The 72,089-nt window shown below is 36.4% G+C and overlaps 2 protein-coding genes and 1 pseudogene across 2 annotated transcripts; all 3 read left to right on the forward strand.

Annotated features, from left to right (window-relative positions):
- The first annotated feature begins 26,503 nt into the window (after positions 1 to 26,503).
- Positions 26,504 to 26,674, forward strand: LOC141497485 (cytochrome b-c1 complex subunit 10 pseudogene; annotated as a pseudogene).
- Positions 26,675 to 35,291: 8,617 nt separating this feature from the next.
- Positions 35,292 to 36,232, forward strand: LOC141497486 (olfactory receptor 1f45-like). The gene is given in 2 exon segments (XM_074200137.1): positions 35,292 to 35,406; positions 35,409 to 36,232. Coding segments are annotated over 2 exon segments (939 nt in total).
- Positions 36,233 to 47,253: 11,021 nt separating this feature from the next.
- On the forward strand, positions 47,254 to 48,195 carry LOC141497487 (olfactory receptor 1f45-like). The gene has a single exon (XM_074200138.1). The coding sequence runs from the start codon at positions 47,254 to 47,256 to the stop codon at positions 48,193 to 48,195; it is 942 nt and encodes a 313-aa protein (XP_074056239.1).
- The last annotated feature ends 23,894 nt before the right edge of the window (positions 48,196 to 72,089 follow it).

Genomic DNA, 72,089 nt, shown 5'->3' on the forward strand with positions numbered 1-72,089 from the left:
TCAAATGAATGCCCATCAGATTTACTAAGGTGACAAAATGAGAAAACAATCAATGTTGGAGAGATTCTGGTAGGATTGGGACATTAATGCACTGTTGATGGAGTTGTGAACTGATTCAGTCATTCTGGAGAGCAATATGGAACTATGCCCAAAGAGCAATAAAACCGATAATACCCTTTGATCCAGAAATTCTAATTCTAGATCTATATCCAGAGGAAATCATAAAAAATGGAGAAAGTCTCACATGTTCCCAAATATTCATAGTAACTCTTTTTTTTGTAGTGACAAAGAATTGGAAATTGAGGATATGTCCATCAATAGGAAATTACCTGAAGGATTTATAGTATATGAATTTTATGGAATATTATTGTTCTATAAAGAAACCATGAATGGTCTAACTCTAGAGAAGCTTGGAACAAATTACAGGAAAGGGAAAAGAACCAAAAGAACATTGTACATATTAATAATATCACCAGTTGATCAACCTTGATAAATGCAAATCCTCTCAGCAGTTCAGAGAGCTAGTACAATCCTTGGAGACTTACTGTGCACAATGTTATCTACATTAAGAGAAAGAAGAAACAAAACAAAGCAAAGAACACCTACAGAATCTGAATGAACTCTATGTTCACTTTTTTAAAAATTTGTTTTTTTATTTCTTTCCTGTCTCATGCTATTTTTCTTTTCCCTTAGTCCTAATTCTTCATACAAGAAAAAACTGACATGTAAACATGTTAAATATAAATATATATTTACAGTGTTCACTAGACTGCTCACCAATGAGGGGAAGGGGACAGGAAGGAAGGGTGGAAAGAAATTATGTAATTTATATATATATGCAAATGTATATAGATGAATGTTAGAAAATTTTCATAATATTTAATTGGAAAAATAAAGCACCAATTATGAAAAAAATAAAATAAAAATTTTAAAAAGAGGTCCAAGACTCAGAGGACCTGATAATCCTGGGGAACGAATAGAGGGCTAGTCTTGGAATTGGCAAGATCTGTATTCCAATCCTCAAATAATTATTGCCTGTATGATCAAAGGCAATTGAATTGAATAAGCCTGTATTGTGTCACAATACAAGTTATTGTATTAAATACTAGTGAAAAAAGGCAAAATCCCCAATCCCAACTGGTTTATATACTACTGGGAGAAGGGAATGGGAACAGGAATGGAACTGCACACAGATAAATAGATAGACATTGTCCCACAAGTTATTTGTCAAAGGACACACTACATCTCTCTACTATTGGGATTTTCACTGTCTATTCCTCATACTTAGATTGTTCTTCATACTCTCCATCTCTTGACTTGCCTGACTTCTTTCAAGTACCAGAAGAAAAATCCTGTCTTCTAAAGGAAGCCTTTCCTAATCACTCATAATTCTATTGCCTTCCGTTTGTTGTGCAGCACAGCTTGTTTGTACATATTGGTTTACATATTTTTGTCCCCCTTAAATGGTAAATTTCTTATTTTTCAGACACTATCTTTTGCCTCTTTTGTATCTCCAGAACCTAGCAGAGTGTTTGCTACACAGGAGGTACTTAACAAGTCTTTCCTGGCCATCTACTTTGTGTACAACCATTCAGTCTACAACCATTGTGCAATGATGCACAAATATATAAGAATGATTTTTTATTAGTCATTGACATTCCAAATAATCAGAAGTCAGAGTTATGTGGAATGGAAAGTTTTCAAAATATAGAAACCTAGAAAACCATATCAAAATTATAGGGAACAGGATAACATAACTATCATACTTTATGCTATAGAAGTTCTACCAAAATGCTCCCAGTGATCAGAACATGAGTTTATATCCTCAAACTCTGATTCTGTTACAAGTTTGACATGGAACCCTGTGCTGGATTCCCTTCACTTCTCTCTTTATTTCATTTGAAAGTATTATCAGCTCCCATGGGTTGCATCCTATGCAAATGACTCTCAAATTTAATAATCCAGTCCTAACTTCTCTGCTGAACTCCAATGTCAAAACTTTAACAGCATATTAGAAATCTAAAACTGAATATCCTCTAATCTCAACACATTCAAAATTAAACTAATATTTCTTTCCTCTGAAATGCTCTAATATTCTTCATTATGGTCAAGAGAACAATCATTGCCCCAAGCCCCCAAGGTCTCAACTTAGATATCATTTTCAGTTTATTCTCTCTCAACTACCAATCTGCTATCAAATTTTGTCAGTTTTACTGCCTTATACTCTCTCATTTAAATTCCCCTTCTCTCCTCAACACTGCCACCACCATGATATAGGTCTACTCACCTCATATCTGAATGACTGAAAAGCCCCTGATTGGTCTACCTACCAGTATCTATCCACTCCACTCCCTCCACTCAATTATTAATTTGGTCTTACAAAAACAAAAGATCTCATAAAGCATGTTCACACCATCCCGCTGTTCAATAAAATCCAGTGGCTACTATGATTTCCAGAAGCAAATATAATGTTCTCTTTTCCTCTCACAACCCCTCACAACCTTATTCTTACCTTTCTAGACTTATTACAGCTTATTACAACATTTATATAACTCTAACATTTACAAAGTTTTACATAAGTTAATGAATTTGATTCTATTTTTTATGTGATGTTGTTATTATGCCCTTTTTACAAATGAGAAAACTGAAGAACAGGGAAAATAAGTGTCCTGAGTCATTAAATCAGAAAGTGTCTGAGGCAGGGTTCAAACTCAAGTCTTCCTAATTCCAAGTCTCAGGGGCTATCCACTGTATCACCTACAGTACCATCTGTACTCCTAAAGGCACAAATCCCTTGCCACAAATGGATAACAATGCTTAATGATTCCTTCTTGTGGTATCATTTATGCTCAGAAAAATCAGTGGGAGTGGGGAGGGCATTATCATGAGCACATCCAGAGGAAGATGGCAAGAATGGTGTTTAGGGGCATCTAGGTGGCACAGTGGACAGAGCACCAGCCCTGGAATCAGGAGTACCTGAGTTCAAATCCGGCCTCAGACACTTAATAATTACTTAGCTGTGTGACCTTGGGCAACCCACTTAACCCTAGCAAAAACTAAAAAAAATGGTATTTACATCTTGACCTGACTCAGGACTATGCCTTGCTAATTAATATTTGATTTTCATACAAAATGAGATACTTGTAGGGCAATCAACTCATAAGAAAAATCGCATCTGGAAGCTAGTCATCAAAATTAGGCATGGAAGACATGCCAAGTTGTTTCAACTAAGTTAAGCTTCCTGGTCTGAATCCCCCCAGTTCTCCACCAAAGAATAATTAATAGAGCACCTAGTGCTTCTCAAGAATTTTTTTTTAATTGAGGAGACCAGAAAGTAATGTCTGTAGCCTGAGTCCTTAAATCTCCTGAACCATTCAAGTCTCAAGGATGTATTGTATATAGTTTAAGAAAAAACTGGGCGAATTTGCATGGAGGCAAGGGTTAAAATATTGCTTTCACCACACAAAAATAAACAAAAGAAACAGGGAGGTACAGATTGTAAAACAAAAGCAGAGTGGAGAACATAATAACTAACTTTTTATTTTTGAAGGCTTTTAACAAAAGAATTTTGACTCATTCTAATTTGTTCTAGAAGGCAAAAATAAAAGAAATTAGTGTTAAACTTCTCAGGAAAGGATTCTATTAGGAAAAGTCTTGCTTCAGTTATCAACCAGTGGGACTGATTTTTTGCATCAGGGAGAGCTCATAGGGTCATAGATTTGGTACTTAAAGAACCTAAAGAAGTATCTGCTCAACCTTCTTGTTTTACAGATCAACAAAATGGAAAACAGAAGGGATAAATGACTTGACCAAGTTCACACAGGGCTACAGTGATGGAATAAGATTCAAATCTAGGTCCTCTGCACCAAATCCGTCTATATTCCTGCCCATAAATGTTTTCCATGCTACTGAATTAAATCCAGATCCACTGTCAGGAATGAATTAATCCCAGAAAAAAACATTTATTAGACTCTTCTTTTATGTACCAGACACTGTATGTTAGGTTATGAGGAAACAAAGAAAAAAAATTAAGCAACTCTACCCTCTAGAAGCTTATACTGTACTGAGATAAGTCTGGTAAAGGTCAGTTCACTTTTGTATGCATTAGAGTGAATTAAAATGCAATTTATTAATTTGATAAATAGTTTAAAACAATGTATTAAATTGATGTCTAATGAGATCAATAATCTGTTGAATCTTTAAATTTTTATTTCATCACTATACATATGTACTTCCCAATGGAACCATGAAGAAGAAAATCAGTCTGGAGTTTCTGAGTTCATCCTCCTGGAACTTTCAGACCAGAATGAGCCACAAAGGCTCCTGCTCTTCTTGTTTCTTCTAATGTACCTGATCACAGGTTTAGGGAACCTGCTCATCTTTCCAGCCAATAGGACTATTTCATACCTCCACACGCCATTCATTAATAACTTGTCCCTAGTTGACATCTGCTTCACCTCCACTACCATTCCCAAGTTTCTGGCAAATCATGTATCTGAAAGCAAAGCCATTCTTTCCAAGGGTACCAATACAAATATTCTTTTTTCCTTTCATTTAGGGGGAGAGATAGTATCCATCTCACAACCATGGCCTATGAATGCTAAGTGTCTATCTCTGTGCCCCACTGCATTATTCCATGATCATGACCCCAAAAATCTGTCCTCTTCTGATAGTAATGTCCTGGTTTGGGGGCTATGCTAATGCTCTGATATTCACTGACCTACTAACCCATCTGACATTCTGCAGTCACAATAAAATCCCTCATTTATTCTGTGACCTTAGTCCCCTGCTGAAGGTGGCCTGCTCAGGTATCCTCATCAATGAACTGATGGTCAACACAGTAGGGGTGTTAACAATTAATTTCTCCTTCATTGGCATTCTTAACTCTTACATTCAAATTTTTGTGATTGTGCTGAAATTCCCATCTATTGCAGGGAAGTAGAAAGTTTTCTCCACCTATGATTCCTATCTCACTGTGGTCTCTCTAATTTATGGGACAAACATTAAAGTTTTCTTCAATCCAAATTCACAGACACTACCCAACAAGACACAGCTGCAGTTTGAAGTATACTGTAGTCACTCCAATGCTAAACTCTTATCTATAGCCTAAGGAACAATGACATAAAAAGAACCCTGGAAATACTCCTTACCAGAAAACCAAGACTCTCATTGTAATCATGAAATGTCCTCCTGGTTTTAAGGACAGTGACCCACACACCCTCAATTTTTTAACATATTTCCCACCATGCTTCTCAAGTATGAGATAAATCATTTGCTGCCCTCCATACTTTGACTGGTAGCAATGTGATGTAATGAAAAGAGGAAAGGACCCTTTATCATGAGATTTGCTTATGATTCTTGCTCTACCATTTCATAGTGGGCAAATCTTATAACCTCCCTGGGTCTGAGTTTCCTAATTTAGGAAATGAAGGGATACTATATAAGGGAATCTCAGGGACACTTTGGAAAATGGAACAAGGTATACATATATATATACATACATATATACATATATATATATATATATATATATATATATATATATATATATATATATATATATGTAGCTTAACAGAATTACAGTTGGGTTTTGGAGCTGTGACTCAGATACCCTCAATTCTTTGATAGATTTTTTTTCCAGTCACTTTTCTCAAGTGTGAGATAAATGAAGTTAATTTCTCCCTTCTCTACTTCACCAGCAGCAATGTGGTGCAATGAAGAGAGAATAGTATCATTTATCAAAAAGTTTGCCTTCTGCTTAAGTTTCTATCATTTCAGAGGTGAGCAAATCACATAACCTCCCTGAATCTCAGTTTCCTCATACAGAAAATGAAGCTAAACAAGGTAAAGATCTACAGCTTATAGAATTAGAATTGGGAAGATCACTGAAAGGTAAAAGGTCTTGCCAAAGGTCTCACAAACAGGATATATCTAAGTTGAGGCTTGAACCCAATTATTTTTGACCATGAGAAGAGTTCTCTAGTCATTATATAATTGCCTTGCTAATAAAATATAAGGAATTCAAACAATCTTGGGAAGATTATACAGACTAATAAGGAGGGAAGTAACTAGTAATAGAAAAACAATATGCACAATAATGACAGATATTACAATATTTATGAATATTAATATTTATACTTATATATATTTATAATTAAAACTTTGAATCTCAGAACAACCCTACGAGATAGTGCTATTATTTTGCACATTTCAAATATGAAGACATTGAGGTAAGGAGGAATTAATAATTTCTTCAGGGTCACACAATTAGTAATTATATGAGACAATTTTGAGTGGAATATTCCTTCTTTAGAGTAAATATTCTTAGTGAAGTCCTCTCAGGATTAAAAATCATTAAAACAAAGACAGACTATTACTCTTAGACTATTCTTAGAAGAGGGAGAGAGGCCTTGCATTCCCAGTCAGACACCTTCCCAATTCTGCTAGGGAGTAAAACAGTGGACAATTTCCAGAAAGACCTTGCATTCATTCTGTTAGGGAGGGAAATAGTGGAATACTTCCAGAGGAAAGACCTTGCAGTCTCAGCCACCTGTTTGATAATGGACTGTGAGAACAGTAGCCTGCCTTCTCTTGTTTGATAAGTGCTAAACTAAGAAAACCTTGAATACTCAGACATTAATTCATTTAACAGGTCATTAGACATCTTTTTCTGATCCCCTCACCATCTGGATGGTGAGGTAATATTTTATGAAAACCTTTTATTCTTCTCTTTGTTGCTGGGTAGACTTTTTTGCATAAAGATTGTAACTCTGCAAATCTTAACCGATCAGGTTGGAAGAGAGGATGTTAGGAGTGGGAAATCCTGCTAGGTCATACAATCTTGCTTGACTGTCACCTCAGGGAAGCTCCTTGATCTTCACTACCTTTGTGAGACTTGGGTGTGCCCTTTTCTCAAGAAAAAGCCAAGATAAACTTTCCTTTTTGCTTAGAGGAGTCGCTATATATACATATTTTTAAGTGGAGTTTTATCCCACACAATATGAACTCAGGTTTTCCTGACTCCAGATCTTATGATTTATTCATCAAACCATGTAGATGGCCATGTAAATGGAAAGAACAAATGAATAAAATAAGATATTATGTAATCATAGTTTGCACTTAAAGAAAAGCTGAGAAAATATGTCACACACTTATTCTGCAAAAATGGGAAAGTATAAACTATACTGTAAGACATGGTATGTTTGGTTAGATTTCATTTTTTTATCTTGCTTTTTTTTGTTGCAAGAGATGGATCACTGAGTAAAAGGAGAAGGGTACCAAACAAACACTTTTTAACTGCTGATTACATACCAGGTATAGTAAAAGAAAAAAGAATGTGTTCAGAAATGAAGGGGAAGAAAAAGAATATAAAATTTTTAAAGTAAAGAAAATATGGGGGGGGGGGGCTAAATTAGATTCAAAATTCCCTTAAGCTCTGAAATTCTTTGATTCAGTAATAATTTTCCCCAAAATTCCCCTCAGGGGGATATTCAAGACTCCTCCCCCACCCCCCTGAAATACAGAGGCCATCCAACTCTGAAGAGAGTTCCAGAGTAGTTATATAAGTAGCTTCATAATCAACATGGGATACTCATATCAGGGCAATCTAGGACATCACATAGACAACATATTAGAATTCTCACAAAGATCCCCCAAAACCGTCAGAAGACTTATAGAAATAAGGCAAAAGGAGGAGCTATAGAGTAGTTAGTAGTGATTGGCTGATACTTGAGAATTTACTCTGCATATCACTGGACTTAGATCCCAGACACCTGGGTGTTCTATCAGTAGTCTTTAGGATCTAGGATTTGTATTGGTCACTGCTGTCATGCCTCAGTCAGTGTGTTTTCTTTTGGTTTATATTAATCTTGGTTTACATTAATAAAAACTTTCATTGATAGAGGCTCTTTATTATTAATATTATTATGCATTTAAATATAGAAACTTTTGGTAGGAAATTCATATTCATGAATTTTATAGTTAGAGACTTTCAGTAGGAAACTTACACTGCTTAAGGGGTGCATATTATTAAACAGGGACCCTAACATAGGTTCACTTCTTCCTTCACTATTATCTTGTGTGATTGTGAACAAATCATTTAATCTCTCAAGGTCTTTACTTCATAGAATCATAGAATATTCTCATTTGAATAGGCTTCAGGAACCAACTAGTCTAACCCCTATAGGAGAAGCAATCTCTACACATTCAATTCACCAACAAGCATTTCTTTAAAAATCTACAAAGATCCAGGCAATGTGCTAGGTGCCAGAGATAAAAAAAATTAGAAAGGGAAGAGCTTCTGCCCACAGCAGGAGGTACAAACAGGATTAAAACAGCAAAAATATAAAAAGGACTCTACTGGGAGAAGGCTAGGCATTAGTGGTTAAATAATACCAGGTGAATAAGCTCAAAGACTTCTTAAAGCAGAAGAAAAGAAGGGAGAGTATGAACAGTGAGTAAATCCTACTCAATGGATTAGGCCCAGAGAGGAAATAACACATATTCCCAATAGGGTATAAAAATTTATCCTACCACACAGGGAAGTAAGGGCAAAGGGTCAAGCAAAGGTAAGAAGGAACTGATCAAAAGAAAGGCAAAAGTAAAGTTAAAGCAAAAAATTTAAAAGAAAAGTTTAAAGGGAAAGGAACAAAAGATTTGTGAGAAGAAATAAGAAGAAAAGAAAGAGGAAAGAATAAATGTGGAGGGGGGACAAAGCTAAGATGAAGGCGTGAAGGCAGCATTTCCCAGAAAATCCTTCCCCAAAAAAAAACTCCAAAAAGCCAACAAATTATGACTCTAGCCAAAATTTAGAGAGGCAGAACCTAAAGAAAGGCTGAGTGATACATTTTCCCAGTCCAAGATAACTTAGAAGTTCTGCAGGAAAAATGTGTTTCACCAAGACTGGAGGATGAGAAAAAACTGCAGCCACTCAGCCCAACCCAGCCCAGCCCAGAGATCACCAGCAACAGCTTGAAGGGCCTGTGAGAGAGCTCTGCTACATTATAATGTGTGTGGAATGAGGAGCACTGGTCACAGAACCTGCAGCAAAAATGGGGGGAACCAGCATGCACCTCCAGAAAACAGCCCACAGATGGTAAGGGGGTCAAGGAAAAGGGCAGAAAGTTCTCTACTCATCATGGGGCAGGACTCTGATGTTTGCCCACACTCAGATACAGGTTGCAGTTTGACCTTCCATACTAACATAGCAGGGCTCCTCCTCACAGCACCAGGGCAGAGGGGAGGGCATTTGGTCATCTACATATCAAAGCACAGGCAAGAGAGCATAAGACCTTGGTGGAATAAAGGTCCCAGTGGGATGTCCTAAAGAAAAATTCCCAAAGCAGATGTCCCAATAATACTCTAAAGCTCAGGAAGCACCCCAAAACCAGGCACAGGCTGCAGAAATGAGTAAACAGAGAAAAAAAGAGGTACACCATTGAGAAATACATTGTCTACGATCCTGAGAAGGATCAAAATACTAAATCTGATGATGAGGAAGTACAAGCTCCTGCATCTAAAAACTCCATGAAAAAATGGAAGTTGGTCACAGGCTATGATAGAGCTCAAAAAAGATTTTGAAAATCAAGTAAGGAAGATAGAAGAAAAATTGGGAAAATAAATGACAGATGCAGGAAAAACATGAAAAAGAAGTCAGCAGCTTTGTCAAGGAAATCCAAAAATAATGCTGCAGAAAATAACATGATAAAAAACCAGCATAGGCCAAATGGATAAAACAGTTCAAAAAGTTATTGAAGAGAAGAATGCTTTAAAAAGCAGAATTGGGGCAGCTAGGTGGTACAGTGGTTAGAGCACAGGCCCTGTAGTCAGGGAGTACCTGAGTTCAAACCCAACCTGACACTTAATAATTACCTAGCTGTGTGGCCTTGGGCAAGCCACTTTAACCCTATTTGCCTTGCAAAAACCTAAAAAAAAAAAAAAAAAAAAAAAAAAAGCAGAATTGGCCAGATGGAAAAGGAGATAAAAAAGCTCTCTGAGGAAAATACGTCCTTCAGATTTAGAATGGAGCTAAAGGAAGCTGATTACTTTACGAGAAGTCAAGACATAATACTTCCAACACAATGAAAAAATAGTAGAAAATGTGAAACATCTCATTGAAAAATCAACGAATCTGAATCAGGAAGGATGTAAGAGGCTGTTGCAACATTGTATGGCAGTACTAGCCTGACGGAGAAAACACCTGCTTGATTTTAAGAGATTTTGATTAGCAACATTGTATAGAAGTATTAACCTGAAAGAGCAAACACCTGCTTGACTGGCTACTTAAAGAGCTGGGGGAAAATCAGGGACAAGGAGCCATATTTAAGCACTTGTTTTCTGTGAAATAGAGAACTTGGCTATCTTTGTCTCTCAGCTCTTCAGCCTTTGCCTGAATAAAATAATAGATAAGGAATAAAGAATAATTTAGCTGGTGGACACCTAACATATGGCTCTCAAGTATGGGGCCCAAAGGCATGAAATAAGCATGTTTGGGGACATCTAATTGAAGTCCAGAAGAAGGACCAAGCCGAACCACACATCAAAGGACTGAGACTTTCGGCAGTCAAGGAAAAAGCTTCAAAGGACCGAGACTGAGCTGCCCTACAAGCAAGGAAAAAGCTTCCAGGTAATATCCCAGAATTGAAGACGTTGGAGAAGGTAACAGGGTGATTGTTATCAAGGAGCAGATATTAAGGATTTTTAAAAGGGAGTGGGAGCAAGAAAGTATGGAGGAAACAGAAAGTACCGAGGAAAAAATAAATAAATATTATCAAAAAAGGCCTAAGATTAGACCTACAGCACCATCTAGTAGAGAAACCTTAGCATTACAAAAAAGCTATTGAAAGGGCCAGAATCGAGAGTGAGAGTTTGGGAGACTTAGGAGCTGAATTTCAGTTGTATCCTATTATTGAAGAGCAAGATCCTTTTAATCCAGGAAAACTTAGGCAAAGACACGAGCCAGGAAATATAAAGGCAGACATTTAAAGAAGGCAGTGGGAGAATACAGGATAAAATCACCCTTTGTCCAGTTACAATTGTATACTCTTGCATACTCCATATTAACACTTAATGATTGGAAGAAGATAGGGCATGTTTATCACCTGGACAATCTGTCTTTTGGATGACGGAGTTCATAGAACAGTGTAGACAGATGGCTTTGAGACATGCACAAGGTCCCAATGCTGCCATATATTATGAACAATTAAGTGGCACAGGTCAATTTCTCAACAATGCAGACCAAATAAATTATGGATTATAAACATATGAAAGAATTACTGCCTGTGTAAAGAATGCTTGGGGACATATTCCAATACAAAATGAAAATAAAGAACCATTTGCACTCATCCAACAAAGAAATGATGAGGCTATTGTAGATTTCTTTGCCCGATTGCAGGAGGCAGTAGGAAGGACCTTAGGAGATATAGCAGGAATAGATGTATTAATGAAACAATTAGCATGGGCTAATGCAAATGCTGATTGTCAGAAAGCAATGATTGGCTTAAGAAGGGATGCCACCATTGAGGAAATGATTCAAAAATGTGACAGAGTAGAGTCTCAGGTTTATCATGCAGAATTGATTTATCATGCAGAAGTATTTACTAATATACACATGAGAAATAAAGAGAAACAGACTTGCTTTGTTTATGGAAAACCTGGACATTTAAAGAAAGATTGTTAGAGTGCCCTAAGAGCTAAGCCCAGAAAGGTCAGAGCACATCGTCCTAAAACTCCATGCCCAAAGTGTAAAAAGGCAGGACACTGGGCATCAGAATGTAGACAAGGAAATTTAAAATGGGGAAAGGGGCCTTCTCCCAGGGGCTCCTCAAAAACAACCTGAGGTATGACAGTTCAGGATCAGCAGGAAAAATTTGCCTTTTCCATTCCCAACACAAATGTTGCAACTCCTCATGTTAGGTATCATTGAAAGGTGTTGCCACAAGGAATGAAAAATAGTCCAACTATATGTCAACATTTTGTACATGAAACATTAAAGAGGGTTAGGAATAAATATAAAGATGCATATTTTTTACATTATATGGATGACATCTTGGCATCTCACGAAAATAGTAAAGTATTGGAAGAGATGTTACAAGATACCATAGCTGATCTTAAGGAATATGGGTTAGTTATAACTTCAGAAAAAATACAAAAACCCATTCCTTTTCATTTTTTTAGGTTTCCGGGTAGATTCCACCACCATAAAAATGAATCCTCCTGCATTGAATATAGACAAAGTACAGACATTAAATGATGTTCAGGGGCGGCTAGGTAGCACAGTGGATAAAGCACCAGCCTTGGAGTCAGGAGTACCTGGGTTCAAATCCGGTCTCAGACACTTACCTAGCTGTGTGGCCTTGGGCAAGCCACTTAACCCCATTTGCCTTGCAAAAACTAAAAAAAAAAATGATGTTCAGAAGTTGATAAGTGATATACAGTGGATATGACCTCAGGTTGGGATTTCTAATGATCTTATTAAACCACTGTATGAAATGCTGAGAGGAGACAAAAATTTGTTATCAAAGGGGGAATGTATTGCAGAGGCAAAGTACAGCATTCAGACCATTATACAATTGATTCATGACCAACACAGTATAAGAGTACATCATTTGCAGGCCCTTGAGATAACTGTTTTGGACACTGTAGAGTGTCCTACTGGGATTATACATCAGGGACAAGGCATTGTGCAATGGGTATATTTCAGTGTGCAGGGAAATAATGTGTTCATTACATACTTGCAAATGCTTGCACTTTTGATTAAAAAGGATGGAAATAAAGTGACAGGGTTATTTGGAAATGAAACTTCAAAGATTTACATTCCATTGCAGATGGAAATTATTAAGCACTTGGAAGAATGGCAGGTTTTGGTGAATATGCCAATAACATCTAAATCACCATCAATGTGTACTAAGTTTTTTTTCTTCATGACCGTGGATTGTGGAGCAGATAGTGAAAAAAGGAGCCTGTGGATGGTATAAATGTCTTTACAGATGCAACAAGAAATAACAGAGCTTCCCTTTGTATTCCAGATAGAAATAGAAGAAATCTATTTATTACTCCATTTTAATCTACCCAACAAAATGAACTTTATGCAGTAGTACAAACTTGTGACAATTAATGAACACATCAATATTATCACAGATAGTAAATATGTTTGGGGTATTCTACAGCATTTAGAAACTTCCCAAACCAAGGACACTAATAACCAGAGTATTATTCAATTATTTCAGGAATTGCAACTTATTCTTAGAATATATATGTGTTCTCTATTTTGCTTATATATTAGATCTCATACAGATGTTCCAGATCCTATAGCTAAAGGAACTGCTATTGCTGATGCTATATTAACCTTTCCTATTTTTGAAGCTATGAAGGTTCATGATAAATTACATCTGTCAGCACAATCATTACAAGGTTTGTATGGTATTACCAAAGAACAAGCTAGGAAAATTGTGCCACAATATCCTCATTGTGTGCCTTTTCTCCCCAAAACATCAAGTGATTCTGTGAGTCCAAAGGGGATGGGTCCGAATTCTCTTTGGCAGATGGATGTCACTCATGTATCTGAGTTTGGCAGACTGAAGTATGTTCATATCTGTATTGATACCTATTCAGGCTTCGTCTGGGCGACTCCACAAACCAGGAAGGCTTTTAAACATGTGAGAACTCATTTAATGAGTTGCTTTTCTCTTGGTGGACTTCCCAAGACTTTGAAGACTGATAATGGTCCAGCCTATCTGGCTCAAACGTTTAAAAACTTTTGTGTAGAATTTGCTATCACACATATTGCAGGAATTCCTTACAATCCACAGAGGCAAAGGATGGTTGAAAGAATGACTGGATGATTAAAATGGTGCTTCAAAAACCAAAAGGGGGAAATATATGATAAGCCCACCAATAGATTGAATTGTGCGATTTATACTATAAATTTTTTGAAATTTGATTCCAGTTGGCTTACTCCAGCTATGAAATTTTGGTTAACTGAACAACACAAACAAAATAAGTGGGTATTTCAGGAGATTCAGTATGAATGCCCTATGTGAGAAAAAGGAAATGTGGAAAAATAGGGAAGGAAAGTGGAAGAGACTCGACCAGGTAATAATCCGGGGTCCAGGATATGTTTGTATTTCACATGTGTGGGATAAGAATCCACTTAAAAAAAATATAGAGATTCAACTAAGAAAAAAGGAAAGTTTATTTTGGCTTTTTTGGAGAAAAGGGCACACCCAAGTCTCACAAAGGTAGTAAAGATCAAGGAGCTTCCCCAAGGAGACAGTCAAGCAAGATTATATGACCTAGCAGGATTCACCCCTCCCTAACCCCCCTCTCTTCCTAACTGATTGGTTAAGGTTTTTCAGATTTACAATCTTTACACAAAAAATCTACCCAGTGACAAAGAGAAGAAAAAAAGATTTTCATAAAATATTACCTCACCATCCAGATGGCAAGGGCATCAGAAGAAGATTTTGTTGTTGTTGTTGTTTTAGATTTTTGCAAGGCAGATGGGGTTAAGTGGCTTGCCCAAGGCCACACAGCTAGGTCATTATTAAGTGTCTGAGACCGGATTTGAACCCAGATACTCCTGACTCCAAGGCCTGTGTTTTATCCACTATGCCACCTAGCCGCCCCAGAAGAAGATTTCTAATGAGCTTCTGTTAAATAAATTAATGTCTGAGTATGCAAGGTCTTCTTAGTTTAGTACTTATCAAACAAGAGAAGGCAAACTACTGTTCTCATAGTCTATTATCAAACAGATGGCTAACTAAGACTGCAAGGTCTCTCCTCTGGAAGTATTCCACTATTTCCCTCCCTAACAGAATCAATGCAAGGACTTTCTGGAAATAGTCCACTGTTTCACTCTCTAGTAGAATTGGGAAGGTGTCTGACCAGAAATACAAGGCCTCTCTCCCTCTCCTAAGAATAGTCTAAGGGTAATTGTCTTTGTTTTAACGATTTTTTAACCCTGAGAGGACTTCACTAAGAATATTAACTCTTAAGAAGGAATATACCACTCACACAGGAAATGGAAAAATCTAGGTTCCTGAAAGGAATGCATGCATTCTCACTAAAGGAGAGAATTAACATCAGGAGGAAGAAGAATATCTCTGTAATAGAGTAGTTAACTTTGAATTTTGTGAAGTTGCTTAAGAATACATTCAATATTTTTGATTGGCTATTTCAAAAATCTTAAGAGGTTCCTCAAGAAGTCTTTATTGATCCAAAAGTTATTTTTCTTGACCAATCAAATAAAAATGTATATGTGTATATGTGTGTATCTGTGTATTTCATCATCTATAGAACACTTTACATCTCTCTACTGGCCTGGAGAGGTGGGAAAATGTTTCTCTATTCTGATCTGGTAACCAGCCAGGATATCAGGATATCCAGTAATCTCACCTTGGTAAATTTGCTGTTTCTAAACCTGTGTGTGTGTGTGTGTGTGTGTGTGTGTGTGTGTGTGTGTGTGTGTAATTCGGAACTGATGTAGTTACAGTTACCTGAGTTAATATTGCTCCTTTTGGTTTGGGTTTTAAATTTAATTCCTTAAAAGGGTCTAATTTAAAATTAAATAATTGATGAAGTTGGGAAATGAACCTATCAATTTATACCATTTGAAGGTTTGTAAGTGGCAAAGTTTGAAATGATTTCAGCTGTGAACTAGGTTTTTGTTGTCCTAGTGTTGATTGAGGGCTGTGTTCAACTGGGGTTAATTGAGACTTTAGTAACGGTTTAGTAAATATTGTATTAAATTTTGTAATCTGATTTGTTTTGATCTTAAATCAATATTGATAACTGTCAACAATATCACAAGGTCTTTTGTTGGTAAAGGAAGAAAATTTAATATCTTTGTCTCATCTATCATCATATGTTTATAGAAGGGAATATACATATATACATATATATGTATATATTTATCAGCTATGTGTTCTGTTGTAACTTCAAAGAAACACTAGCTGTTTAGTTCTCTTGTGAACATGTAAGCTATTTGAATACTTTAAATGTTAAAAGATAGAAATTAGAATGTAATTGCTTTGAAGGGATAGTAAGGGAAATATCAAAAATTATGACCCCCTTCTGGAATTAATCTGTGGATTCATGCATAATATAATGGAAATATTATTGTAAAATTTAATAACTCATGTTCATTGACTTGAATGCCTGGTTTGTTTTATTTCTATCATTTTATTGCATTGGAATCAATAACACATGTTAGAAATTTAAGGTTACCTAAGATGTTCTAATGATTTTTTTAAAAACCTCTGAAAGTAGTAATTGTTTGTATTTTTAAAGATGGCTAGTAGTTAAAAGTTTATGTACAGTTATTAAAGCCAATTGTTATATGAGAAGTATGGAGATAATGGATAACCTCCTAGCCAAGAATATGTTTAGTTATTTTAGACAGTCCTTAGCTATGTGAGCAAATAAATTGAATTATGATTTTTTCCCTGGAATCTTTTAATACCAAGTTACAGCCTGGCAAACACTTGGTTCTCCTTAGTGCTCAAGTCACCTGAAGCTCTGGTTATATCATTGCTATATTACAGCACAGTGATCTGCCTGACATCAGATATGACAGAAAGAAAATATGCCAATATAGCCATTTAGCCCAATGGGATTTGATGTTCAGACCTTTGAAGGAATGACCCTAGTCTCAACTATCATAGGATTCTTTTAAAGGTTCCCTCACTTGACCCATTGAAGCTCTGTAATAGCATATTGCCATGATCATTCCAGGTGCATCATAATTAGAGAGCCAATGGATCAGGATAATGCCTATTGGCATATTTGATGGCTTTAAAGGAGAAATCCATTCTTCTACTAGTATTTTTGTTCATTTTGTTACAAATTACTTTTTGGCAGTTTTAAAATGCTTTTTTCAGACAGGATCATGAAGTATAATTCTTGCCCATTATAGACATCAAGATTTTTTTTCTAATTATTGGACCTTTGTTAAATAGCCTCTGTTACAATGTTTTTGCTTACTCAATTTTTCCCTTCAGTTTTGTTTCTCTTAACTGTATAGAGCCAACACCAGCTTCTGCAGGATGCCAACCAGCTATGCCAGTCAATCATTCCCTGGACCCTGCCTCAATGTTGAAAGGTGTCCTGAATAATTTGAAGGGGAAGAATTTCCCTCAAAAAACAAAAAAGGGGGATTTGTAAGAGACTGTTGCAACACTGTATGGCAGTACTACTAGCCTGACAGAGTAAACACCTGCTTGATTGGCTACTTAAAGAGTTGGGGGAAAACCAAGGACAAGGAGGGGTATTTAAGTGCTTATTTTCTGTGAAATAAAGAAAGAACTTGCCATCTTTGTCTCTCAGCAATTCAGTCTTCACCTGAATAAAATAATAGGTAAGGAATAAAGTATAATTTACCTGGCAGACACCTAACAGAAGGATAATTAAAATATATTGGGATACCTGAAATTCAGGAAAAGAGCCTTGGCCTCATTCGTAAAGAAATCCTACAGGAAAATTGCCCTGATATCCTAGAAGCAGAGGGCAAAATAGAAACTGAGAGAATCCACCAATCTCCCCCAGAAAGAGATCCAAAAAAAATAACTCCCAGGAATATTATAGCCAAGTTCCAGAACTCCCAAATCAAAGAGAAAATATTACAAGTAGCCAGAAGGACATAATTCAAATATCATGGAGCTATACTCAGGATCACACAGTACTTAGCAGCAACTACATTAAGGTCTTGTAGGACTTAGAATAATAATATTCTGGAAGGGAAAAGAAATTGGAATGCAACCAAGAATCAACTACCTAATCTTCAAGGGAAAAAGATGGACTTTCAATGAACCAGGGGAATTTCAATTGTTCCTGTTGGAATGAACAGAGGTGAACAGAAAGTTTGACCTTCAAATACAGGACTCAGGTGAAGCATAGAGAGAGGAGCAGAAGAGTAAAATATGAGGGACTTAATGATGATGAACTGCATGTATTCCTGCATAGAAAATGATACTGATAATACTCATGTGAAACTTCTCATTTCATAGAGCAGGTAGAAGGAACTTTTATAGATGCAGCACAGAAGAGAGCTGAATCCAAAGATACACTGTATTTTAAAAATGAAGTTAGTAGCTAAAAGGGAAATGCCTGGGAGTAAGAGAAAGGAGAGGTAGAATAGGCTAAGATATTAAATATAAAAAATTGTTTTATTTTTTTAAAAATGAGCTTTTAGGATGATATGGGGGGGTGAGGCAAGGGGAATGAGGGAACCTTCACTCCCATCAGAAGTGACTCAGAGGAAACAGCACACACACTCAATAGGGTATAGACATCTAGAGTAAAAAGGACAGAAGAGGGAAAGGGGGAAGGGGAGAGGGATTTCAGTGATAGAGGAGAGGGTAGATCATAGGAGAGAATAGTCAGATATAATACATTTTCTTTTTTACTTCTTACAAGGGACGGGGATTGGGTATCCTTTCTGGGACCACGGGGCTAGGTGGTTGCTGAGTCTCAGAGGTGGTATGTGGGCTCAGGGCCTCTTGGCCCCAGGGCCAGTGATCAGTCCGCTGTGCTACTCAGTCACCCTACAGAACACTTTAGAAGAGGGACAGAGTGAAAGGAGAGAAAAAATATAATACATGGTGATGGGGAGGAATTGATTGAGAGAATTACAATCAGCAACAGCAACAGTGCAAAAATATGGAAGTAACTTTTATGATGGACTTATCATAAAGAATGTGATCCACCCAAGACTGAGCTAATGGTATCGGAACACAGACTGAAACACATTTTTCCCCTTTTCTTTACTTTATTTCTCATGAGGGTCTATATTTTTGGGGGGAGGGGGTATGATGTTTACTTTTAAGAATATTTTTGTAATGTATTAAGAGCATCACTTATACAAAAATATTCACAGCAGCTCCGTTTGTGGTGGCAAAGAATTGGAAACTACTGTAAATGTCCTTCAGTTGGGGAATAGCTTAACAAAAATGTGGTATATGTATGGGATGGAACACTATTCTTCTATTAGAAGCCAGGAAGGATGGGAATTCAGGGAAGCCCAGAAAGATTTGAAAGGGCTGATGCTGAGTGAGATGAGCAGAAGGAACACTGTGCACCCTGGGAGCAACATGAAGGTGATAACCAACCTTGATGGACTTGCCCATTCCAATAGTGCAACAATCAGGCACAATACTTTATTTTTCTTCCTTAGGGATATGATTTCTCTCTCATCACATTCAACTTAGATCAGTGTATACCATGGAAACAATGTAAATACTAGTAGACTTCCTTCTGTGGGGTGGGGGGAGGGAAGCAAGATTAGGGGAGAAATTGTAAAAAATTCAAAATTAAAATTAAAAAAAGATAAATATGGAAAGATAACATAACTAGAAATAGCGAATTAGTAATCATAAATGTAAATGTGAATGGAATGATCTCTTCCATAAAATGCAAGCAGAAAGTGGGTGAAACTAGGATGCTCATTATCACCATTACTATTCAATAAAGTACAAAAAATGCTAGCCTCAGCAATAAGAGAAAAGATTAAAGGAACTGGGATTATCAAAGAGGAAACAAAGCTATCACTCTTTACAGATAATATGAGGGTTTGTTTAGAATGTTTTAAATTTCACTTTTGAAGAAGACTATGACAATCAGGGAAGTGATGCCATGAGAAGCACACGAATTGGATTTGAGCGAGGAGCATGCCATGCTAAGTCACTAGTCTCACTTTCTCCTCCATAGTTATCTACATCCAATGATCAGATATGAATCAGGAGAACTAGAGATGGCCCTGGATGTACGGCATTTAGGATTAATTAACTTGCCCAAGGTCACACAACTAGCAAGAAGCAAATGTCTAAAGCCAGATTCAAACTCTTGTTCTCCTGACTCTAATGTCGGTATTCGATCTACTAGAGAAATTTAGTAAGTCAACAAAAAATTTACTTGAAACCATAACAACTTCAGCAGAGTAGCAGGTGATAAAATAAATCCACATTAATCATCAGCATTTCTATATATGAGCGTCAAAGCCTAAGGGAAGAGAAAGTCGACTTAAAGTAACTGTAGACAACATAAACAGTAGACAACAAAACCTGTATGAAAACAATTACAAAGCACATTTCACACAAAGAAAGTAAGATCTAAACAAATGGAAAAACACCGACTGCTCATGGTTAGGCCGAGTTAACATAATTAAAAATGACAATTCTAACTAAATTAAAATATTTATTCGTTGCCATACCAAAAACCTGTTTTACAGAGTTAGCAAAAAATAAAAACAAAAATCATCTGGATTAACAAAAGGTCCAAAATATCAAAGGAATTGATTAAAAAATGCAAGGGAAAGTGACCCAGCTGTACCAGATCTGATACTATTCTAAAATGTGAAAGTTATCAAAACTACTGGTCCTAGTTAAGAAATAGAGTAATGGAACAATGAATTAGAATAGATACAAAAGTTACAGTAGTAAATGACTATAGTAATCTATTGTTTGATAAGCCCAAAGACATTATTTTTGGGGATAAGAATTCTCTATTCAGCAAAAACACTTGGGAAAACTGGAAAATAAGAAGGCAAAAACTAAGCATATACCTACATCTCACAGCTTATATCAAAATAAGATTAAATTCCATACAGAATTTAGACATAAGAAGTGCTAACATAGATCAATTAACAGATCAAGATATACTCTGGGGGATGCTAGGTGGTACAGTGGATAGAGCACTGGCCCTGGAGTCAGGAGTACCTATGTTCATATCTGACCTCAAACACTTAATAAGTACCTAGCTGTGTGGCCTTGGGCAAGCCACTTAACCCCACTGCCTTGCAAAATCCTTAAGAAAACTGTCTTTTGGATCTATGAAAAGGGAAGAAATATATAATCAAACAAGAAATAGAGAATGATTTTGTCTATATAAAATTAAAAAGATTTGGTACTAATAAAACTACCAAGATTAGAAGGAAAACAAAGCTGGAAAACTGTTTCTGACACTTCATTTCTAAAATAAATTGAGAAATGAATTAAATTTATGAGATTACATTTCCCAATTGCAAAATGATCAAAGGATATGAACAGGTAGTATTCAAATGAAGAAATCAAAAATATGTATAATCATGAAAAAATGCTCCACAGTCATTATTGATTATAGAATTGAAAGTTTAAAAAACTCTGAGGTACCATCTCATACCTATAAAATTGACTAAGATGACTAGAAGGGTAATATGATGAACCTAAGAGAGGTGTTGGGAAGAGTGGTACATTAATGCATTTTTGATGAGGTTGTGAACTAATCCAATCAATCTAGAGAACAATATGGAACTATGTCCAAAAAGCAAAATAACTGATCATACCCTTTGACCCAGTAATACCACTATTAGGCCTATAACCAAAAAAAATTTTTTTAAATGGGAAAAGTTTCAAATGTTCAAAAATATTTTTAGCAGCTACATTTGTATTGACAAAGAATTGGAAACTGGGGGGATGTTAATCAATTGAGGAATATTTTTTAAATTTATTTTAATTTTTTTATTTAAGGCAATGGGGTTAAGTGACTTGCCCAGGATCACAAAGCTAGGCAATTATTATTTGTCTGATGTTCCAACTGCAGGGCTGGTGCTCTATACACTGCACCACCTAGCTGCCAATTGGGGAATGGTTAAACAAGTGTTGGTATATGAACTTATATACTACTTCACCATGAGAAACTACGAATGGTTGGACTCTAGAGAAGCATGGAAAGAATTACACAAAATTGATGCTAAGCAAAGGGAACAGAATCAAGAGAATATTTTACACATTAACACATTTTGAGTTGACCAACTATGATGGATGCAGCTACTCTCAGCATTTCAGAGATCTTATGTATAACATATAACATTCACAGAAAAAAACAAAGAACACAAAATCTGAATGTGTGTGTATATATATATATATACATGCTCCCTTTTTAAAAAACCTCTCTTATGTTTTTCCTTTTTAATCCCTTGATCTTGTTCCTTTTCATAATTCCTCATAAACAAAAAAATGAATATGTAAACATGTTAAACACAAATGTTTATCTCTGAGTGACAAGGGTGGAAAAGAATGTAGGTAGAAAAATGTGTAACTTAAAAATATGCAAATGGATGGATGTTGGAAAACTTTCATAATTTGAAAATTTTAAAAAAGAAAAAAGAAATCATCAAGGAAAACTCTTCTGATATCTTGGAACCATAGGATAACATAGTCATTGAAAGAATCCAATGAAAACTCCAAGGAATATCATAGCTAAATTCCAGAATTATCAGTCAAGGACAAACAGTCAACATTACACAGGACTTGGCAGCATCAACATCAAAGAATCAAAAACCTGGAATGTGATATTCAGGAGAGAAAAGGAATTACAACCAAGATTTAACTACCATCAAAATTAAGCATATACTTTCAGGGAAAAAGTGGACATTTATCAAAATAAAGGACTTTCAAATTTTCCTGATGAAAAAAACAATGTTGAACAGATAGTTCAATCTTAAAATATGAAACTCCAGAGATACATACAAAGATAAACAATGGAAAAGAAAACTAATGCTATTCAACAAAATTATACTGGTTACATCATTGCAAGAATGGAGAACTGTGTCCATGGAAGGAAGGGAGAAACAAAATAGGCTAAACTACATCACAAGAAAGCTGCAAAAGACCTAAAACAGTGGAGGGAAAAAAGGGAGGGGTGAGAATTGATTGAATCTTATTTTCATTGATTTGGTTCAAAGATGGAATAATATAAACATCCAGATTTAGAAATTTTTCTTACTCTATAGCAGGGACAGGAAACTTTTTTCCTTCAAAGGTCATTTGGATATCTGTAATACCATTTGTTATCCATACAAATTTATCAACTTAAAAGTTAGCCTTCCATGTTTAGTCAAACATTTAATCAATTCATCTGAATTTTGATTATGATCTGTGGTTACCTGGATAGCACCAGGCCAAATGATTTCACAGGCCTGCTGGACAAACCTTCCCTGCTAATACCCTATAGGGAATTAAGAGGGGAAAGGGGAAAGAAAAGCAAAAGAGGGGTTGATTAAAGGGAGGGCAGATTGAGAAAGGAGGTGATTAGAAGTAAAAAGTTGCTGAAGAGAGATGGGGGAAAGGAGAGAGTTACAGAAAAACAAAGACAGTTAAAACTATACTAGTGAGGGAATTCAACCTCCCTCTCTCAGAATTAATTAAATATAACCACAAAAGAAACAAGAAAAAAATTGAGGAAGTAAATAATATTTTAGAAAGATTAGATATGACAGACCTCTGAAGAAAATTGAAAAGGGGATAGAAAGGAATATACCTACCCAAAAATTCACTATATATTAGGGCATGAAAACAGCAATAAATGCAGAAAGGCAAAAATACTAAATGCATTATTTTCAGATGAAGATGCAATAAAAATTATGTGCAATAAAGGGCCAAAGGAAGTTCATAAGCTAAAAAATAACTGGAAACTAAAGAAGCTAAGATTTTAAAAAATGAGTGGATCAAATAGCAAATCATAAAAATAATCAACAATTTCATCCAAGACAATAACAACCATGAGACAACATATGAAAACAAGAAGGATACAACCAAAGAACTTATAATGGGAAATTTTATATCTCTAAATACTCACATGAATAAAATAAAAAACTAGACATGAAAATAAAAAGCTAGAAAAATGAATTAAAATTCTCTAACTAAATACTAAATTAGAAATTCTAAAAATCAAAGGAGAAATTAAAAACACTGCAAGTAAGAACACTATTGAACTAATAAGTAAAATTGAGTTAGCTTTATAAAAAAACTATAAAATGGAAAAAAAACTTTGATCAATTTCATTTTTTTAAAAAATACAAATTAACCCAATGGTACCAAAAAATTAATAAGATGAATTTATGAAAAATAAGAAAACTAATGCAATAATTTCAAGGTATAGGGGTGGCTAGGTGGTGTAGTGGATAAAGCACCGGCCCTGTAGTCAGGAGTACCTTGGGTTCAAATCCAGTCTCAGACACTTAATAATTACCTAGCTGTGTGGCCTTGGGCAAGCCACTTAACCCCGTTTGCCTTGCAAAAACCTAAAAAAAAATAATAATTTCAAGGTATCTTACCAATTTGTATGTCAATAAATCTGATAAGCTATATGAAATGGAAGAATATTTGAAAAAATATAAATTGCCCAGATTAAGAGAAGTGCAAACAAAATATTTAGCCCCATTTCAGAAAAATTGATGATGAAAATGACAAAAATTAAATGATTAATAATAGAGGAGGAAAAACACAAGAAAGCAGGGAAATATGGAGCAGGTGTTAAAATGACAAGTAGTGTCTATCTAAAAGCAAGAAAAAAAAACTTATCCTGGCCAAAGCCTAGAGGTTTATCAATGATAAAGCAAAGATGTCCATTATCTTCATTACTATTCAGTATAGTGCAAGCTATGGTAACTGTAGAAATAAGTCATTATCCCCCTCCCCAAAAAATTGAAATACAAAGAAGAGAATTTCTGGTTTAGTCTTCTAGCAACCATTGTGCTAAGCAAAACTCTTCCTCAGATTCTGTCTCAAACTTCCTGTCACAGTTTGCTGAAAGCATGCAGTTCACAGATCCTGCTGACATCCATAAAAATCAAATTGACAAAAGCTCCAGATTCCAGAGGAATTTCACCGATTAGAAGAGGAGATTGTAGAGACAGAAGGAAATTGCAAATTGGAATGCTACAGGGGCAGATTCAACTGCTTCAATGATTCTTTTATAATTCATGCATTCATTTTTTAACCTGGGATCACCTTGTAACATTGGTTTGTGACACAGTTTTTTTAATTTCCTGTATTAGCTAGTTTAGCAGGCCAACATACCTTGGCCTTTCTACTTAATATACAATTATCTCCTACCCTGTTTCTCAGCATAAGGTCATCACTGTCAAGAAGGTTCAAGGTTATCCCATCTCTTGGAAGAAGGTCAACACCATCAAATTAGTTCAAAATTAAAATACCTGACTATCCACTTATATTACACTTGCAGATAACCACTATGCATATATGCATATGAGTAATTGCAACATTCTCTATGTGTGTGTGTGTGCTTTATTATTTTTCCTTTATGAAATTTATTTTCTTATAATGAGTTCCAAATTCTCTCCCTTTCTCCATCTCCTCCTCAATCCATTTCAATGTCCTTTTAAATTCTACTTTCATCTCCTTCCCACATATGCTTTTGGACAAATCCATGGAAGGAGAAATCAATCAGTAGAATCTAAGTTCATCCTCCTGAACTTTTCACAGCAGCCAAAGCAGATAATGATCTTGTTCTTTTTTTTCTGCTTATGCATCTGATGACAGGGCTTGAGAACCTGCTCAACATGCTGGCAATTAGCAGTGATTCAAACCTTCACATATGCAACTACTTCTTCCTCATAAACTTGATCCTGATCAATATCTTCTTTGCATTCATCACAATCTGTAAGATACTGTTTTATTATGTAACTGGAAACAAAAAAACTCTTTACGCCACTTCCCTGATAAATATGACCCTCAGCTGTTTCTCAATTGATAGATAGTATCCTAAGATAAATGAATGCAAGAACAGTAAGGAAAACACTTCATATAATGATGTAAAGAAAAATAACTTTGAAATAGCTAAAATTCTTACTCACCAAAATGGCTGACAATGATTCCGGAAGACAAATAATCACCCATGCAACATATGCACTGGCTTTGAAAAAATGAATCATGCATTCAAAATGCAAAATGAGACATGTTTTTAGTCATCAAAGCATGTATTAGTGTTTGATGTATGATTGTTTTTGAATATTAGGTTATTGTGCTTTGTGTAACCTTAGAGAGTATTAGAGGAAATGGAGGTAGTAGAAAAGAAATAAAATCAATGAAGAGGAAGAAGACAGAGGAAGGAAGAGGAGAAAAGATAGGAGAAATGGAATAAAGGGAAGGAAGGAAGGAAGGAAGGAAGGAAGGAAGGAAGGAAGGAAGGAAGGAAGGAAGGAAGGAAGGAAGGAAGGAAGGAAGGAAGGAAGGGAAAGAAAGAAAAAGAAAGAAAGAAAGAAAGAAAGAAAGAAAGAAAGAAAGAAAGAAAGAAAGAAAGAAAGAAAGAAAGAAAGAAAGGAAGAAAGGAAGAAAGAAAGAAAGAGAAGAGAAAGGAGAGAAAGAAAGATATGGAAAAAGAGAAGGAAAGTGAGAAAGAGGGAAAGAGAGAAAGAGAAAGGGAGAAAAAAAGAAGGAACTACATTTTCAGTTTTCATCTGTGCAGATAGCTGGTGCCCTGAAAAAGGGATTTCTGGGAACTTTCTGGAAAATTAAGAATATGATAACCATCCTGCAATTATTAGAAATCAGTGCATGGAGATAGCAAAAAAAGCCATAACATAGAACACCAATATGAAAAATAACCTATAAAAACATGAGATTAAACAGATCTGGGCAATGTATCCCATCTCTGAGGATCAGGGTGACCCTGAAGCAGATGGCTTGACTAATAAGTGGACCAAGCAGGCACTGAGGCTAGCCAGATAGAGATGCTGAACAAGTTCCTGGGGCCATGCTACAAGGAACCAGTCAAATACTGGTTTCCCACCACTGGCACATGGAGTTCTATTGGTACTGTGGTGCTAATATGGGCCACTTATTGGCATCTGATTCTGGATTGGGTGCCATACATCAATGGCAAATTTAAGAAGAACGATTAAACTATCTTTTCAATCTTATGGTCTAGAGATGGAGGATGTTTTGGGAACCACTCTTCTCAGAGATCATGATGGGACATAAATGTGAATTCTCAGACTGGAATCCAAGGACCTCAATGTCTCTCAATGAGCTCCTTTGATGTATCACTCATATAAGGATAATTAAATCTCCCTGAAACAACAACCAAAAAAAAAACAGATCTCTGAGGGAAGGTTACTAATTGCTGATATTTCCATATTTTAAAAACTCTGATAAGTTCTAGGTAGCCAGAATTTAGACTCGGAAGAACAAGTAGAAGCCTAAGTCTTATAATTGTGAATGATGTAACTTTATAAAATTCCTTTAAGTTCTCCAGGACTCATTTTCCTCAATTATAAAATCACCACTAAATCTGTGAACAAATCAGTCTACATTTTAAGCTCTATGAATGTGTATACTAGGAGAGGAAGTTGGTCTTTGCACCAGAATTAGGGTGATGTCAAATTGTGGAATTCCCATATAACCTAGTTGAGAGGAATGAATTGAAAAAAGTAAAATATACATATACGGCAAAGATCCTGAAATTAGACAGCATGGTTTAAAAGACTTTTTGAGGTCTATTTAACCTTGGACAAATCACTTAACCTAAAATACAGTTTCTTCAATTCTGGAATGAGTAATTTGGACTAAATAATAAGTCTCTGAGGTCCATTTTAAGTTTAGATCTGGGAACATGTGATAACTATGGTCCAAATGAGACTTTGATATGTCAGTAACATATGGTCTATGTCTTAAGGTGCTTCCCAACACTAATGTCCAATGGTCTCTCTGTTAAGATCCATATCAGTTCCAATTTTCTATGCTCCAAGATCTAAAATCCCTTTTGTTGAAAAATAACTAGAAACAAAAAGAGCTCTCAATGATGCTTGGAGAGCAGTTTGTTGAAAATAAACCTAAGTCAACTTCTTCCCCAAAGGAAGCAGAGTCCAAAGAAGAGTGGAGGCCACACAATTATCTTGTGTTTTTCTCTAACAAGGAGTTGAGGGAATTGGAGCCTTGGGTCAAGGGTGTTCTTGTAAAATACTTACAATGTTGTCCACATGTCATTCCTAGGGAAATGAATAGACTTCTACTCTCATATACATCACTTCAGTCAAAGCCTCAATTTCTCTTACTCCTAGAAGAGTCCACAATTTGAGCCTGTTACCTGTTTGAAACATATCGTCATTAGGGGCCCAGAAAAGGCAACAGCTTAGTCCTTCAAGAATAGAAGAGAAGATTCAGGCCAAACATAAAAGTGCATAGGCAGAGGACACATTCTGTTCATGTGAAGGTCAGTCTAACACAAAGTAATGCTGTGAATGCAACACAAAGAATCTCAGAAATGCATTACTTAAAGGAATTTGAAAAGGCAGAATATAAGACCTGGATGAGATACTGGAACATAGAAAATGATATCAAAGATGGAAAGGATTTAAATTATGAATAGAGCTAGAGGATATCTTGATGTATAAAATATTCAAGCTTAGAACATAGAATGTCAGAGCTTCATAAGATTAAAAATAATGTGCTATTTGATGTCTAGCACAGACATGGACATAGAACTAAATCTATTACTTTAAGCTACAAGTATAATTTGTAAAATGAGGCAGTGGTTTCTGAGATTAGATTATTTCAAAGATCAGGGGATTCAGAGGGACCTTGAAGGGTCAGGGATAAAAGGTTTCTGAGAAGATATAAGAACCAGAAAGAGTTAGGAATAGAGACTTCAAACCCTCAAAACAGGAGGTCTATGGCCCAAAACTCTCATAAGTGCTCTCAGAGCCAGATTTAAATGCAACTTGGTAACATTTTTAAAATAAATAGAAATATAATAAAACATAAATTACATTACATTTTTATAGTAATTATGTAGCCTACAGGAAGCTTTATTTATGGAACAGTGGATATATTTCTATTTGAGTTTACCATCACCACTTGAAAACGGAGGTAATTAATGCTGAAAAAGTCCTTACAGCACAGAAACACTGAATGCTAGAGCTAAAAAGGACTTGAGACCAGAAAATATAGAACACTGTAGAGCTGGAACATGCAAGCTGAATGGGACTTATGCCTAGACTATCAGAAAAGGACAGGCTGTAAAGACAAATTTGGGAAAACTCAGATATCATATACAAAAGCTGATGTAGGTCACAGATTCCACTAGTGGAAGAACTGACACTAGAACTTAGATCTCTTGAATCCCATTCCAACACTCCTTCCCCTACGCATTGATGCCTCTGTTTCTCTTTAATTTATCCCTGTGCAGACAGGGTTACATATTGTGATTTTCAAAATCTCCCCTTTTATTCCCCCCCCCAAAAAAATCTTATTCAGCAACATAATTAACTTTCATGTGTCTATTTAGCCTGAGGAAAAAATGAAGGACCCTTCCCCTACCCCACTCAAAGTAAGAGGTTACAGCTGGCATGATCCAATAAACAAAGTACTAGAAATAGAAATAGAAAGAATTAAGGTCAACTCCTATGAAAAGTTTGGTTCACCTGTATTTTAGGAAAGCATTTACAAAGTACCTCATGAAATTACTGCAAACAGCAAGGGCAGATGTGGTCTAGATGATTAGATGATGAAATAGTCCTCCTGAGAATGTTGTGGGATGCCTATCTCTGCAGATTCTTTTTTCTTAATTTAAAAGACATTTATTAAGCACTTACTATTTACCAAAAAACTGGAAATAGGAATATAAGTAAGACAGGTCTTCCCCTAAGGAATATATACATTTAATTGACATTTGATTTTACCAAATGCATGTTATGAAAGTGTTTTTTAACATTCAGCCATAAAGCATATGTATATTTGTAAGTTACAAAATTTCCTTCCTCCTCCCTTCCCACCCTTCTCCCCTTAGCAGCGGAAAGTCAAGTTAGTACTGCACATAAATATTTGTGTTAAACATGTTTACAGATTAGTCATTTTCAGTATAGAATTAAGGGGAAAGTATTCTATTTCTTCCTTGGTAATAAATTGGTCCCCTATCAATAGATCGCATAGGTAGAGTATTTCTTGGTCTATTAATTTATCTGTGGTGTCACATTTTATCTCTAAATCCTGTGTCCATTTTGACTTTACTTTGGTATAGGGTGTGAGATGTGGGTCGATGCCTAATTTTTACCATACTATTTTCCAGTTTTCCCAACAATTTTTGTCAAATGGTGAGTTCTTATCCCAGAAGCTAATGTATTTGAGTTTATCAAACAGGAGATTACTACAGTCACTTACTACTGTTTCTTTTGAACCTATCCTAATTCTGATCCAAAACTCTATTTCTTAACCAGAACCAGGTAGGCTTGATTGACTACCACATAATAGTATAGTTTTAGAGCTGTTAGAGCAAGGCCACCTTCCTTTAATGTTGATTTTTTACCAGTTCCCTTGATAGTCTTGACTTTTTATTACTGGAGATGAATTTTGTTACTATTTTTTTCTAATTTATTAAAATAATTATTTGGTAGTTTGATAGGTATAACCCTGAATAAACAATTTCATTGGGTTAGAATTGTTATTTTATTACATTATTTTTACCAAACCATGAGCAAGTGTCATTTTACAAGTTATTTAGATCTGACTTTATTTGATGAGAAATATTTTGCAATTTTGTTTATACTAGTTCTGGTTTTGCATTGGGAGTAGATCCTCAAGTATTAAATGTTGTCTAGAGTTACTAAAAATGGAATTTTTCTTTCTAGCTCTTGCTCTTGGATTTTGTTGTTCATACATAGAAATTCTAGTAATTTATGTAGATTTATATTATATCTGCTACTTTGCTGAATTTGTTAATTGTTTCAAGTAATTTTAGTTGATTTTCTCAAGTTCTGTAAATATACCATCATATCATCTGCAAAGAGTGGAACCTTTGTTTTCTCATTGTCAACTCTGATTCCTTCAATTTCTGTTTCTTCTCTTAATGCTAAAGCTGGCATTTCTTTTTTATTTTTTTTTCATTTATTTAAGACAATGGGGTTAAGTGAATAGCCCAAGGTCACACAGCGAGGCAATTATTAAATGTCTGAGGCTGGATTTGAACTCAGATTCTCCTGACTCCAGGGCCAGTGTTCTATCCACTGGGCCACCTAACTGCCCCTTTATTTTTTTAAGCTAACATTTCTAATACTATTTTGAATTCTAATGGTGATAATGGGATCCTTGTTTCAACCCTGATCTTATTGGAAATGTTCCCTCATTTATCTTCATTACATATAATATTGTTTGATAATCTTAGACACTTTTTTAAGGAAAAAATCCATTTATTCCTATATGATCTTGTGTTTTAATAGGAATGGAATGTGTTTTAATAGGGATATCTATTGAGATAATCATATAGTTTCTGTTGGTTTTGCCATTGATGTGTTCAATTATGTTGAGTGTTTTCCTAATATTGAACCATCAGTGCTGACCTGATATAAATCCTACTTGATCGTGGGATATTATCTTGGTAATAACTTGATATAATCTCTGTGCTAACATTTTATTTAAGATTTTTGTATCAAGGCTCATTTGGGAAATTGGTCTATAATTTTATTTGTCTGTTTTGGTTCAAAAGAAACAAAAGCAAATCACTGCAGTAATCTACAATTTGACAAAATCAAAGACATTAGCTTCTGAGATAAGAACTCACCATTTGACAAAAATTGTTGGGAAAACTGGAAAATAGTATGGCAAAAATTAGGCATAGACCCACATCTCACACCCTATACCAAAATAAATTCAAAATGGGTACAGGCTTTAGTCATAAAGTACAACATCATAGAAAAATTAATAGAACAAGAAATATTCTATCAGATCTATGGATATAGGACAAATTTATGACAAGCAAGAAATAGAGTACACTATTAATTGCAAAGGGAATGATTTTGACTATATTAAATTTAAAAGATTTTACATCAATAAAATCAATATTGTCACAATTAGAAGTAAAGCAAGAAAGCTGGGAAACAGACTTCACAACTAGGAGTTCTGATAAAAGTATCATTTCTAATTCTAGAAAAGTGCATCAAATTTATAGGTTCACAAGTCATTCCCCAATTGATAAATGGTCAAAGGATATGAATAGACAGTTTTAAATTAATAAATTAAAGTTATATAGAATCATTTGAAAAAATGTTCCAAAACATAATTGATTAGAGGAATGCAAATTAAAACAACTATAAGGTAACACCTCACACTTATTAGATTGGCTAAAATGAAGGGGAAATGGTCAATGCTGGAAAGGTTGCTGGTGGAGTTGTGAAGTAATCCAACCATTCTGGAGAGCAATATGGAACTCTGTCCAAAGAGCAATAAAACTGATCAATCCCTTTGACCCAACAATTCCAATTTTAGTTCTATATTCAGAAGAAGTCATAAAAAATGGGGAAAATCTCACATTTCCAAAATGTTCATAGCAGATATTTTTGTAGTAGCAAAGAATTGGAAATTGAAGGGATGCCCTCAATTGGGGAATGGTTGAACAAGTTATCATATATAAATATTATGGAATACTATTGTTCTATAAGAAAACATAAATGATTGGACTCTAGAGAAGCATAGAACAAATTACAAGATCTGATGCTGAGTGAAAGGAGCAGAGCCAAGAGAACATTCTACACATTAACAAAAACAATGTGAGTTGATCAACCTTCATGAATGCAACTCCTCTCAGAAGTTAAGAGAGCTAGGACAATACTATTAAATCAGCTATGGATAATGATATCCCCATCTTGAAGAAGAAAACCAAAAGAAAGCAAAACAAACCAAAAAAACCTCTTCAGAATCTCATGAACACTACATTCACTTTTTGAAAAATATATCATATATGCTTCTTTCCCTTATTCCTGATTCCTTATACTATAAATGACTAATCTGTAAGCATGTTTAACACAAATGTGTTAATTCACTATTAACCTGACTGTTAATCACTGAGGGAAGAGGGGTGGGAAAGGAGGATGAAGGATATTTTGTAATTAAAAATCTATATATTTATTTGCATAAATGTTGAAAAACTTTCATAACATGTATTTAGAAAAATAACATTGCAATAAAAAAATATAAGTTCCTTAGAGGCAAACCTGTCTTGCTTATATTCCTGTTCCCAGTTCTTTGGTATCTAGCAGGTGCTTAATAATTGTTTTTTAATCTAAAAAAAAGTACATTCTACTGCAAAGATTTCTAGTTTAATCTTCCTACTCAGTTTCACATTTTAAATTTTCATAGACATCTGAGGCCATAGTCTTGACTGACAGATCCCTTTTACGGCTCTTTTTCTTCCTGGTCTATACTTCTTACTCTAACAGCAAGTCATACAGTAACAACAAAATGCAAGGCATTAAAAACAATATCCTCAAAATCTTTATAGAAAAGGAGAAAGTCGGGCGGCTAGGTGGCATAGTGGATAAAGCACCGGCCCTGGAGTCAGGAGCACCTGGGTTCAAATCCGGTCTCAGACACTTAATAATTACCTAGCCATGTGGCCTTGGACAAGCCACTTAACCCCGTTTGCCTTGCAAAAAAACTAAAAAAAAAAAGAGAAAGTCACTTCTCAGTTATAATATATGTATGTGTATACTTGTCCATGTGTGTTCAAGTCCTATGTTTTCCCACTTCTGTGGCATTCTCTAAATATAAATCCCTAAAGCACTTTATAATAACCCCCAACAATGATATTTTCATGATATTAAAATGCCTGAACTTGATTTTCTTCTCAAAAATAATATCCATTGCCTAAGTCCCAAGATCTCAAAGCTCCCGAAGTGATAGCATTAATGTATATACACCAATGTATTCCTTATTAATCAGATTCTACACTTTAGTTGGTATATCTATCATTCAGCAGTTCTGATCATTTCCAAGACATAGTTTCTGCTTTTAAAAGAAAGAAAGTGACTATTACCATCACAGTCATAATTTCAAATTCTGTGGGTCTCTTTTAAAACAGAAGCAGCTCAGTGCACGTGAAACTTGTGCTCTCTGACATGTCTATCAATTTTATAAATCTATTTGCAATAGTCTCATAGTATATGGTTCTTTCTGTGCCTCCATCCAATAGCTGGTATTAACTCTGGATTCAAATATTGTCATCCTATAAAAAGGATTACAGTGTAACATGGCTCTGTGTATAAAAGACCTATTTAAAAAACAAGATGATGAAGAAACCCCCAAAAAATAAAATTTTGAGGTCAAAATAATGGAGATGACGAATGAATCTTAAACTGATCTGGTTATTACAGGACTTTAAGGATCTATTCCACTAATGTAGATTATAATCACTCTGTGACAATCTTGTGTTGTACTATGATTAAAAAAAATATTCTGTGAACAATCTGGTAAGGAGACTCTCAATTCAAACTGACTTCTTCTTAAACATTAAACAAAAATTCCATGACCAAAGAGGCATTTTCCATCCCACCTTTCCTGACTGAAACCTAGGTTTTGACAAATAAAAATATTTAAATACAATCAACAAATTACAAACCTAGATAGATGACTCATGTATTATTCTTAGTTAGAGCCTAGAGTAATTTATTTGGTAAAATGTTAGCCTGGTGATGACATCTCTGTGACTAGTTGAAGATTTTTTCCAATGATTTCTCTAGTTTGAGATTTATTAGATTTGATTCTATTATTATTTTCTAGATGTATAATCCTGAGCAAATCTTCTAGCTCCTATATGCTCTTATTTATAAAATTAAAAGAAAATTAAGAGGGTAATTAAAAGAAAAAGAAAAAATAATATCAAACATCCAAAATCAGTAGTTATTCCTCTTCTTTTTTCAGGTATTTGCTACCAAAAGGATGCTGTCGTGAATTTATTTTTAATATTTATTAATTTATTAATTAATATTTTAGTTGACTTTGTGTTGTCTTTGCCTTCCTTAATATGTTTAATCCCAGAATTGGGATCTCTGAGATAAAGGACATGAAAAGCTTGATCACATATCTTAAAACATTCCAAATTGAAAATGAATACATTTGAGCAACTCTACCATTCAGTCAGAAGAATATAATGGGGGCAGCCAGGTGGCGCAGTGGATAGAGCACCAGCCTTGGAGTCAGGAGTACCTGGGTTCAAATCCGGTCTCAGACACTTAATAATTACCTAGTCATGTGGCCTTGGGCCAGCCACTTAACCCCACTGCCTTGAAAAATCTTAAAAAAAAAGAAGATTATAATGATGCCTTTCTTCCCACATAACCTCCAATATTGAGCATTCTTGACATTAGTCTTCTTTATCAATTTTCTGTGTCAAGTAAAAATCAAGATTAATTTAATTTATATTCATATTTCTATTATTGTCAGTGATTTATAGCATTGTTTTATGTGGTTATTGACTTTGACCTCTTTGGGAAAATGTTTGTTTATCCTTTTGCCACTTATCAGTAGGTAAATCCCCTTATGTGGGAAATATCTTCTGGATTCTCAGTGTATTTTATGTAGTAGTCTCTTAGCTTTGATATTTTCCTCAGTGCAAATATTTTTTCATGATAGTATACATTTTTTAACTTTATCTTCACTGATAATTTCTTTAAAAAATTTTTCAAATCAATTTTGAATGCAATGTTTGAAATTTTTATTTTATTCTTTCTACATGTGTTTCCCAACAGACCCATGGAAAGAGAAAATCATTCAAGAGTGTCTGAGTTCATCCTCCTAGGTCTCACACACCAGCCAGAGCAGGAGAGATTCATTGTCTTTGTATTTCTGATTATGCATCTGATCACAGTGATGGGAATTTGTTCATCATTCTAGCCATTAGGATTGACTCAGGTCTCCATACCCCCATGTACTTCTTCCTTATCAACTTGTCCCTGGTCGACATCTGCTTCACCTCCACCACCATCCCCAAGATGCTGATTAAGTCTATGTCTTGGAACAAAGTAATCTTTTATATCAGCTGCCTGATGCAAGTGTTCTTCTTCTGTTGGTTTGCAGGATTAGATAGCATCCTCCTTGCCTCCATGGCTTATGATCATTATATGGCTATCTGTGCCCCATTACACTATAGCATGATCATGACCACATGGGTCTGTGTCCTTTTGGTAGCAATTTCCTGGTTTTGGCCTTGTTTTAATTCCCTGATATGCATTATTATGCTGACCAAACTCTCATTCTGTGACCACACTAAAATCCCTCATCTCTTCTGTGATCTCAATGTGGTGATAAGATTGGCCTGCTCAGATACCTTCATCCACAACTTGATGATCTACACAATGGGAGGACTTACAGCTGTAATTCCATTCATTGGCATTCTGGTCTCCTATGTTAACATTTTTGTGGCTGTGATAAGGATTCCATCAGCTCAAGGGAAATGGAAAGGTTTCTCCAACTGTGGCTCCCATCTCACTGTTGTCTGTCTCTTCTATGGGACAATCATTGGAGTATACTTCAATCCAAATTCCAGCCACACAGCACAAAAGGACACAGCCTCAGCTGTCATGTACACAGTGGTCACCCCCATGATGAACCCTTTCATCTATACCCTACAGAATAAGGACATGAAAGGAGCCCTAAAGATGCTCCTCACCAGGAAACCAGGCCAATCTTTGTGACTACAAAGCATCATCCCAGCTTTTCTCATAGTGCATTTTCACTGCTGTGGAAAAAGGTTTTCAATGAATCCTTTCTAGTATAAGATGCAAAGTGTACACCCCTAAACTCCTCAAGAGTCAATGCAATGTGATGGATAGAAGATGGAATCAGTTGACAGTAGGCATGATTCTAGTTCTACTGCCACTTGATGGCTGTGTAACATTGAACTAACCTGATCTTCAGTTTTGTTTTATATTAAATAAAATAACTACTCAGGTGGAACTTTGTGCTGATGTTCAGATTTTTCACTCATGACTGACACTTTGTGACCCATTTGGACTTTTCTTGGCAAAGATACTGGTATGGGTTTCAATCTTCTCCAACAGATTAAGGCAAACAATGGTTAAATGACTTGCCTAGGGTCACATAGCTAACAAATGCCTGAGGTCAGACTGGAACTCAGTTCTTCCAGATTCCAAGTAGGTCTAGCTCTTAGAGCTAGACAAAATAATAATAAAATTCATTTAGAGCTACAGAAAGTACAAAATTTCAAGGAAAGTAACTTTTAATTTTTTTTAAAAATAAGTAAACATTTGGGAATTATTAGTAAATGAACGGGGGGCAGCTAGGTGATGCAGTAGATAGAGCACTGGCCTTCGAGTCAGCAGGATAGAAGTTCAAATCCAGACTCAGATGCTTGATGCTAGCTGTGGGACAAGTCACTTGATCCTGATTGCCAAACATGCAGGGCCATCTCTAGCTGTCCTAATTCATATCTGGCCACTGGACCCAGATGGTTCTGGAGGAGAAAGTGATACTGGTGACTTAACACAGCACCACTCCTTACTCAAATCCCATTCAAGTGCATGGCATGGCATCACCTCCCTGATGTCATGGTCTTCTTTGAAAATGAAGGACCAACATTATTATCATTAAATGGATTGGTTTAAGCATTCTGGAAAGCAACGCAAAATCATGAATATAAAGGAAATAAATGAAGTCACTGTATATGTAGAAATGCTTCACATGCAACCAAATATCAAAAACTTCCCTCCTTAGGTAGAAAAGTCCTGAAAATAAAATAAATCCCTATCAATAAGAGAATCTCTAAGTAAACAATTCTTTAAAAAGTAAAGACTGAAAATTATAATCAATCGTATTAATGACTGCTCTGTCACAAACACAAAAATCTGAAGCTTTATCGCACATGAAGCAAATTGAAAATAATTAAAAATGCATAAATTGTGTTGGGGGTGCTCTAAAAAGAAAGATACACAAATAGCCTGTCAGTGGAGCTATAAATTGACTCAACCATACAAGAGAGTACTTTGGTGTATTCAAATAATGAGGAGTAATTTTTGTAAAGAGACAAGAGATAGGGGGGTGGCGAGTTTTGTGTGAGGAATATCAAAAAAGGTCCTTTGGGGTGTATTAAAGAGTGATTGAAAGGGAATCATGTACAATAAGGTTAAAACTATAGACCGGAGTCAAGTAGTGAAGGGCTTTAAAAGCCAAATGGAGGAGTACATAGTTTATCCTAAAGGAAATAGAAAGGCACTACAGATATTTGAAGAACCATATAACAAGATCTGAGATTTTGACTTTGGCAGGCATGTGGACAATAGATTGGAGAGGGAAGAAATTTGAGGCTGTGAATCAAAATTATGGTGGTTATCACAACAGCCCAGCATATTTTTACGACTCATATTGTTATGACGGGCCTGTGCTGGGGAGGTAGCTATCTCCAGTAACATTGAATGGAAGAAAAAGCTCTTGGAGAGAGTAATTCAAGTTTGGTCAAGGAACTTTCCACCACTCCACAATTTCTTTTTCTTTATGTAACAGGAATGAATCCTTTGGTATCCCATCCTTTGTTGGATTAAGCTCTATTCATGGAAGCAGATATACACCATATTTCCTTCTTTGCAAGGATGACTTTAGCAAATCCTCTCTGGTACCCAGTGGTTGGGTTTTCTCAAACATGACTGATGATTGTGAAATGGGGGAACATAGAATCTCATAAGGAACTATTCTCCTCTATAGTCTATAGGAAGATTTATGGAAATAGTTCTATCCTTTCCCTTTTGGCACATTTTCCAAAGTTTTCTCTGTCTAGAATTTCCAACACACTAGGACAGTGATTTCTCACTTCCCTGCTCAGTGACAATGGTGGCTTGAGGCAAGAGAAAATAAAAGTCTGTTGTATAGCCTTCTTAAGCCAATCCCTGTCCCTTGAGAAATATGATCAATGTACAGTCTAATAAAGTTGAAGATGGATCTACTTCAAGGAACTTGTGCTAGACACACTTCCTAACATATATGCAAAAACACACATTTCAAAGAAAATATACTGCTTCCTGCTGTCCTTGATGACTGAGGGTTTAAATATTACAATGATGAAAAGGCTTTTTATCATTTGTTATGTTACTATAATGAAAAGGTGATTTTTGTCACTCAGACTTGTTCTTCCTGTCAGCTATAAGGCACAAGAATGGCTCTGAAATCTTAGGAAGGTTGAAAAGTGGGTGCTCATCCTCCCCTTGCAGACACAGCAGAGGGCTCATATCATCCCAAATAATCCTAAACTCATAATAGAACTCTTTTTGACACAAATTTACACATAATTTACACAAAATTACAGAAAAACAGGTACTGTAGGGACAGCAAGGTGATACAGTGGATGGAGCACCAACCCTGGAGTCAGGAGAATCTGAGTTCAAAACTGACCTCAAACACTTGATACTTACTACCCTGTGTGACCTTGGGCAAATTACTTAGCCCTGATTGCCTCACATACAAAGCCATCTCTGCTTGTCCTGATCCATATCTGGTCACTGGACCCAAATAATTCTAGAGAAGTAGGGGAAACTAGTGATTTAGCACAGCACCTCCTCACTCAAATCCTATTCACTTGCTTGTTGTGGCATGACCTCCCTCGTGTCATGGTCTTCTTTGAGCACAAAAGACAAGCATCCTCGAGTGGCAATGTACCATTCATAGGCAATTAAGTAGTAGTGTAGCAGCTGACAGTGTGACTACACTGTCACCAGCAGGAAAAGTAGACAGGTTGAAAAGTAAGTCTCCAGGTAAGGGGTAGAGGAAGGGAGGGAGAAAGGGAATTAGCTAGAGGGAAGAAGATAGAATGAGGAGGAAGAAAGAGGAAGATGGAAGGAGAGAAAGCTAATACTGTAATAGTGCATCTTTTGCCACATGGTTAATATGGAAATATTTTTCATGATTAAATATGTAAAAACTGAAACCATATTATGTGCTTTCTCAAAGGGTGGAGGAGAAAAGAGGGGGGAAAGAATGTATCACTCAGAATTTGGGGGGAAAGGGAGGGAAGAATTATAAAAATGAGTAAGTAATAAATGTTGGAAAAGAAGCAAAGGGAGATGACAGAACTAAATATGGAATTCAAAAAACAGTTTACCAAGAAGTATCTGCATCTTGATCTGTTTCCCAGACTGCCAGGGATTCAGAGGATAGAGAGCTGATAACTCTGCAAGAGAGAATAATTGATAACTTCTGTTAAATTAAAAGCTTCATGGGCTGTAGTCTGTGAACAAAATCCATAGTAACTGGCCACTTCTCCTGAGATCTGCCAAAAGTATAAACTACAAGAAAATTAATGGTTTACAGATAATGAAAGGGAAGCAGAAATAGGAAAAAAATCCCCAAATATCTCCCTTCCCTATGATAGATATTGTACAAACCTCAGAAAAGTGATATTCAGTGATGATATTGTTATTTTCTCTAAAAAATATTAGATTTGGGATCAGAGGATAAAATTTTGAATCCTGCTTCTGTAACCTATAACCTTTGACAGTTTCCTAATCACTAAAATGAGGTGGGACAAAATGATGCAAAAGTCCCTTTCAACTCTAAACCTAAGAAACTATAAACTTGGGGTTTTAGACTTCTGAATCCATGTGCTTGTGAAGGACATGGATTAGGTCATATTAGGTCATATACTGATGATCTAAGCCCCAACAGGGAATCAGAGAATTAAGAAGACTCAAAACATAACTATGCCACTCATCTCAGGAAGATTCTGAAACAATGTTCTAAGGCCCCTTTCAACTTGAATGCTCTATGTTGTATATTCCAAGAACTCTTCTAGCTCTGACATCCTATGTTGCATGTTTCCTTCCAGTTCCAGGCTCTAAGGTTCTTTTTTTGAATGAAAAAAACAACATGTAGGAAGTTCTCATCATTCATGACATTTAATGTGAAAAAAATTGAAATTTAGACAATCTCTTGAAAACAAGTTGAGCTCTAAGAGATCAGAGTGGGAAAATGGACAATTAATGATGTTTCTCTCTAATAACACGCTAAGGGAATTTAGACCTTGGGTCCAGGGAATCCCAGAAAAAGGAAATACAATTATCTGTACCCACACCCATGCCTCCTAGGAGACAGAGTTGATTCCTGCTCTCATGCATGCAGCCTCAGTCAAAACCTCAAGGCTTCTTTCTCCTGGAAGGACAGACAACTTGAGCTGGTTTCCCTGTCTGAAAATCTCAGCTGTGGGAAGGAAACCAAGGAAAGCAATGGAGTTAAGTCACTCGGAAAAGAAGACTTAATTCAAACAAATGTCCAAGTAAGTGAATCTGTAAAGGATGCTTTATATCCATTTCAAATGTAAATCTCACACTACATAATGCTGTAGATGAGTCTCATTAAATATTACACATTAAGTGCTTAAAGGGACTTGAATGTCAGAACTTTAAGGGCTCTTGGAATATGATTCATGGAATATCTAAGCTTAAAAGAACTGAAAGGGAATCAAGCATATTCCACATAAAACGTTTGAGGTAGAAGTGTCCTTGGAACAAAGAAGACAGACCTCAGGACATAGAACCTATAATGTCAGAGCTGAGAAGGACCTTCAAACAACAAACACCAAATGTCAGATCTAAGAGGGACCTTAGACAATAAAACCCAGAATGCTAAAACTGGAAGAAACTGCATAGCATAGAAACCTAGAGTGTCAGTGAAAGAGGAGAGGAAGGAAGGAAGGAAGGAAGGAAGGAAGGAAGGAAGGAAGGAAGGAAGGAAGGAAGGAAGGAAGGAAGGAAGGAAGGAAGGAAGGAAGGAAGGAAGGAAGGAAAGAAGGAAGGAAGGAAGGAAGGAAGGAAGGAAGGAAGGAAGGGAGGAAGGAAGGGAGGGAGGAAGGGAGGGAGGAAGGGAGGAAGGGAGGAAAGAAATAATCCTTTATTAAGCTCCTACAATGTACCAGTCTCTGTGATAAATGCTTTACAAATTTTTATCTCATTTAATTCTCAAGACCTTAGGAAGTAAGTGTTCTTATTATCCCCATTTTATAGATGTGGAAACTGAAGCAACCTGAAATTAAGTGAAATCCAGGATCACACAACAAGTAGAACTTAACTCCAGGTCCATAATTCTATCTACTATTCCACAAGGCTGCTTTGTAGAGCATAGGACATAAGAAAGTCATAACTAAGAGGTATCCAAAAATACAACATGCCAGAGTTGGGAAGGATCATAGCACATAGAACATAAACTGTTAGAACTTGGAAAGTTCTCAAATACAATGTATCTTTTATATATTATATGAATTCTACATATTCCATATATGAGGACAACTTATATAGAGCAAGGAATATTAGAAAATTAAAGAATGTCAGAATTTTTAAGAAGCTAGGAACACAGAATGTGTCAGGAGGAACCTTACATATAGAGTTTAAGGGCAAGAAGCACTCTCAGAATATAGAAGAGTTGGGCAGCTAGGTAGCACAGTGGATAGAGCACCAGCCTTGGAGTCAGGAGTACCTGAGTTCAAATCCAGCCTCAGACACTTAATAATTACCTAGCTGTGTGGCCTTGGGCAAGCCACTTAACCCCATTGCCTTGAAAAATCTAAAAAAAATTTTTAAAAGAATATAGAAGAGTTAATCATAGAGCTAGAAAGAATTCAAAAAACATAACAAAACAAAACTGAGAAAGACAAGAGAAGACCTAAAATGTTTCAGTTGGAAGATCAGAACTAAAAGGGAGGTTATAATACAAAATATCAGAGCTAAAAGGATTCTTAGAAACCACATTTTCAACTTTTTCACATAACACTTAGAGAACCAAAGCCATAAATGGAGTCAGTCAAGGCTCCACAGTGTATTCATCATAGATCTGGAACCAAAACCTTACTTTTGTTCCAATTCTCTTTCTAATATATATTAATGCCTCCCTTCCACAAATTTTAAACTTTAGAGGGAGATTCAGTTTCCTAAAATGGTTAGGAAGACTATGGTTTTCTGTCTCTATTTATCTTCTCCACCTCCTTTCCCATTTAACAAATTATTATCACTTGTCTCTTTTCTTGCTGCTAAAAGAGGCCTGGGTCTCAGAGGACCAGATGATCCTGGTGGAATGAATAGAGAGCTGGACTTGGAATTGACAAGATCTGTACTCCTGTCCTCAGGTAATTATTGAGAGTTGTGATCAAAGGCAGTTGAATTGAATAATTATATATCATATCACAACAGTACAAGTTATTGTAATAAATACTAGTGACAAAAAGACAAAAATGAAATACTCCCTATTCCCAACTGGTTAACATTCTACTAGGAGATGAAAATGAGGACAGGAATGGCCCATGTACACAGATAAATAAATTGACATTGTCTCCCTTGTTTGTCAAAGGAAACACTATTTCTCCCTACTATGAGGATTTTCACTGGCTGTTCTTCATACATGGATCATTCTCCATACTTTCTACCTCTTGACTTCCCTGACTTCCTTTAAGTACCAGAACTAAAATCCTATCTTCTAATTTAATTCAATTGCCTTCCTTTTGTTGATTATTTCCTATTTAGGAAGATGTAACTTGTTCGTTCATAATTGTTTGCATCTTGTCTTCTCCCTTAAAGGTAAATTCCTTATTTTACAGACACTATCTTTTATCTCTTTTGTATCTCCAGAATTTAGCATAATGTTTGGTACACAAGAGGCACTTAACAAATCTTTCTTGACTTTATATTATCTGCAACCATTCATAGCATGATACACAAATATATGAGACCATTTTTAAGTCATTGACATTACAAATATTCAGAACCTAAAGTTATGTGGAATGAGAAGCTTTTCAAAATATAGAAACCTAGAAAACTAAATCAAAATTGTAGGGAAACAGGATAAAGTACCTATCATTCATTTTGCTATAAAATGTTTACCAAAATTCTTTCAGTGATCCTACAGAACATGAGTTTATATCCTCAAAATTTTTTTCAATTACAAGTTTCCTATGGAGTCCTGTGCTGGATTCCCTTCTCTTCCCCATTTACTCTATTTCATTTGGTGTTCTTGACAGCTCCCATGGATTCAATCTCTATGCCAGTGACTCTCAAATTTACTAAATAAATTCTAACTTCTCTGCTGACCTCCAATAACAAAGCTTCAATTGCATATTAGATATCTAAAACTGCATGTCCTGTAATCTCAACATGCTCAAAATTAAACAAATCTCCTTTGCTCTGAATCATCTCATGTTCTTCTTTACAATCAAGAAAACAACCACCCTCCCAAACCCCCAAGAACCCAACTTAGGAATCATTGTCTACTTATTCTGTCTTGACTACCCCAATAGTTGGGGTATTGACATTCTGTTGTCAAATTTTGTCAGCTTTCCCTTCATAAAATCTCTCATTTAAATTCCCCTGCTCTCCTCAACATTGTTGCTACTGTCATACCTATATAACTGAAAAGGCCTGCTGGTTGGTCAGCATGCTAGAATATCTACTCCAGTCCATCTCCATTCAATTATTAATTTCATCTTACAAAATCAAACATCTGACATGTACACCCCAACCCACTATTCAATAAAATCCAAGGACTTTTATGACTTCCAGAACAAATATAATATTTTCTTGTCTTAAAAAAACCCTCATAACCTTCTTCCTATTTTCCTAGTCTTCTTACAAGTTTATTCTCCTCCCTTCTCTCTGACCTAACACATACCCTGTGTTATAATGACACTGCCCTCTTTGTGGCTCCTCTCACAATACACATCATATCTTGGCTATCACCCATGTCTTGGTTTCTCTGACACCTTATCTCTGCTTCCTTGCTTTCTTCAAATCTTGGCTAAAAACAAACTTTCTGCAAGAAGCCTTTCTGGATTCCTATCCATACTAGTACCTTCTTTCTGTTGATTATCTCCAATTTATCCTATATATAATTTGTTTGGAATTAAGTTTTGCATAATGTATTCCCCATTAGACTGTGAGCTCCATGAAGTCAAGAAATGTCTTTCCCTTCCTTTGTAACATCCTCACACAGCACAGTCATGGAACATAGTCAATGCTTAATAAATATGTATTGATTTTGATTAACTTCATCTGTGGTCAGAAGTCATTTTTATACATACTTTATATGTCTGTATAAATGTATAAGTATATATGTACATTATGTATATAAAATTATTTCATCTAAACAAATATATATTTGTGTGTGTATGTGTGTATTTATGTATATGTATAGCCTTAATCTCGAAATCCAAATCTCATTTAAGGAAACTATCATCTTATTGCACTGTTCACAACCTAATGCCTTCCTCTCCTCTAACAATTCACTTTAAATAGACAGCAAAAGAAATACAAACAAATTATTTTTGATGAATATAAAGAACTTCTAGAGGGTAACTAGATGGTACAATGCATGGAAAGAGTGCTGCATCTGGAATCAGGAAGATTCTCCTTCCTAGGCTCAAATTAAACCTCAGACATTTAATAGCTGTGCAACCCTGGGCAAGTCACTTAACCCTATCTAACTCAGTTTCCTCATCCATAAAATGAACTGAAACAAACTGAAAAAGCCAAGAAAATCCCCAAAGGGGTCTTGAAGAGTCAAACACAACTGAAAAATTGCAAACCAAAAAAAATCTAGAATGAATCCTTTATCAGAGCAGGTCAGCTGATAAAATTTAGAATTTTAGAGAACTGATAAGAAGGCCAAGAGATTGAATGATCTTTCTAGAATTGCACACCCAGAAGCAATGTAAACTAGGTTTATGTACTAGTTTTTCTGGCTCTGAGGTCAGCTCTTTATTCCCAATATCTCTTTTTTTCTTTAGGTTTTTTTTTTTGCAAGGCAAATAGGGTTAAGTGGCTTGTCCAAGGACACACAGCTAGGTAATTATTAAGTGTCTGAGACCAGATTTGAACCCAGGTACTCCTGACTCCAGGGCCGGTGCTTTATCCACTATACCACCTAGCCGTCCCCCAATATCTCTTAAACAGGAAGATCAAGAACAAGAACAAGAACACCAAGAACAAGAAGAAAAGAAGAGCAAGAACAACATTTTATAGTTCTTTAAGGTTTACAAAGTGTTTTACATAATTAATTTGATCCTATTTTTCATGTGATGTTATTATGCCCATTTTACAAATGAGAAAACTGAAGGCCAGAGAGAATAAGTGCCAGAGATTGTCTGAGGTAGGATTCAAACTCAAGTCTTCCTGATTCTAAATCCTGTGGTCTGTCCACCTGTACCACCTGTGCCACTAGAGTCACAAATTCCTTGCCAAAGCCAGTGAAATGTTTACTGAATTCTTTCTAGTGGTCTCATTTATACTCAGACAAATTAATGAGAGTGAAGAAGACATTATCACTTCTGAGCACATCCAGAGGAAGACAGCAAGAATGGTGTTTGCAACTGGACCTGACTCAGGACAATGCCCTGCAAATTAAGATTTGATATTAGTACAAAAATGAGATGCTTTTAGGACAATCAACACTTAAGTGCCATCTGGAAGCTAGTCAACAAAAATAGGCAACAAAGACTCACCCAGTTGTTTCAGCTAAAAAAGTTGCCTAATCTGAGTCCCCCCGAGGTGTTCGCCAAAGAAAAATAAGAGAGCATCTAATGCAGTTCATGACATTTTTTGTATTGAGGGGACCAGAAAGCACTGTAAGTAGCCTGATTCCTTAATCTCCTGAACCAATTAAGTCTCAAGGATGCATTGTATACTTTTTGAGAAAAACTGGACTCACTTGCATGGAAGCAAGGGTCAGAATATTGCTCCCAGCACACAGACATGAACAGAAGAAACTGAGATGGTATAGATTAGGAAAAAGAGACCCAGAGAAGAACACAGTGACTGACTTCTATTTTTTGAAGGCTTGTGACAAAAGAAAAAAAGTCAGGCTATTCTAATTTGTCCTAGAAGGAAGAAATAAAAGGGACTAATGTGAACTTCACAGCAAAGGATTCTGCCTGGAGGAGTCTTGCTTCAGTTATCAGTCAGTAAGATTGACTTTTTGGCTCAGGAAGAGCTCAGAAGGTTGTAGATTTTGTACTTGAAGAACCTGTAGAAGTCATTCTGCTCAATTCTTGCTTTACAGATCAACAAAATAAGGACTAGATGAGATACATGACTTGATCGAGTTCACACAGGGATGCAGTGATGGAATCAGATTCAAAACTATGTCCTCTGACTCCAAATCCAACATTAACCCTGGATTTTGGATTCTTTCAATGCCACTGAGTTAAATGCAGATTCACTGCCAGAAATAAATCAATACAGGGGCAGCTAGGTGGTGCAGTGGATAGAGCACCAACACTAGAGTCAAGAATACCTGAGTTCAAATCTGGCCTCAGACACTTAATAATTACCTAGCTGTGTGACCTTGGGCAAGCCACTTAACCCCATTGCCTTGTAAAAAAAAAAGAAAAAAAATAAATCGATACAAGAAAAAACATTTATTTAACTCCTCTTCTATGTGTGGGGCACTGTACTAGGCTTTGAAGATACAAAGACAAAAATTAAACATTCCCTGCCGTCCAGGAGCTTATACTCTACTGGGACAAATCTGGTAAGAATCAGTTCATCTCTTGTGTATTAAATAGATTCAGTTAATTAAATTATACTTTATAATTAAAGTATTAAAATACAACATTAATTTGATACATAGTATAAAACAGTATTAAATTGATTTCTAATTACTGAGAGCATTAATCTGTTGAATCTTTCAATTCTTATTTCATCTCTATTCCATGTGTACTTCCTCCAACAGAACCATGGAAAGAGGAAATCAGTCTGGAATCTCTGAGTTCATCCTCCTGGGACTTTCAGACCAGCCTGAGCAGCAGAGACTCCTATTCTTCTTGTTTTTTCTTATGTACCTGATCACAGGCTTGGGGAATATGCTCATCATTCTGGCTATTAGGACCTGTTCATGCCTCCACACCCCTATGTACTTCTTCCTTAGCAATTTGTCCCTGGGTGATATCTGCTTCACCTCTACAACTATCCCCAAGATGCTGGCAAATCATGTAGCTGGAAACAAAACAATTCCTTATGCAGGGTGTTTAACACAAATATTCTTCTTCATTTTCTTTGGGGCTATAGAAAGTATTCTTCTCACTGTCATGGCTTATGACCGCTATGTGGCTATCTGTGTCCCACTACATTATTCCATGATCATGACCCCAAAGGTCTGTGTCGTTCTGATAGTAATATCCTGGTTTGGAGGTTTTGTTACTTCTCTGATACACACTGTCCTACTGACTCGTCTTTCATTCTGTGGACACACTGAAATTCCTCATTTTTTCTGTGACCTCAGTCCCCTGCTAAAGTTGGCCTGTTCAGACACATTCATCAATGACCTGATGGTCAACACAGTAGGGGTGCTAACAGTTAATATCCCCTTCATTGTCATCCTTATCTCTTACACTCGAATTTTTGTGACTGTGCTGAAGATTCCATCAACTGCAGGGAAGTGGAAAGCCTTCTCCACCTGTGGTTCCCATCTCACTGTGGTCTCTCTATTCTATGGAACAATCATTGGAGTATACTTCAGTCCCACATCCACCCACACAGCCCAACAGGATACAGCCACAGCTGTGATGTACACTGTTGTAACTCCAATGCTGAATCCTTTTATCTACAGCTTAAGGAACAAGGACATAAAAAGAGCCCTGAAAATGCTCTTCACCAGGAAACCAGGCCTCCCCTTGTGATTATGAAGCATTCTCCTGGTTTGAGGGACAGTGACTCAGATACTCTCAATTCTTTGACATATTAGCCATCATGCTTCTCGAGTATGAGATAAATGATTTGCTGCCCTCCCCACTTCTACCAGCAGCAATGTGATGTGATGAAGAGTATAGAACTCTTTATCACGAGATTTGCTGGTTTGTTCTATCATTTCCTGTCTGGCAAATCACATAACCTCCCCAGGTCTGAGTTTCCTCATCTGGGAAATGAAGGGATACTATATTGGAGCCCCTAAAGACACTATGTAAAATGCAGCATGGTAAACTATCTGTAACAAAATTACAATTGGGAGATCGCTGAAAAGTCAAAAGACTTCCCTAAGGTCTGACAAAGAGGATATATCGTCTGAGGTGGGACTCAAACTCAGATATCCTTGGTTTTGAGGAGAGCTGTCCACCCAAATGCAAACACAAGTACTGTGTTTCTAATAAAATATGATTATAAGGAATTCAGACAACTTTGAAAAGATTTATAAGAACTAATGAGAAAGGAAGTAAGCAGTATCAGAAAAACAATAATCACAATAATGTACATAGATATTGTAGACATAATATAGTAAAAATGATGATGATGATGATGATGATGAACATTTATGTAGAACTCATTGTGTGCTAAGACCTTGCTAAGCACTTTATACTTTTTATCTAAATTGATCCTCAAAACAACCCTAAGTGGTAGGTAGTAATATTATCAACATATTACATATGAGGAAACTGAGATAAGGAAGGACTAAATAATCTGTTCACAATCACGCAGTTAGTAAGTGTCTGAGCTGGATTTGAACTCAGGTCTTCCTAATTCCATATCTTGTACTTCACCTCTATGCTATCTACAATCTCATATAAGTAGAAAGAACAAACTAAAAAAACAGAATGTTCTCTAATTATGAGGACTGTTTACACTGAAGAAGAGTAGAGAAAATATATAACACTTTTGTTTGCAAAATTGGGGGAAAATGGGTATAGAATATTGTATGTTCTATAGGTCATGATAGGTTTGTTTAAACTGCATTTTTTTCTTTATTTATTTTCTTTTTTGAAAAAAGATGGTTCAGGGGCAGCTAGGTGGCACAGTGGATAGAGCACCAGCCCTGTAGTTAGGAGTGCCTGAGTTCAAATCTGACCTCAGACACTTAATAATTACCTAATTATGTGACCTTGGGCAAGTCACTTAACCCCATTGCCTTTCAAAAACTATAAAAAAAAAGATGGTTCAGTAAGAGGGATTGTCGTGGGGAGGGGGAAGTGGCTCTTGTTAAATGCCAACTATGACTAAGTAGCAAGAGAAAGAAAAGGTATATGTTCAGAAATGAAAGTGAAGTAAACTAAAATAAATCAACAAAAAAAGTAAATAAAGAGAAGAAAATAGATTGGATTCAAGATTTCTTTAAGGTCTGTTAATTTATGATTCCATTACATGGGTTCAAGAATTCCCTCTACCATTGCTTGCCTGTGTGATAGTGCATAAACCATTCAATATCTTGGGTCTCCAGAAACAGAATATCTTCATTTGAAAAGACTTCAGTAACCAGTTAGTCTAAAAGCTTCTAGAGAAATAATCACTTCTACACATTTAATTCATCAAAAAGCATTTTTTAAAAATCTACAAAGTTTCAGGCACTGTGCTAAATGCTAAAGATACAAAGGCAAAAAGGCAATAGTTTCTTCTCTCAAGTAACTTATACACTAGTAGGAAGAGTAAATAACATACTAGAATGAAAATCAGGTTGACATGAGTTGAAATGCTTTCTAAGACACTATATATATATATATATATATGTATTATTATTATTATATATATATATATATATATATATATATAGCCTTGAGTAAGTTACTAAACCAATGTATGCCTCAGTTTCCACATAGCATGCAAGGAGACTACAAGGAAGGTAACACACATGTGTATATATTTATAAGAGGATTCAGGCAAAGATTAATAACCAGCTATAGGGGGTGGAGCCAAGATGGCGACATGAAGGGATCGAGTCTTAGGAGCTCTCTGATAAAACTCATAAACTAAGGATTCTAACTAAACTTTCGAGAGACAGAACCCACAAAGGGACCCAGTGAGGCAGTTCTCCTACTCAAGGTAACCTGGAAAAGAGTAGAAAGGCTCTGCTCCCTGGGGTCGGAGGGGTGGCCCACCGGAGGGGTGGCCACTGGGAGCCACGGCTCACAGCAGTGGGGGAGTCTCCTGAGCTGCACCCCAGATAGCACTGGGCACAAAGTGGGGGAACAGTGGGGGACCTCTGCCAGAGCAAGCATGTGGAGCGCACAGCCCTTAGGGCACACAACAAGCAGCTTGGTCTTTCCGCAGCCCAGACCTGGAAACAGAAGCAGGTGGAGCCTGTAAGCAGGAGCCCCCAGGGCATGAGCCCATTGAGCTGAGGGAGGGGAGTGAAGAGAGAGAGACTGCCAAGCTCTGTCCCCTGCCCCTGGAACAGGACTCTGGGGCTCTGACCACATTCAGATCCTGATCCCAGTCTAGGCCCCCCCATAGAACAGACACAGCTTTAAACCACTAGGGGTCACTGGAGGGCCGCAACCCATACCGCTGACGTGGAGATCTGACAAACCGGTTTGGGTAGATCAGTGGCCCCTCACCAAAGAGAAATTACAGGCCCTTGCTAACATAGTACAAAGACTTTTATCGGCTGGACAAGTAGAGCCATCCACCAGCCCATGGAATTCCCCAGTTTTTGTAATCAAAAAGAAAAGTGGGAAGTGGAGAATGCTAGTAGATCTAAGAAAGGTTAATGCCACCTTACAACCTATGGGTACCACCCAGCCTGGGTTACCTTCTCCAGTTGCCATTCCAAAGGCTTGGCCCATAACTGTTATAGATATAAAGGATTGTTTTTATAGTATACCCCTTAACCCTGTCGATAGGCAACGCTTCGCCTTTAGTGTACCTGCTGTAAATTATCAAGAACCTGCTCAGCGTTTTCAGTTTAAAGTCCTTCCACAAGGCATGGCAAACAGTCCCACTCTATGTCAGGTTTATGTTGCACAGATTCTGATGCCCATTAGGCGAGAACACTCGGGAGCCATTATTATTCATTATATGGATGACATATTAATTTCTGCATCCCACCGGACTGATGTCTCGCTTATTTTACAAAAGATTACCTCAGCCCTAGCAGCATATGGATTACAGGTTGCCCCTGAAAAGATACAAACAGAACCTCCCTACACATATTTAGGACATCAGGTATACAAGGATTTAGTGAAGAAATACCCTAAGATTGATACAGCTCAAGTTTCTACATTAAATGACTTTCAGAAATTAATTGGTTCAATCCAATGGCTAAGGAATGTAGTTCCTATTTCCAATGATATGATGTATCCATTGTATGATATCTTAAAAGGCTCATCTGATTTGAACTCGCCCCGTACATGGACCCCTGCAGCCATGGAAGCTGTTACCCAGATACAGGACTTGGCATCCACATCAACTGTTGCCCGATTAGATCCAACCGCTCCGGTTTATGTAACTTTGGTGTGTCATCCTTCATTGGGTAAGGCCGGAGTAGTGTTCCAAGTTACAGGTCCTTTACAATGGGTACATTCATCAAAATCCATTAAGTCTATACCCTCTAGGTTTGAAGTGGATGCACAACTCCTTTTGAAAGCAGCAGAAGCTGCGATCACTATTTTTGGCACCATTCCTATGTTACTGCTCCAGGAAGATCCTGCAATACTTACTCATCTAGCACAGAACTCCGAGGAGTGGGCCATGTTATTGTCTACTTATCCCACTTCTCAGGGTCATCCACCTCCCTCATTACGAGGATGGTTGCAACTCCCTTTGAAGTATCCCTCCAACCCAGTAGTTCCTCAACCAGTACAGGGAGTCAATGTTTTTACGGATGCTACCAAACACCATAGAGCATCTATTTATATTCCAGACAAGAAGATATTGAAGGTGTTGCAAACTCCATATGCCTCAGCCCAAAAGAATGAATTGCAGGCCATTGTGATAGCCTTAGAACTGTGTGCTTATGAGCCTTTTAACCTAATCACTGATAGCTATTACTGCTTTGTTTTATTGCAACAGCTAGCTCTAGCAGATCTTTCTTTGTCCAATTCTGCAGTCATAGATCTCTTACACCAAGCACAACGGTCTCTCCTACACCGCTCTGACCCCATCTATGTCTTACATGTCAGATCTCATGTGTCCACTTCTGGCCCAATCTACACAGGGAACGCCATAGCTGATTCGGCTCTCCTTGACCCTGATATCAAAAGTGAGATAGTCATGTATGCAGATCCTTCTATTGTTCATGACACATTTCATCTCCCAGCAAAAACACTTGCACGGCTCTATGGTCTTCCTAAGGAAGAGGCACGTCGCATTGTCCGACAATGCAGGCATTGTGCCCCTTTCCGCCCTGCCCCGACTGTACGTGCCACCAACCCCTGGGGCCTGGCCCCTAATGATATTTGGCAGATGGATGTCACCCATTTTCAGGCCAGCTTGATTCATGTCACTGTGGACACTTTTTCTAACTTTATTATGGCCACTTTGCAGCCTGGTGAGGCTGTACGCCATGTGATAGCTCATTGTCTTCACTGCTTTGCCACTCACGGGATACCCCGGTTGTTAAAAACCGACAACGGCCCGGCCTATACCTCCTCTGCTTTTGCTCGCTTCTGCCACCAATTCGGTGTCACTCATGTTACCGGTATCCCTTACAACCCCACCGGTCAAGCCATTGTGGAGCGTGCCAATCAGTCCTTGAAACGCACTCTCATTAAACAAAAAGGGGGAGTGCGTGGTAGACTCACTGCAGTTCAGGTAGCAACTGCGGTCTTCACCAGGAATTACTTGATCGGTGATGATCAGGGCATTACCCCTGCTATGAAACAAATACTACTTCCACAAACTCCACTAACACAAGAAACACACACACAGACAAAAAACCTAACAAAAAATAAACCCACGACAGTATGGTGGAGAGATGAGGAAGGACAGTGGCATGGTCCTGCCCAGGTGATGGTATGGGGAAAGGGATTCTTGTGTCTCCACACAGGTGAAGGGACACGCTGGGTCCCCACCAGGTGGACCAGGACCTGTACAGAAGATAAAGAGAAACCACCAAAAAAGCAGACGGAAGCGCCTCAACAGGACGCAGAAAGCAAAGATGGCACATAAATGGCTAAGTATACTAGGAATATTAAGCAGATTAAAACCCATTGACTCCCGATCCATTCCCCTTCATTGGAAAAATCTTACTGAGGCCACTCATTTTACTTATTGGACAGTAATACCAGGGTTTCCTACGGTTGTTCCAGCCACATGGATAGGAGATCCAGTGGAATTACAGTTAGCAGGCTCTGCCTACCTAGTGCTAGGAGGACTTAAAGGGGCTCCTCCTGAAAAGAAACATGATCTGAATAGCCCTGTAACTTTGACTTCTTTGCATCTTCCGATATGCCTTACTACAGGCTCTCACCCCCTCTGTGCTCAGGTGGTAAATGGAACACTTAAAGAAACCCCTCATGGACCAGATAGCAATCTTGGGCATGGTGACTTCTTGCATTTTTCTATGATCCAACATCTTATGCCTGTGGCCTATCTGACGCCAGTTGATAAGACCAAAGGAGATATACACTATGTCTCGTCACTCCCTCTGCCCAATAACAGTTATATAGGAAGAATGGCTTTGAGCGAGTTCAATAAAACGTGGCATTGGATTCTGGGAGGCGGATGCAATACCACTAAAGCCTCTTGGGAAAGTAATAAAACTGATGGCCCTTGTAATTTTATGGACAGGATTAGAGTGGCTGCAGGAATGTCCCCTAACCAAGAAATACCCCATTCCCCTCTACCACCATGCTCTCCTTCACCAACTATGTTTGAAGCCATACAGGTTTGTTCTACAGGAGTTCCAGTCTACGGTCCCAACGTGAACGGCACTCAAGTGTATTTCCTGGATGGCGGCCCAGGCCCCTATTTCACCGCTCCGGTCCCGCATGTGATGAAAGACAACAGTACCAGACCACAGACGCACCTTTGGAAAGCCGCAGCAGCCTTCTATGTTATCATTCATTCTACGGACAACACTGCCCCTGCCAAAGTGAACAACACCATCTGGAACCTTTGGGCTGAACTGTTTTATGACTTATATTGGGTGTGCCCCGAAGGACAGAGGACAGACTATTGGTGTAATGTTTTTACCACACAAGCAGTGACTGTTCGGAGCTCAGATATGTTCCTCATCTGCACCAATACTTCTTTCAAATGGGCAGATGAGCGCTATAGCATTACATGTACCAACGGGACTATGACTAATACCCTTAAGCCAGCATATGTAGGGTCAAATAGGACCCTGATCTTCTTATTGCAGACACCCCCTGTAACTTTCCTCCCTGTAAGCACGTCAAAACCCTTTGCAGATTCTGAATTTCTTATGGCTATGATGGAGAGGGATAAGAGGGATGTGGAATTTCCAGTTTTGGACGTAGTTGAGCTTGTAGTTTCCGTGCTGGAGCAATTAGAAATCTCGGCTCTAGCTAACCAGATGCACATCCTGGCAGAGGACCTTCAGAGGTTTATGCAAGCTACTACACAAGCATGGTCGATGCAGCAACAAATAAATAGAGAAATCCAGACAGAGCTGAGTGCTCTAGTCTCTGCTGTACAAGCCCTGTCTACCTTAGTGAGAACCCAGATGCTACTAGATGGGCTACCATGTCATCACGTCCTTAAACGACCAGCTTGCATGACAGCTGCAGTCAGAAATGCTAGCGAACAACTTGACAGGGCTATACAAACCCTGAATGACCATACTAGCCTACCTACCTATCTAGATGAGTTAGACAAAATAATCAATACCATAAGGAATATCACAGATCAGTATAAGAAAGATATGGAGGATGATCACGGTCTATTCCCTGATTGGATAAATAAGATAGACCTTAATCATTGGATGCATTATTTGTTGATTCTTGGTGCTTGGTGTTTAATGGCCTTATTGCTATGTTGCCTGTTTCCCCTTCTTTTTTCTCTGTTTATAAAAATGGGGCGTTGGGCCCTTGAGCAACTCAAGGCAGACATACTCATGTCAAACAAAAAGGGGGAGTTGTCGGGGGTCGGCCCTGACCGCCTGGGTGGATAGGACCTCCCCGGGAGTGAGGTCAGACCAACCCAGAGAAGACACGGCTCCTTAAGGGGAGCAGTGGCTTCGCCTGGTTGGCCTGTGTCGCTTGCTCCAATCGGGTGGTAGGTTCTGCCCTCGGGGCGGATTGGGGTGGCAGCCCGGAAATAACTCCCTATATTATCCAGCGCCTGAGCTATTCGGGGGATCCCTCTGCACCTAATAAAACATATGCCTCCTGAAGAAGTGTCTGCCTGAGTCCCTCCTCGCTGATCCCTGGGGGAGGGAAAAACCAAGGACGCCTGAAGCAGTGCCCACTGAGGAGCTCACTCGGGAGTCCGGGGAAGAAGACCCCGGACATTGGAATACCTGAAAGTCATGATCAGGAAAAGAGCCTTGACATCATTTTCAAAGAATTACTACAGGAAAATTGCCCTAATATTCTAGAAGCAGAGGGCAAAATAGAAATGGAGAGAATCCAGCGATCCCCCTGAGAAAGAGATCCCAAAAAACCAACCCCCAGGAATATTATAGCCAAGTTCCAGAACCCCCAAATCAAAGAGAAAATATTACAAGCAGCCAGAAGGACAGTTCAAATTTTGTGGAGCTGTAGTCAGGATCACACAGGACTTAGTAGCAACTACATTGGAAGCTCGTAGGGCTTAGAATTCAATATACCAGAAGGCAAAAGAGCTTAGAATGCAGCCAAGAATCAACTACCCAGCAAGGCTGAATGTCCTCTTCCAGGGAAAAAGATGGACTTTTAAATGAACTAGGGGAATTTCAAATGTTCCTTTTGGAATGGCCAGAGCTGAACAGAAGGTTTGATCTTCAGATACAAGACTCAGGTGAAGCATGGAGATTGGAGGAGAGGGGGGAAATATGAGGGACTTAATGAGGATGAACTGCATGTATAGAAAAATGATACTGATAATATTCATATGAACCATCTCAGTTAATAGAGCAGGTAGAAAGAGCTTTTATAGTTGAAGCACAGGAGAAAGCTAAATTCGAAGATCAAATATGGTGTAAAAATTGAGTCAATAGGAAAAAAAGGGAAATGGAATGGGAGAAAGAAAAAGGAGAGGGGGAATAGTCCAAGATATTTCACATAATAAGATTTTTTTTTTATTACAATGAGTTATTGCAATGATATGGAAAGGGGGAGGCAAGGGGGAATGAGGGAACCTTTGCTCTCATCAGAGATGGCTAGGAGAGGAAACAGCAAATATACTCAATGGGGTATAGACATCTGGAGTAAGAAGGAGGGGGGAACAGGGGGAAGGGGTGGGCATGTGAATAAAGGAGGAGAGGATGGACCATGGCAGGAGAGTGGTCAGATATAACACATTTTCTTTTTTACTTTTTGCAAGGGGCTGGGATTGGATGGTCTGCCCAGGACCATAGGGCCAGGTGGATTCTGGGCCTAAGGGGTGGTATGGGGGCTCAGGGCTTCTTGGCCCCAGGACCAGGGATCTGTCTGCTGCGCCACTCAGCGACCCTACAGCAGAGTCAGAGTGAAAGGAGAGAGAAAATATGGTACATGGTAGTGGAGAAATAAGAAAGGAGGGAGTTGCAATCAGCAATGACAACGTTGGAAAAATATGGAAGTAACTTTTGTGATGGACTTATCATAAAGAATGTGATCCACCCGTGACAGAGTTGTTGGTGTTGGAACAAAGACTGAAGCACATTTTTTGTTATTATTAATTGGGGGAGGGTGCAGGGCAAGTGGGGCTGGGTGGCCTGCCTGGGGCCACATAGCAGGGTGATCTTTGGGTGTCTGAAGTGGAATTCGGACCCAGGTGCTCCTGGCTCAAGGGCCAATGCTCTGTCTGCCACCCAGCCACCCCTACTATTATTACTATTTTATTTTATTTTGGGTCTTTTTTTTTCTTCTTTTTGGTTTTTGCAGGGCAGTGGGGATCGGGTGGCTTGCCTGTCACATGGCTTGGTGATTATTGGGTTGACGAGGCTGGATATGGAGTCGGGTGCTTGTGGCTCCAGGGCTGGTGCTTTGTCCATTGCGCCACCTGGCCATACCTACAATTATTACTATTATTTTTTTAATTTTAATTTTTTTTCTCTCCCCTTTACTTTTTTCGCCCAAGCAAGTCTATCTATATTCATGGGGGGGGAGGGTATTTTGTTTACTTGTAAACAAGAATATTTTATTAATGTTAAAAAAACATTTGTACAAAATGAGAATAAAAAATAAATTAAAAAAAATAAATAACCAGCTAAACAAAAAAAATTCAAAACACATTTCTAACTTTAACTTACATTATTAACATTTTGTCCATCACTTTTTAAGTGTCATCAATGCCCAAACAATATGTATATAAAAGAAATAAAAAGATAGTCAAGGGTATTTAGATGAGACACACGCCCTAATCAGCGGGTAATTAGGAGAGACTTTTCATAGGATTTAAGATTAACTTTGAAGAAAACTAGGAATTTTAGAAGGCACAGGTGATATAAGTACATTCCAAGAATGAGGGACAATCTATACAGAGTCAAAGAGATGGAAAGAGGTAAAGCACCACGTGTGAGAAACAACTAAGTCATATTGACTAGATTGTGGAGCTCATAAAAAGAAGCAATGTATAGTAAATATAAAACAATCAAGGGTAACTATGTGTAGACCATATACAATTAATTGGCTGATAGATGGAGGGTGAAGGAAGTATTGAGTTAGGAATTGTGAGCTTCCCTATTGTTAATTCATCAGGTTTTTTTTAAATTCATTTGGAATCCTAGGTCATGAAGAAAAACAAAATTGCTGTGTCCCTTGAATATAATTGCTGTTTCAGAAAGGTTTAAGAAGTTGGGTGGTTCATCAAAATATTTCTACTCTGCTACTTTGCTGATCATATGATCCAGAAATTCATATTGGCTTCATTTATAATGTGATACTTAGAATGTGATAGTTTTGAAATAAATTAAAATCAGAGAAGATTTTAAAAGTTTTTAAAAAGATTTTAAAAGACAAGTTTAAAAGTCCTACAGGATAATGGTAAAAAAAAATTAATTGAAGAAAATATCAAAGCTAATAGACTATGATGTAAAATATAAAAGGAATCAAGAAGAGATGTCCAACAAAGGAAACATTTACCAATTGATAAATGGGAAAAGGTTAAACAAATATTTTTCAGGAGTATAAATTATAACCACATGAACTCATATGAAAATTACTGCTATTAAAAGAAATGTCAGTGAAAAGAATTCTTAATTTTTACTTATGACCCTGAAAATGGGTGGAGATGGCAAAAGATCAGCATGCTCAGTGTTGAAAGTGCTGTGGGAAGATTGTCATAGTTCTTTCCTTTTGGAAGATTCATTTTCAGTTTAGAATTGCTCAAGATATTTGACTAAACTATTTATATCCTCTATCTCAGAGGTCCCAATACCGGACATATATCCCAAGGAAGGCAAAGTCAACAAAGCTTTGTGATGGCAAATACCAGAAAATAAGGTAGATAAGTGACTATCAATCCTAGAAGTTTGTTATTATTTTTCCTTGCTTCATGAAGTAGCCCCTTAATCATTTTTCTTTCATTTCATAAAGATAAGAAGATTAAGAACCAGGAAGATTAATTCAGTGTCATACAACTAGGAAGGAATAGAAGACAAGTTAGAGCAAGGCATCCCAATATCCAGTTCCATGGACTAACTATCATTTCATATTGTTTGTGTGTAGGTCAAGAGGTGAATATAATGAATTTCAAACTAGAAAAAAGTCATGGAAAAATCAGGGAGTTAATGGAGATCATTGACCATAGAGATGTCATTATTAGTCATACAATTTTTTGAAAAAAATTAATTTAGATTTAGGTAAGAATAAGTCATGAGTTTTTAAATACTTGATTTTATTTAAATATTTTTATTTGACAAAAAATTGTCCAGATCCAGGATTCAGAATGGAAAGGTGGGGTAGAAGATGTCTCTAATGGTCATAGAATGTATGTCTAATGTTTAAGCACAAGTCAAGTTGAGTTGAGAGTCTCCTTACAAGATTGTACACAGATGTTGCTTTTAAAAAAAATAGCACTATTCCATGAAATTATATAACCTAATTACTAGAGGGAGAGTTTTTTATGTACATAATAAGGTGATAGAACTTTAAAGTACCAAAGTAACCAGAGTTTAAAGTTCAGAAAGTTATTTCAATCATTTTGACTCCACAAAACTTTATTTTTATGAGGGGAGAGGTCATTTATTTGGTTTTTGATAGGTATTTTGTTGACAGAACTATATAACATTAATTTATTGTATTAAATAGTAGCTGTGGATCTGGAGACAGCACCAGCAATGGATTGGAGTCACAGAAGGAAAAATTCCTCCATGTCCTTTGTGCAACACCAGATAATATGATACTATTTTAAACAGTTATGAAATTTATAACTATACCAGAGAGTAGTATACTGTATGTGTACTAAATTGTTTGTGTGTTTAAAGAGATCCACACAATTTGATTTTATAAGGTTGTAATGGTAACAGTCATTCATGTGCGTCTTTCCTTTGAAAACAGAAATTCTACCTTGGAAATAGTCAGAAATGCTGAATGATAGAAATACTAAATAGTATGCCAACATCTGACTAATAAGGAGTACAGTGGTATTTAAACCAGTGCCAATAATGTGGGAGCTTTAGGCTCTTGGGACTTAAACAATCAATATTGTTTTTCCCTCTTCATTTATTTATTTTTCCAATTACAGGCAAAGGTAGTTTTCAACATTCATCATTTTGCAAGCTTATGAGTAACACATTTTTCTGTGTCTCTAACTTTCCTCCTATCTCCCTTTTGTAGTAAGCAATCTGATTAAAATTGTAAATGTAAATGTATTTAACACAAATCTGCATTAGTTATGTTGTAGAAGAAGATATAGCTCTGTAGAACAGTTTATTGGTACTTTAATTGATTTGGCTTTGAATAACTAATTTAATTTAGGTAGAATTATAATTGACATTTTCCCAATAGTTTAGAACTAACTTTGTATGAAAAGTGTTTCCTCGTTGTGTTTATATAGTGTCTGCATTTGTCACTGCAGGAAGAATTTTATGTTGTCTAAAGCTACTTTAAATGGAATTTCTCTATCACTGTTGAATTTTGTTAGTCAAAAATGGGAATGTTGATAACTTATATGAGTTTATTTTATATCCTGTTAACTGTGCTAAAGTTGCTAATTGTTTCAAGTGTTTTTTGTTGATTTTGTAATGTTCTCTAAATATATCTTCATATCTGCAAATAGTGAGAGTTTTGTTTCCTCATTGCCTACTATAATTCCTTCAATTTCTTCATCTTTCCTTATAGCTAAAACTAATGTTTTAATGCATTATTGAATAATAGTACTGATAGCAGGCATCCCTCATTTTACCCCAATCTTATTGGGAATACTTCTAGCTTATTCCCATGACTGCTCATCATTTTAAGAAAAATTCTATTTATTCCTATACCCTATAGTGTTTTTAATAGGAATGGGTGCTGCATTTTGTCAAAAAACTTTTTCAGCATCTATTGAGATAATCATATGATTTCTGCTAGCTTTTTTATTGATATGGTCAATGATGATGATGATTGTTTTCCTAATACTGAACCAGCTCTGCACACCTGATACAATTCCTACCTTATCAGAGAGCATTATCCTGGTGATAATTTTCTTTAATCATTATACTAATATTTTATTTAATATTTTTGCATCAATGTTCATTAGGAAGATTAGTCTATAATTTTCTTTGTCTGTTTTGACTTTTCCTGGTTTGTGTATCAGCATCATGTTGATATTATATAAGGAGTTCAACAGAATTCTTTCATCTATTTTTCCAAATGTTTTTATAGAATTCAAATTAATTGTTTTTAAAATGTTTCATAGATTTCATTTGAATATCTATCTGACTGTTGACATTCTTTCATAGGAAGTCAATTTATGGCTTATCTTTTTCTGAAATGAGGTTATTTAAATATTTTATTTCCTCTCCTATTAATCTGAGCAGTTTATATTTTTGCAAATATTCATCCATTTTACTTAGATTGCCAGATTTGTTGGCATACAGTTGGGCAAAATAGCTAAAATTTCAATTTATTTCCTCTTCGGTATTGAGTTCACCCTTTCATTTTTGATACTACTAAATTGGTTTTCTTCTTTCTTTTTTAAATTACATTAATCAAAGTTTTATCTATTTTATTGGAGTGTTTTTTTCAATGAAACCAACTCAGTTTTATTTATTAGCTTTCTTATTTTCAATTTTATTAACTTCTCCTTTGATTTTTGAATTTCTAATTTGATATTTATTTGAGGATTTTTAATTTGTTCTTTTCTAAATATTTTAGTTGCATTTCCAATTAATTGATCTCATTTTTCTCTATTTTAGCCATGTAAGAATTTAATGATATAAAATTTTCCCCTAATAACACTTTGGCTGCATCCCAAAAGTTTTGGTATGATGTCTCATTATTGTCATTTTCTTGAATGAAATGGTGGATTATTTCTATGATTTGTTATTTTTCTTTAAAATTAGATTATTTAGTTTCCACTTAATTTTTAGTTTATCTTTCCATGGTCCTTTATTACATATAATTTTTATTGCATCATGATCTGAAAAGGATAGATTTAAAATTTCTACTTTTCTGCATTTGATTGTTTGATACATAGTCAAATTTTGTGTACATCTTATGTACTGAGAAGAAAGTATATTTCTTTCTATCCTCACTGAATTTTCTCCAGAGATTATCATATCAAACTTTTAAAAAATTCTATTACCTTCTTGTTTATTTTTTGGTTATTTTTAATCTAATTCTGGATACAGGGAGATTGAAGTCCCACACTAATATAGTTCTGGTATAACTCATTGTTTGTTTCTCTACTAAGAATCTGGATTTTATACTACTTGGTCTATATATGTTTAATGTTAATATTACTTCATTGCCTATAGTACCTTTAAAGAAGATATAATTTCCTTCCTTACTATTTTTTTTCATTTGCTTTGTCAGAGATCAGGACTGCAATCCCTGCTCTGTTTTTAGTTCAACTGAACCATAATATGTTCTACTCCAGCCTTTTACCTTTATCCTGTGTATATCTCTTCTTGTGTGCTTCTTGTAAACAACATATTGTAGGATTATCCACTCCGCCGTCTACTTCTGTTTTATGGGAGAGTTCATTCCTTTAACATTTACAGTTGTGATTACTAGGTCTGTATTTCCCTCTATCCTACCTTATACCCATTTGTACTTTTCTCTTTCCTTTCCCCTTATCCCTCCTCACCAGCGCTTTGCTTTTGACTGTTGCCTCTCTCAATCAGCCCTCCATTCTATCCTACCTCTTCCCTTTCCTTCTTCCTTTCCCCTTTTACTTTTTTTGATTTTTACTTTAATTGTAATTTTACCTTTCCTTTTACTTTCCTCCTACCTTTTATAAATCCTCCTTCCCATTTCTTTCCCCTCCCAACATACTTCCCTGTAAGATAGGATAAATTTCTAAACCTAATTAGGAATGCTGTTATTTCCTCTTTAAGCCAAATCTATTGAAAGTAAGATTTACTCAGTGCTCAAACTCTCCCTTCTTTTCTGCTACTATAATGGGTCCTTTGTGTCTCTTTTTATTTAACTTTTAATGCCTCTGCCCTCTCATCCCAGTATAATCTTTGTTTTCCATGTCTTAATTGTTTTATACCTGTCTTGTACCCACACCCTCTGCCAAAGTATACTCCAAGTCCCACCACAGTACACTTCCACTGGCTATGCTTCATGCTTTGAATGTTCTGATTTCTCACCTCTGCCTACTGGAATTTTTGATTTCCTTTGAAATTCTACCTGAGGATTCTTTATGTGAAACCTCTCTTTAAATAGTGTACAGCTAGTTCTTCATGTTGTCTCCTTCATTCCCGAAACCACTTTTCATATATTTTGCTCTATTCTATTTATGCTTACATATTCATTGATTCTGAGGTACTGCCCACTTTTAAATTTGGTTTCTAGAAAATCTCCTTTCCTACTAGATCCAACATTTTTGTTTTCTAAGTTCTAAAGTTCTTTCCACTATTAAGATACTTTGAATTATGTGGAAGATTCATTTTGGACTCTTGTTATTATATCCCCTACATCCTTAAGTCCTTTCCAATTTGAACATTTTATGTTCAAAGAAACTTTTCAGTTAGTCAGTCCATGAGCATTTATTACTATGGTTCAGGCACTTTGCTAAGTACTGGAGATAGAAAGACAAAGACAACATCTGCTCTCAGGGAGCTTGCACTCTAATGGAGAAGACAACATTCAAACAACCATCTGGTACAAATCAGATACAGGACAAATTGGGGGTAGTTTCAGTGGAAAGGCACTAATATTAAGGAGAACTGGAAAATTTTCTTTCAAAACACTGTAGTTTAGCTGAGCCTTGAAAGAGTCATGGAAACTGAGAGGCTGTGATGACAATAGAGAGCTTTCCAGGTATGGGAACCAGCCAGTGAAAATGTTTATATTAAAAAAGACAGGATTTTATATGAGGGAAAACAAAGAGTTTGGTGTCATTAGATCTCAGAGTACTTGGAGAGATGTAAGAAGCTGGTTAAGGTAGAAAGAACTCCAATTATGAGGAGTTTTAAAAGTTAAACAGATTTTATACTTCATCTTGTAGCCTATTGAGAGCCACTTGAATAGAGGGTTAATGTGGTTAGAGTTGTACCTTAGGAAGATGAACTTGTGGAGGATGAACAGGAATTGGGGCAGACTTTTCACAAGAAGATTAACCAGAAATCCATTTTCAGTACTATGTAGCTCTGACATTCTATGTTCTAAGTTATGTTTGCTCTTGAATACTTTATATTCCAAAATCTTTCTAGTTCTATTCAAAATTTAAGACATTTTTGTCTTTTAAATCCAGTGTTCTATATTCTACTAGCCCTTCTAGTTTTGACATTCTACTGTCTCAAATTCCTTTAAGCAATAAGTTGTTGAGATTCTCTGAGACACATTCACAGCATTACTTTGTAAGAGGCTGACCTTCATATGGACAGAATGTACCCTCTACCTATGCACTTGCTTGGGTGGTTAGCCTAGATCTTCTCTTTTGTCCTTGAATGACCAAACTATTGCTTTCTCTGGGACCCTAGTGACAGAAAAGTTTCAAATAGGTATCTAGCCCAGCTGTGGGCTCTTCTAGAAGTAAGAGGCCTTGAGGCTTTGAGTGAAGTAATGTTCATGAGAGAAGGTTTCCCTAGGAATGATGTGTAGGCATTATTTTAAGTATTTTACAAGGAGTCCCTGGAGCTAAGGCTCCAATTCCCTGAACTCCTTGTTAGAGAAAAACATTGGTAAAATTGTTCTGACCTTCACTCCATTTTGGGCTCTGCTTCTTTTGAAAAAAAAAAGTTGACCTAAAGTTTTTAAATTTATTTTCATTATGTTGCCCTACAAGCAACATTAAGAGCTCTTGTGTTTCTGGTTTTCTTAGGGCACAGAAAGTTGGAACTCATATGGGTCTTAACCACAGAAACTATAGGATATCAGGGCTAGCAAAGGCATAGAATGTATGTTACTTTCACATCAAAATCTTTTTTGGAACATAGTCATCACTTGATCATAGGACTAGACCTGGAAGGGATCTCAAAGACAAACTATTTAGTTCAAATTGATCCATTTCAGAAATGAAGAAAATAAATTTTAGATTAAGTGATGTGCCTAATGACAAAAAGACCTCAGAAAGAGTCTTTTGAACCATACTATCTAATTTTAGGATCTTTGCCCTGAATTTTACTATCTCCCCAAGTCATGTGCAAAGGCCTCTAAGGGCCTGGTTGCACTTTGTTTTGTTTTGATTTGGTTTTGTTTTACTTTTTCAAATCGTTCTTCTCAGTTAAGTAAACTGGGAATTCTATTATTTGACAATACCAAAATCCAGGTAACCAACTTTTCCTCCCAGAACACAGATTCTCAGAGGTGAAAACCTAGGTTGATTTGATCACAGATTTAGTATTGAAAGAAATGTTAATGGATAATTTACAATTAGGGAAACTGAGCCCTAGAAAATGTGAAAGAAATTACCTAAGGTCACTTAGTTGACAAGTATAAGAATTAGGTTTCAAAACCATAAACCTCATAGCAGAGCTGTAAAAAAATAAAAGTATCAATAATTAGTAATCTTCCCCAAGAATCTGTATAATCTCATATTCTTGCAGGTTATTTTTCAGATACTCTCTTCATAGTTTCTTTCACTGTCTACACGGCACTGATTTCAAATATTTCTGTTATGATATTGTTGTATTATTAATTTTCCAGAACGTGGTCAGAATTCCTTTTTTCAGGGGACCAGTTGTTTTTTTATCAGGTCAGCACAGATGAAAACTGTTAATGTAGTTCCCTATGTTGTTCTTTGTCCCTTTCTTTTTCTCTCTCTCACTTTCTTTATTTCTCTTTCCTTCCTACCTGAATCCCTGTCTACCTGCCTTCCTTCCTTCCTCTCCTACTCCCTCCCTTTATTCTTTTCTTCCCTTTTTTCTTTATTCCTCCTTCTCTTCTTTCTCCTTATTTATTTTATTTTTTCTACTTCATAAGCATTTGATTTCTTTCATGATCTTTGTAAACTCTACAAAACACTATAGACTCATATACATAAATAAAGATACATAATCAAGGAAAACAAAGTCCTATGTCCCAAAGCATATTCTCATGTATTTTGAATGCATACTTTTTGACAGTCACTGTTATGAGTAGAGATAGTAACAATTTCAAGGTTGTTTTTCATTGAAATGCTACCATTATTATCTGAAGTGTTTTCCTAGATTTTCTCACTTCATTTTGCCTTACTTCTTCATAGGATACTATTGAATTCTATGAAATAGCTAAAGGACATCTCTGGCAGGGTACTGGTATAGGAAGCTGTTTTGTTCCCAGATATGTAATAAAGTAGCACCTTAAGGATGGTGTGGATGTAAAGAATATGTTGAGCATTACAAACTTATAAGGAAGATGTATATATGTGTGTAAATGTGTTAGTTAGTCCTAATTACCAGTATAATGAGCACGTTCTCTAACCCTGAAGTCATAAACAGAAAGAAGAGGAACTAGACCCTTTTCTACCCTGACAAGTATGAAAGTCTCAGGAAGATGAACTTGGAGACTATCATGTGATTTCCCCTTCCATGGATCTGTTCAAAAGCACATGTGGAAAGGAGATGAAACAAGAATTTAAAAGACACCATTCAAATGGGTGGAGGAGAAGATGAAGAAAGGGAGCGAATTTGGAATTCAAAAAATAAGAATTTTATAAAAATAAAAATAGTGAAACACACACACACACACATAAATACAATGTTGCTACCTCTCAGATATATAGTGGTAGGATTTATCTTCAAATGTAATGTAAGTGGATAGCCCAGTATTTTAATTTTGAAATATCCGGATGGTGTTGGTCCTATTCCAAGAAGCAGTGTAACTTGCAGCTTTCTTAACAGTGATGGCCCTTTGCTAAATATCATGTTTATTGTGTAATGATCATTTAAATTTTCTGCTCTCTTGCATTTGATTGTGATATTTTTATGCCTTAACATATGGTCAGTTTTTGTGTATGGCTCATTGAGTGTAGAGGAAATACATTCTTTTCTATCCCCATGTCCCAGGTAACACAGTTCGAAAGAGTCTAAGGTGGAATTCAAACTCAAATCTTCTTGATTTCATATTCAACATGATGCCCATTGTGCTAACTATCCAGCTTTTGAATCACAGAGTTTCTGAGTCACGAATCAGCCATCTAGAAGGTGATTATTTAATAAAAGGTACACTGATCTCAGAGAAAAAGTCAACCAGAAGCAGAATCATCCAACAACTGAAGGACTAAAAAAATCACCTCCTTTGTTGGTCTTGAGATCTGGACTTTCTGAGTAACTTAGACAGTACAGATTTGAGTGAATGCAAAATAAACATTCAGATATACCACAAGATTGACATTACTGATTATGGAGAGTATAATGAGCCATTTAATACAGTTTTCCCCAATTTTTCCCCATCATGTATTGAGGTCATTAGAGCTTTCACAGTTTTATGGTTGGGGGAAACCATTTTCTTGTACTAAATATCAATATTACATATTGAATAGCTTTTCAAATGGTGCATTTTGTTCACATGTGGCAAAGCACTAGACAGGAGTCTTAAACTTGTTTTTGAGATTATGCAGGATTTCCTTGGGGGAAAGAGAATAGAATCAGAAAAAAAAGAAGCCTGATTCCCAGCTTAGAGATCAGATCACCTAGGTTTGATTATAGTTCCATGGAATCAAGAGACTCTTCTAAGTGGAAGCTGCTTGGATTATAGAGCACATATCAAATCAAGGACCGTAGTGCAAGTATTTTTTTCTTCTAACATTTTATGATACATTTTCAAGGTAAAATAAAATAATAATGATAAATTTCAAAACTGTCTCCAATGTCCCATGAACTAATCCAATGTGGATATGATGATGAATCATTATTTCTACCTTTGAAGTGTTTCATCATGAGGTCACCTCCACACTCCCTTCCTCATTTCACATCACCCAGATGTCTTCTGTCACTGTCTCTTGCTTCACCTCTGTCTCACAAAATGAGGCAGGCCATTCTTCCAGGGAAATCTCCTCTACATGCAACAGCAATCTCATCCTAGCCCATATTCTCCTGCAGCTTGACCCTCTATGATTCCCACTCTCTCACTTATCTTCTATCTCTCCCTGTCTATTGGATGAATTCCTAATGCCAACAATCAGCTGCTTGAGAAAAATCTAACAATCATTCCATTTCTGCTACCCATTATATCATATCATTTCTCTCTTTTGTGACTTAAAAAGGGTGTCTGCAATCTATAAAACTATTTCCTTTCTTCTCATTCTTCTTAACTCTCTTTATCTATCTATAGCTAGACTAGATCATTCAATTAAACCACTCTCTCTAAAGTAAATAAATATAAAGCTAATGTGTTTTTTCTCTATTGTCATCCTTCTTGATCTCTCTGCAGTCTTTGACACTATCAATCTCCCTCTTATGCTTGTTAGTCTTTTCTAAATTTTTGTGACACTATTCCTTCTTACATTTCCTCCCACTCATCTAAACACTTCCTTTAAGTTTTCTTTGCTAAATCTTCAAATAGGACTTCCCTGAAAACTGGCATTCCACAGTGTTCTGTGCAGAATCTACTTCTCTTCCATCATTAAACTATCCTTTGACAGATTCATCAATTCCCATAGATTTCATCTCTATACCAAGGAACTCTCATATCTTATCCAATCATAACCTCATGTCTCATATCTTAAACTGTATATTAGACATCTAGAACTGGTTGTCCTATAAACTCAACATGGACAAAATTAACTGTTTTCCCCCCAAATCCTCACTTTCTCTGATATTCCCTATTGATGTCAAGAGAACCTTCCTTCTCTCAGGTCCCAAGAGGAATCATTTTACTTACTTTCTCTCTCACCCTCCCAATATCCAATCTGTTGCCAAATTTTGTCAATTTTGACTTCATAAAAATTTTCATTGATATCCCTCTTATCTTCTCTGACACTATCATCAATTTGATGCAGTCCCTTATCACCTCATACCTTATCTACTGAAATAGTTTCCTGGTTGACCCACCTTCCATTCTCTCCTCAGTCTGGTTCCTCATCCACTCAACTGTTATATTCATCTTACTAAAGCAAAGATCTGACTATGACATACCCTCCCATTCCACCATTCAATAAACTCCAGTGGCTCCTTTCATCTCCACAACCAAATGTATTATTTTCAATGGGTATTCAAAACTCTTCATAGCCTTCAACCTACCTTTCTAGTCTTCTTACATTTTATTCTCCTCTTACTCACCCCACCTATACAACATGTTCTATATTCCAATGACAATGACCTCCTTACTGTAACTCCTCACAAGACAAACCATTCTCAGATGTCAAGTATCTACAATGGCTATCTTCCATGTCTTGATTTCTCTGCCTTCTCATTTCTGATTCCTGGATTCCTGCAAGTCCTGGTTAAAATCAAATTTTCTGAAGGAAGTCTTTCCAGATCAATGCTAGAACATCCCTCTGTTGATTATTTCCTATTTAGCTTATGTCTAACTTATGTGCAATCTATGTCTACATATAATGTTTGCCACTAAACTGTGAGCTCCTTGAGAGCAGTGTCTTTTTCATTCTTTGTAACTCCAGCATTTTGTTTGCATAAGAATTAGTGCCTAACAAATTTGTATTGATTTTTTTCTGACTTTATCTATAGCCAAAAGGAGGAGGAGGAGGAGGAGGAGGAGGAGGAGGAGGAGGAGGAGGAGAAGGAGGAGGAGGAGGAGGAGGAGGAGAAGGAGGAGGAGGAGGAGGAGGAGGAAATGGAGGAGAGAAATCATATACGATCTAATAAGATAGAATAGCATATATTCCTATATGGGAAGATAGTGTATGTAACTCCTAAAAATATTATCATTGTTTCAGCAGTTAGATGGAGTCTGTACAGACAGGAGCTATGTATAGAAGTTGATTATATTAGGATGACCTCCAAAATAATAGAATGAGAAAACAGAATATTCTGGGGAAAAGAAAAAAAGGAGGGAAAGCATGAGGGGAAATTGTTGTTGTTGTTTTATTAGTGTTCAAAACTCTCTATAGTCATATGAATAGACATATTCTAAATGTTACTGACTAATAAAATGCAAATCAAAACAACTTCTAGGTACCATCTGAAAGCAATCAGTTTGGCTAAAAAGGAAAAACATACCTGCTGGAGGGAATGAAGGAAAAAATAGATATCTAATGCATTATTGGTGGAATTATGATGTGGTTCAATCACTCTGGAGAATATGAAATTCAAGCCAAAATGTTATAAAATTAGGCATACCCTTTGACTCAGCAATATCACATTAGATCTAAATTACAAAGAGATCAAAAAAAAAAGGAATATTGAGGAGGAGAAGGAGGGAGAGGATATATACAATATTGAAATATTATATAAAAATTTTGAAAGTAATTCCTTTGTGGTAAGAAAGAATTTGAATTGGAGGGGATATCCATCATTTGGGGAATGGCTAAACAAGTTATTGCATATGGTTTGGGTAGAATGCTATTATACTATAAGAAATGACAAGGATATAGGTGGTGTAGTGGATAAAGCACCGGCCCAGGAGTCAGGAGTACTTGGGTTCAAATCCAGCCTCAGACACTTAATAATTACCTAGCTGTGTGGCCTTGGGCAAGCCACTTAACCCCATTTGCCTTGCAAAAGCAAAAAAAGCCTAAAAAAAAAAAAAAAGAAATGACAAGGATGATGGCTTCAGAAAAGCTTGGGAAGACATAAAATCTGAGGCAAATTGAAATGAGTAGAACCAGGAGAACACAGTATACAATATCAGGAGTATTGATATTGTAACAGTGATTAGCTATTAAAGACTTAGCTACTTTGATCAATACAATAATCTGCAATAATTCCAAAGGGTGTGTAGCCAAAAATATCTTCCTCCATTAAAAGAAATGATCACTTCTGAGTACAAATTGAAACATATTTTTTATTTTCTTTTTTTCTTGTTTTAATTTTGAAACATGGCTAATGTGTTTTTCATGCTCTCACATGTAAAACTGACAACATATTGCTTGTCTTTTCAATAATAGGGACAGACCAGAATAAGAGATAGAATGTAGAACTCACAATTTTCAGGTCGAGGGAAGAATGATAAAAATAACTAAATAATAAGAAGGAAAGGTGCAAAGGAATATTACAGAACAAAAGAAGGAATTCAGGAACAGATTCTTGAAGACTATCTTGCCTCTTGAGCTGTTACCAAGGCTTCCAAGGATTCTGAAGACGGAAAATTGATATCCTGGAAAAGAGAATTATTGACAACTTCTTATTAAATAGAAATATCATTGGCTGAAGGAAGTTAAAAAAGGCTCAAAATACATTCAGAAGTCATAGACTTAGAACTGGAAGGAATTTTTACATTTATTTAGCCTCACCTTTTCATTTTTCTCTGAATTGCCAAAAGTATAAACTACAATGAAATCAATACTGGCTCTTTTTATAGGGGTAAGGAATTACAAATTGAGGGAATGTCCATCTCTTGGGGAATAACAGAATTTAATTGTGGTATATGAATGTGTTGAATTGCCATTGTTCTATAAGAAACCATAAGCAAGTATTTCAGAAAGACTTGGAAAGATTTACATGAACTGATGCTGAGTGAAGTTGGTATAAACAACAGATGATTGTACACCTTCAGAGAAACATTATGTGAGGATCAAATGGATAGATTTAACTCTTCTCAGCAATGCAGTGATCAAAGATAGTTCCAAAAGACTCATAATGGAAAATATCATCCACATCCAGAGAGGGAACAATTTCACTTTTTGAAATTTGTTTTATGATTTTTTCCATTCTCACAATTTTTCCCTTTCTGCTTCTTCTTTCATAACATGACTAATATGGAAATATGTTAACATAATTGGATATTCATGTACGATCATGTTAAAAATATTTCCATATTAGATTATTCACAGTCATGGAAAGGAGACAAGGAAAGGAGAGAGAGAAAAGGAAGGAGAAAAATGTGAAACTCAAAATCTTAAAATATAATCATTGAAAACTATCTTACATGTAATTTGAATAATATTTTTTAATTTAAAAAAAGAAAATTATTGCTGTACAGATACTAAAAGAGAATCAGCAATATGAAAAACAAACTACCAAATATCCCCTTACACCAAGAAAATAATTGCACAAGGCTCAGGGAAGTGATAGTCAATGGTAACATCA

This window comes from Macrotis lagotis, chromosome X, assembly GCF_037893015.1.
Source record: "Macrotis lagotis isolate mMagLag1 chromosome X, bilby.v1.9.chrom.fasta, whole genome shotgun sequence".
In the NCBI taxonomy this organism is placed as follows: domain Eukaryota; kingdom Metazoa; phylum Chordata; class Mammalia; order Peramelemorphia; family Peramelidae; genus Macrotis; species Macrotis lagotis.

Coding starts and splice junctions, on each gene's coding strand:
- LOC141497487 (XM_074200138.1), top strand. CDS start 47,254: ATGGAAAGAGGAAATCAGTCTGGAATCTCTGAGTTCATCCTCCTGGGA.